A 72089-nucleotide genomic window follows, 5' to 3' on the forward strand; every position below is an offset into this window, starting at 1 on the left:
TATCCCAACATGAATTAAGATTATTTTAGACTATAGTTTTTGCTGTCTGATTTTTTTTTCCCCAGATCGGTAACTTAGAACTAATTTTCCCTTGGATTCTTGCCAAATTGGCAAGAAAATTCATTTAAAAAAAAGAGCATTGGGGGGACCTTCAAGATTGTGGAGGAGCAAGATGTGGAGATCACCTTCCTTCCCACAAATACATCAGAAATATATCTACATGTGGAACAACTCCTACAGACACCTACTAAATGCTGGCAGAAGATCTCAGACTTCCCAAAAGGCAAGAAGCTCCCCACGTACTAGGGTAGGGAAAAGAAAAAAGGAAAAACAGAGTCAAAAGAATAGGGATGGGATCTGCACCTCTGGGAAGGAGCTGTCAAGGAGTAAAAGTTTCCACACACTAGGACACCCCTTCACTGGCAGGGATGGAGGGTCAGCGTGGGGGAGCTTCAGAGCCATGGAGTACAGCGCAGCAACAGGGGTGCAGATGGCAAAGTGGAGAGATTCCTGAACAGAGGTTTGGTGCCTACTGGCACTCACCAGCCTGAGAGGCTTGTCTGCTCACCTGCCAGGGCAGGTGGGGGCTGGGAGCTGAGTTTCAGAGTTCATATCACAGGGAGAGGACTGGGGTTTGCTGCATGAACACAGCCTGAAGGGAGCTAGTGCACCACAGCCAGCCAGGAGGGAGTCCAGGAAAAGGTCTGGAACTGCCTAAGAGTCAAGAGACCATTGTTTCAGGGTGCTCGAGGAGAGGAGATTCAGAGCACTGCCTAAACAAGCTTCAGAAATGGGTGTGAGCTGTGGCTATCAGCAAAGACCCCAGATATGGGCATGAAATGCTAATGCTGCTGCTGCAGCCACCAAGAATCATGTGTGCAGCCACAGGTCACTATCCACACCTCCCCTGCCGGGAGCCTGTGCAGCCCGCCACTGCCAGGATCCTGTGACAAAGGAACAAGTTCCTAGGGAGAACACATTGCACGCCTCACATTGCACGTGATGTTGTTGCAACATCACGTCAGCGTCTGCTGCCACAGGCTCGCCCTGCATTACGTACCCCTCCCTCCCCCCAGGACTGATGAGCCAGAGCTCCCTAATCAGCTGCTGCTTTAACCTCCTCCTGTCTGGGTGAAGAATAGACATCAGAGAGCAACCTACATGCAGAGACGGGGCCAAACCCAAAGCTGAACCCCAAGAGATGTGTGAATAAAGAAGAGAAAGGGAAATTTCCCCATGCAGCCTCAAGACAGCGGATTAAATCTCCGCATTCAACTTGATGTACCCTGCATCTGTGGAATCCCTGAATAGACAATGAATCATCCCAAAATTGAGGGAGTGAACTTTGGGAGCAACTGTACACTTGGGGTTTGCTGTATGTGATGGGCTAGTTTTTTATCTTTATCTTTGTTTAGTTTTTAGCACTTGTTATAATTGGTGCATTTGTTTATTGGTTTTCTTGCTATCTGTCTTTTTATTATTTTCTTTAATTTTAATAATATTTATTTACTTATTATTTTAATAACTTTATTTTATTTTATTTATTTTTTTCTTGCTTTTCTTCTGAGCGATGTGGCTGGCAGGGTCTTGGTGTTCTGGCCAGGTATTAGGCCTGAGCCTCAGGAGGGAGAGCCGAGTTCAGGACATTGTACACCAGAGATTTCCCAGCCCCACATATTATCAATCACCAAGAGTGCTCCCAAAGATCTCCATTTCAATGCTAAGACCAAGCTCCACTGAACAACCAGCAAGCTCCTGTGCTGGACACCCCATACCAAAAACTAGCAAGACAGGAACAAAACCCCACCCATTAACAGAAAGGCTGACTAAAATCATAAAAATTTCACAGACACCCCAAAACACAGCACCATAGGTGATACTGCATACCAGAAAGACAAGATCCAGCCTCATCTACCAGAACACAGGGACAAGTCCCCCCCACCAGGAAGCCTACACAACCCCTTGAACAAACCTTATACACTGGCAAGAGACACCAAAAACAATAGGAACTATGAACCTGCAGACTGAGAAAAGAAGATCCCTAATAGAGTAAGTTAAGCAAAAACAAAAGACAGAGAAATACACAGCAGATGAAGGAGCAAGGTAAAAACCCACCAGATTAAACAAATGAAGAGGAAATAGGCAGTCTACTTGAAAAAGAATTCAGAATAATGATAGTAAAGATGATCCAAAATCTTAGAAATACAATGGAGAAAATACAAGAAACATTTACCATGGACCTAGAAGAACTAAAGAGCAAACAAACAATGATGAACAACACAATAAATGAAATTAAAATTCTCTAGAAGAAATCAATAGCAGAATAACTGAGGCAGAAGAATGGATAAGTGACCTGGAAGATAAAATAGTGGAAATAAATACCACAAAGCAGAATAACGAAAAAAAATGAAAAGAATTGAGGACAGTCTCAGAGACCTTTGGAAAACTTTAAACATACCAACCTTCGAATTATAGGGGTCCCAGAAGAAGAAACGAAAATGAAAGGGACTGAGAAAATATTTCAAGTGATTATGGTCAAAAACTTCCCTAATATGGGAAAGGAAAGAGTCAATCAGTCCAGGAAGCACACAGAGTACTATACAGGATAAATCCAAAGAGAAAAACACTAAGACACATATTAATCAAACTATCAAAAATTGAATACAAAGAAAAAATATTAAAAGCAGCAAGGGAAAAGCAACAAATAACATAGAAGAGAATCCCCATAAGGTTAACAGCTGATCTTTCAGCAAAAACTCTGCAAGCCAAAAGGGAGTGGAAGGACATTTAAAGTGATGAAAGTAAAACATCAAACCAAGATTACTCTACCCAGCAAGGGTCTCATTCAGATACGATAGAGAAATTAAAAACTTTACAGACATGCAAAAGCTAAGATTATTCAGCACCACCAAAACAGCTTTACAACAAATGCCAAAGGAACTTCTCTAGGTAGGAAACACAAGAGAAGGAAAATACCTACAACAACAAACCGAAAACAATTAAGAAAATGGTAATAGGAGCATACATATTGATAATTACCTTAAATGTAAATGGATTGAATGCTCCAACCAAAAGACATAGAATGAGTGAATGGGTACAAAAACAAGACCTGTATATATGCTGTCTACAAGAGACCCACTTCAGATCTAGGGATACATACAGAAAGTGAGGGGATGGAAAAAGATATTCCATGCAAATGGAAATCAAAAGAAAGCTGGAGTATCAATTCTCATATCAGATAAAATAGACTTTAAAATAAAGACTCTTACAAGAGACAAAAAATGACACTACATAAAGATCAAGGGATCAATTCAAAAAGAAAATATAACAATTATAAATATTTATGCACCCAACATAGGAGCACCTCAATGCATAAGGAAAATGCTAACAGCCATAAATAGGGAAATCTACAGCAACAATATAATAGTAGGGGGATTTAGCACCTGACTTTCACCAATAGACAGATCATCCCAAATGAAAATAAATAAGGAAACACAAGCTTTAAATGACATATAACAAGATGGACTTAATTGATATTTATAGGACATTCCATCCAAAAACAACAGAATATACTTTCTTCTCAAGTGCTCATGGAACATTCTGAAGGATAGATCATATCTTGGGTCACAAATCTACAAATCTGTGTTTCCTACCACAACGCTATGAGAATAGATATCAATTACAGGGAAAAAGTCTGTAAAAAATACAAACACATAGGGGCTAAACAATACAGTACTTAATCACAAAGAGATCACTGAAGAAATCAAAGAGGAAATCAAAAAATACCTAGAAACAAATGACAATGAAACACAACGGCCCAAAACCTAGGAGGTGCAGCAAAAGCAGTTCTAAGAGGGAAGTTTATAGCAATACAATGGTACCTCAAGAAACAAGAAAAGTCTCAAATAAACAACCTAATATTATACATAGAGCAATTAGAGAAAGAAGAAGAAGAAAAAAAAAACAAGTTAGCAGGAGGAAAGAAATCATAAAAATCAGATCAGAAATAAATGAAAAGGAAACAAAGGAAACAATAGCAAGGATCAATAAAACTAAAAGTTGGTTCTTTGAGAAGATTAACAAAATTGATAAACCATTAGCCAGACTTATAAAAAAAAAAAGGGACACGGGGAGGGGGAAGGGTAATTTGGGACAAAGTGAAGGAGTGACATGGACATATATACAGTACAAAATGTAAAATCGATAGTTAGTGGGAAGCAGCTGCATGGCAGAGGGAGATCAGCTCGGTGCTTTGTAATTACCTAGAGAGGTAGCATAGGGAGGGTGGGAGGCAGATGCAAGAGGGAGGAGATATGGTGATACATGTATATATATATATATAGCTGATCCATTTTGTTATAAAGCAGAAATTAATACACCATTGTAAAGCAACTATACTCCAATAAGTGTGTTAAAAAAGAAACAGAAAACATGGAGAAGACACAAATGAACAGAATTAAAAATGAAAAAGGAGAAGTAACAATTGACATTGCAGAAATAGAAAGGATCATGAGAGATTACTACAAGCAACTTTATGCCAATAAAATGGACAACCTGGAAGAAATGGACAAATTCTTAGAAAAGCACAACCTTCTCAGATTGAACCAGGAAAAACTAGAAAATATAAACAGACCAATCACAAACACAGAAATTAAAACTGTGATTAAAAATCTTCCAACAAACAAAAGCCCAGAACCAGACGGCTTCACAGGCAAATTCTATCAAACATTTAGAGAAGAGCTAACATCTATCCTTCTCAAACTCTTCCAAAATATAGCAGAGGGAGGAACACATCCAAACTCATTCTACGAGGCCACCATCACACTGATACCAAAACCAAAGATGTCACAACAACAGAAAACTACAGGGCAATATCACTGATGAACATAGATGCAAAAATCCTCAATAAAATACTAGCAAACAGAATCCAACAGCATATTAAAAGGATCATATACCATGATCAAGTGGGGTTTATCCCAGGAATGCATGGATTCTTCAATATACAAAAATGAATCAGTGTGATACACTGTATTAACAAATAGAAGGATAAAAACTATATGATCTGGGACTTCCCTCGTGGCGCAGTGGTTGGGGGTCCACCTGCCAGTGCAGGGGACATGGGCTCGATACCTGGTCTGGGAGGATCACACATGCCGCGGAGCAACTAGGCCCGTGTGCCGCAACTACTGAGCGTGCATGCCACGACTACTGAAGCCTGTGCTCCTAGAACCTGTGCTCTGCAACAAGAGAAGCCACCACGGTGAGAAGTTTGTGCACCACAATGAAGAGTAGCCCCTGCTCGCTGCAACTACAGAAAGCCCGCACGCAGCAATGAAAACCCAATGCAGCCAAAAATCAATCAATAAATAAATTTATAAAAAAACCCCAAAAAACATGGGCTTCCCTGGTGGCGCATTGATTGAGAGTCCGCCTGCCGATGCAGGGGACGCGGGTTCGTGCCCTGGTCCAGGAAGGTCCCACATGCCGCGGAGTGGCTGGGCCCGTGAGCCATGGCCGCTGAGCCGGCGCGTCTGGAGCCTGTGCTCGGCAACGGGAGAGGCCACAACAGTGAGAGGTCTGTGTACCGAAAAAAAAAAAAAAAAAACTAAAAACAAAACCAAAAAACTATATGATCATCTCAATAGATTTAGAAAAAGCTTTTAACAAAATTCATCACCGATTTATGATAAAAAAACTCTCCAGAAAATAGGCATAGAGGGAAGCTACCTCAACATAGTAAAGGCCATATATGACAAACCAACAGCCAACATCATTCTCAATGGTGAAAAACCGAAACCATTTTCTCTAAGATTAGAAACAAGACAAGGTGCTCACTCTCACCAATGTTATTCAACATAGTTTTAGAACTTTTAGCCATAGCATTCAGAGAAGGAAAAGAAATAAAGGAATCCAAGTTGGAAAAGAAATTAAACTGTCACTGTTTTCAGATGGCATGATACGATACATAGAGAATCCTCAAGATTCTATGAGATAACTACTAGAGCTAATCAATGAATTTGGTAGAGCAGCAGGATACAAAATTAATGCACAGATATCTTTTGCATTCCTATACACTAATGATGAAAAATCTGAAAGAGAAATTAAGTAAACAATCTCTTTTACCATTGCAACAAAAAGAATAAGATACTTAGGAAAAAACCTACCTAAGGAAATAAAAGACCTGTACGCAGAAAACTATAAGACACTGATGAAAGAAATGAAAGATGACACAAATAGATGGAGAGATATACTATGTTTTTGGGTGGGAAGAATCAACTTTGTGAAAATGACTATATTACCCAAAGCAATCTACAGATTCAATCCAATCTGTATTAAACTACCAACTGCATTTTTTACAGAAGGACAACAAAAATTTTCACAATTTGTGGGGAAACACCAAAGACCCCGAATAGCCAAAGCAATCTTGAGAATGAAAAACGGAGCTGGAGGAATCAGGGTTTCTGACTTCAGACTATACTACAAAGCTACAGTAATCAAGACAGTATGGTACTGCCACAAAAACAGAAATACAAATCAATGGAACAGGATAGAATGTCCAGAGATAAACCCATGCACATGTGGTCACTTTATCTTTGATAAAGGAGGCAAGAGTATGCAATGGAGAAAAAACAGTATCTTCAATAAGTGGTGCTGGGAAAACTGGGTAGCTACATGTAAAAGAATGAAATTAGAACCCTCCCTAACACCATAAACAAAAACAAACTCAAAATTGATTAGAGACCTAAATGTAAGGCCAGACACTATAAAACTCTTCAAGGAAAACATAGGCAGAACACTCTATGACATAAATCACGGCAAGATCCTTTTTGACCCACCTCCTAGAGAAATGAAAATAAAAATAAACAAATGGGACCTAGCAAAACTTAAAAGTCTTGTACAGCAAAGGGAACCAAAACAAGACCAAAAGGCCACCCTCAGAATGGGAGAAAGTATTTGTAAATGAAGCAACTGACAAAGGACTAATCTCCAAAATATACAAGCAGCTCATGCAGCTCAATATCAAAAAATAAACAACCCAATTCAAAAATGGGCAGAAAACTGAAATAGACATTTCTCCAAAGAAGATATACAGATTGCCAACAAACTCATGAAAGGATGCTCAGCATCACTAATCATTAGAGAAATGCAAATCAAAAGTACAATGAGGTATCACCTCACACCAGTCAGAATGGGCATCATCAAAAATCTACAAACAACACTGGAGAAGGTGTGGAGAAAAGGGAACACTCTTGCACTTTTGGTGGGAATATAAATTGATAGAGCCACTATGAGAACTGTATGAACGTTCCTTAAAAATCTAAAAAATAGAATTACCATATGATACAGCAATCCCACTACTGGGCATATACTGAGAAAACCATAATTCAAAAAGAGTCATGTACCACAATGTTCATTGCAGTACTATTTACAATAACCAGGACATGGAAGCAACCTAAGTGTCCATCAACAGATGAATGGATAAAGAAGATGTGGCACTTATATACAATGGAATATTGCTCAGCCATAAAAAGAAATGAAATTGAGTTATTTGTAGTGAGGCGGATGGATCTAGAGTCTGTCATACAGAGTGAAGTAAGTCAGAAAGAGAAAAGCAAGTACTGTATGCTAACACATATATATGGAATCTAAAAAAAAAAAAATGATTTTGATGAACCTAGGGGCAGAACAGTAAGAGCGACACAAATGTAGAGAATGGACTTGAGGATGAGACGAGGGGGAAGGGTAAGCTGGGACAAAGTGAGAGAGTGGCCTGGATATATATACTCTGCCAAATATAAAATAGATGACTAGTGGGAAGATAGCACAGGGAGATCAGCTCAGTGCTTTGTGATCACCTAGAGCAGTGGGATAGGGAAGTTGGGAGGGAGCCACAAGAAGGAGGGGATATATGGGGATATATGTATATGTATAGTTGATTCTCTTCATTATACAGCAGTAACTAACACAACATTGTAAAGCAATTATAGTCCAATAAAGATGTTAAAAAAAAAGAGCATTACTGTTCATAATACCATATCAAGAAGATTGATTTGCATACCATTTATTATAGGCTAAACAAATGTTAAAGTTGCACAGTCCATACAGTTGCCTCAGGTAAAACATTGCCAGAATCATTCGTTCAACTGATAATAAATCAAGCCAGCATTTGTAAAGAAAAAAATATATGTATATCTGTATGTGTGTGTATATATATATATATATATATATATATACATACATATATTTAGCATAATTCTGTAAATGAACCTGAGCTAAAGTAATTTTAACTAAAAATACTATAATGTCTTTTAAACTTCAAATTGTGTGTAATTTTAACAATCACTTTTGTTTTAAAAATAAAATATTAAAAGTAAAATAAAATATTTTGAAAGATATTATTGTATAAAATACACATAACAGACAATTACCATTTTAACCATTTTTAAGTGTACAGTTCAGAGGGATTAAGTGCATTCATTGTGTTATGTAACCATCATCATCCACCTCCAGAACTTTTTCATCATCCCTAACTGAAACTCTCTGCCCATTGAATGATAACTACAAGTTATCTCTGTCCCTCAGTCCCTGGGAACTACCGTTTTACTTTCTGTCTCTATGAATTTGCATATTCTATGTGTAGAATCATATAATTTTTAACTTTTGTGTCTGGCCTTTTTCATTTAGCATAACAGTTTCATAGGTCATCCATGTTGTAGCATGTATCAGAATTTCATTCCATTTTAAAAGCTGAATAGTATTTCTTATATCTATATACAGCCTTTTGTTTATCTATTAGCCTGTTGATGGGCATTTAGGCTGTTTGTACCTTTTGAGTAATGGGATTGGCTGCTCTAAATTTTGGTGTACAAGTATCCATTTAATTCCCAGATTTCAATTATTTTTGATACATATCTAGAAGTGGAATTGCTGAGTTACATGGGAACTCTATGTTTAACTTTCTGAGGAAAAGCTACACTTTTTAAATATATACATATATTTAAATTTTTATTTTATATCGGAGTATAGTTGATTAACAATATTGTGTTAGTTTCAGATGTACAGCAAAATGATTCAGTTATACATATACATGTATCTATTTTTTTCAAATTCTTAAAAATATATTTTTAAATATAGTTGTGTCATCATATTTTTACTTTAATGGCTAGGATATATTATCATTAAGTTAACTGAATGAAAATAATGTACAGAGTTTTAGAATTAAATTATGTTCATTGTTTATAGAAAAACAAATTGAGTATTTAAATGTTCAATCATATTGTTTTCCGTCATCCTGCCTGGCCAACTTGCCACTAGGGTCTTTGAAAGTGGACATAATTTCATGTACAAATCATGATAAACAAAAATGAAAAAATCTGCTCTTATTTCACCCAAAATATATACAGGGTTATTTTAAAAATTTTTTAATCTCTAATGGCAACCTAATTCATTTTTAGGATTTTGTTATTACAAATAATACCTCATTTAATATTCTTACAGAAATGTATTTGTCATGTGTGATTATTTTTCTAGATGAAAAATGATTAGAAAAATTCATGGGTAAGGGTTCTATGTATTCCAAATTTTGCTAAGTTTTTATAAATTTATGTTTTATCATTAGAAAATTTTTTTCTATATAGTATCATGCTAAGAAAAGCCTTTAATGATCCAAGATTATGAAAATAGTCTGTATAACTTCTCTTATATTTTAAAGATATAAACTTTAATATATCTGAAATTTATTTTTTCATGGTTCTGGGTAGGAATCAAACTTAATTTATATTTTCCAAATGACTTCAGAATATACTGATGAAAAATTTAGTCAATAGGATATTAGAAATATTTTTTAACCAGCTTCACTTGACCCAAATTGATATGTAGCAAAACTTATTGAAAATCATGTTATGTGAGTCTCGATTTCTTATTTTGGATGCAGATAAATTCTATGATTGTTCCTTAATGTCTGAATATGGTTAAACAAATTGAGTTTAAGTAAGCTTAAGTAAGATAAGCATGGTAAGAATTATTTGTGTGGGAAAATGGAAAGTTATAGAATCAGAACATAAGTTTTACTGTAAAATACAAAATGAATGAAATTCATTTTGAGAGAAGGTTTTAAATTCAACCAAATAAGGCTAGTTACTTTAACAGGCCAATAGAGTGTATTATTAATTCCTGTTCTCAAAGATATATATTTGTGAAATTAATGTATATTAACATTTTTTAATGTATACCAAATCTAAAGAAATATTTGTCAAATACATGCCATTTAAAAGTTCCCAAAGAAGTATAAATATAGGCTGACCATTGAAGTTGTTCATTAATCTTCCAAATTATAATTTAGCACATTATCAAGGTTTTAACTCATGTGTTTTTTCATTCATTCAATTTATAAACACTTTTTGATTTATACGTACATACACACACAGAAGGGGCACATAATGGGATATAAAAATGAATATTAACCAATAATCCTTTTAAGAAAATTAGAATCTTCTTTAATAGCTCATCATACTTCCATAGTTTAATAATAATCAAAGAACAGCTAATAAATGTACGTGTAAGACAAGGTCATACTCCTCAAGGTATATCATACTTACTTACAATATGAACAGTTGGGGAAATATAAATCACTGTTTTCAATTTTTCTCTTTCAGAAGAATTTCATAAATTATGTAGTTAATTTCTGCATTTTAGAGACCATGATCTAGGATATTTTCCCATTTTTGTCTCCTATCTATGAAACTTTATTTCTTGGATGATTAACTACTTTTAAATTGAAACCATGTTCATAGGATCGTATGCCTTCATATGCTGAAATAAAACCAAGCCTTGGGTATCCATTAACTTAAGTATCATCTTCTCTTTGTCTTGTCCCTTTTGTACTGTTGAAAAAATGATGATATAATTGAGTTCATAATCAGCCTAAATCAACTTATAGATGGAAGTTAATGACAGAAAAATAATATATCACAGAGTTCTTTGTGTGTTATTACCTTAATGCAAAAAATAAATTGCATTGTAGTTTTCAGTTTCAATGATGTTGGTTATGATTTCTCTGAGTAAGCATAACATTGTTAAGTAAACTTGGTTCATAGCAGAAGCCAGACAATAGCTGTCAACTTAAAGCAGCCATTGAATCTTTCTGTCTGTCACTAATATTCTAGACATCCTTAAGTTAATTCTTACATCTCAGCTTTCAGAAAATGAGTGATTACATCTTCATACCCTTTCTCTTCAGCTTTATAGAATGGACTGAATTACTTAATAGGTCTTGTTCTGCCCTTTGAATTCCATGTCTGAATTCTCTTCTGAACTATCTAAGAGTCTTAAAAATAAATTCTCAATGAAGTCATAGCTCACATTTCTCTTTGAACTTTTATACAAATGTCACAATGCCCTATTACATAAAATTAATTCAAAACATAATGTACGTATACTCTTACCCTTTAGTTAGCTTTCAACTTCAGTGATTCCTTATTGCCATTGCTATGAATTTCAGAGACATAGAAAAATGGAATAAGGGAATTACTAATAAATATATATAGTTTTTCTGAATAATAAGTAATATACCAGTTTTGAAAAAAAAGATAAAATAGGCTTTGATTATTGTTTTATCCTTTCAATAGTACTATTTCAAAGATAATTAGTCCAGCTTTGTGATAGAAAGCATATAATCAAGTAATAAAGCAAAATCCGACACCAAGTAATTGAGTTCTGGAAATAAAATGGCGGTAAGATGAAATCCATAATGTTTAATGGCATTACCATATTATATGTGTAAACCATATTTTTATTTCTTAAGTGCAAGTTATATATCTTTGAAATTATGCAGACAAAATATTATCCAAATGACCCGAAACAAATAATGATAAAAACAGACTGTGTTATAATAAAAATGGAGAATAGAAAGCTTATAGACATTTACTTGTGGGTGTGACTTCAGTAATATTACCAGCCAATTGTGTCATTTTAAAATGCGAAAAATATACCCCTCAAAAAAAAAAAGTCATAATGCCATAGGAACTAGATCTAAGAACTCATATTCTTTATCATATTATCAAATTACTAAGCCAATATCATTCAAGAGAAAAGATCATTTATTTTTCATTGGCAATTCATTCAATTCCCTTTTGTTGTTCTCTTTTGTTATAATTAAATAATGCATAAACCATGACTATACTATGAAAACAATAAATTTTCACTGTAAATTTTGAAACTAGTTTTGTTTTGTGTTTTATATCCTATGAATATTATTGACACTAGGTTCATATTTAATTAGGATATCTCTATATGAAAGTTTTACATGCAGAAATAACATTTAAAGGAAAGAGAAGGAAAAGTAATTAGAAATGAGAATAAAATTTGGTAGTGAGAAAATGACAGAAAATTAATATGAAAGGGTAGAAGAATAAAGCAGGATGTATAGAGTGTGTACAAAAGAGAAATGGATAGTTATACTTCCAACTGAAATAATGATTTTTAAATACAATATGTGCACAACTAAATACCTTCAAATCTCAATGTGCTTTCAAGGGAAAACATCTTTGTGAATTAGATAGTTGATATATTTCCCCTGTCTTAAAGTTTGTTATCAATGTCCAGCTGGTTGGAATATTAGCCCAAATCTCATTTTCATCAGTGATCTCTCCTACGGTAATGTTGTATATTCTTCTCTAGTCTACAACTTCTCTACACACATTGAAGAAAAGAGGTGTTCTACTCGAGATGGAGATAATAGCAGCAACCCCTCATTTTCTAACTTTCTCTACAACTTCAAATTATTGGTCTGATATATTTTTTACATAAAGAAAGAGCTGGAAAAGCATCTGATTTAACAAACCAAAACAAAACAATCAGGGCTTATTTCTTTTTAAAAAATATATATTTATTTTATTTAGGCTGATGTGGGTCTTCTTTGCTGTGCGTGGGCTTTTCTCTAGTTGCGGTGAGCGGAGGCTACTCTTCGTTTAGGTGCATGAGCTTCTTATTGCGGTGGCTTCTCTTGTTGCAGAGCATGGGCTCTAGGCACGCAGGTTTCCGTAGTTGTTGCACGTGGGCTCAGTAGTTGTGGCTCGTGGGCTCTAGAGTGCAGGCTCAGTAGTTGTGGTGCACGGGCTTAGCTGCTCTGTGGCATGTTGGACCTTCCCAGACCAGGGATTGAACCCCGTGTCCCCTGCATTGGCAAGTGGATTCTTTTTTTTTGTTTTTTGTGCTACGCGGGCCTCTCACTGCCTTGGCCTCTCCCGACACGGAGCACAGGCTCCGGATGCGCAGGCTTAGCGTCCATGACTCACGGGCCCAGCCGCTTCACGGCATGCGAGATCCTCTCAGACAGGGGCACAAAACTGTGTCCCCTGCATCGGCAGGCAGACTCCCAACCACTGCGCCACCAGGGAAGCCTAACAAGTGGATTCTTAACCACTGCGCCACCAGAGAATTCCCAATCAGGGCCTAATTACAGCAGGAGAAATAACTGGGCCAGAACATTGAACAAAACCCCAGTAAATTCTATTTTCTGTGGTCTATTCATGAGGAGAATCTGGAGAGTATTTCAGATGGCTAAACTGAATGCTATCCATACCACCAATGTTTACTGAGGAACTATTATATACAGGTCATTGTTCTAGGCCCTGGATTTGCAGAGGTGAGTAAGACAGATGTGGTCTTTCTCCTCCCTATGATGGAAATGTAATTCTAAATAAGACATACATTGATTAATTTCACACTTGTGGTAAGTGTCATGAGATCATATTAGAGGGAAAACTGGCCAAATTTGGGAATTGGGAAACAGTATAGCAATAGGATCAACATCTCTAAGGACAAAGATGAATTCACAATAAAGATCTATAAAGAAAAAGAAATATGAGGGATTAAGAGAACAGAGAGACTTGAGAAGAGAGGATTTTAGAATAGCAAAGAACTTATGTCAAGCTTTCTTGTCAGTGTATCTTGTCATGTTATCATTGACTACTGTTAGATTAGATAATAAGATATTCAATATTTCTGGTGCCCTAAGCTGGATACCATGTCAAAGTCCAGTTTTTCAGTCCCCTAGTCCACTTGCATTTATGGTCAAAAACAAATTGCTTTAAAGTTGTTGTCCTTGTTGATGCCTGTGTTACTACAAATAATGAATCCTATTTTAAAAGTATACTTTAGGGGATCAAATTAAGTCAGCATTATTAGCTTTCAAGAAAGAAAAACATATGAAAAGTTAAATATGTTTTATGGATCTTTTAGCAAGTAATGCTTTATGTTGGACCTGTTCACTATTGACAGGTAAGAAAGAATGATTAATCAATTTGAAGGGAGAAAAAAAGGAAAAACAAAAACAAAACAGTCTGCCTATTCTAGAGTTACACATTTTCTACCTTATAAATCATTTGGATAAAAATTCACTAGCATGAAGTTGGTGAGTGTCTTTGAAATGCCTGCATACTTCTCTGAAACCTTTCATCTGTAAGATCTTTGAGAATAATATAATTGTATGAATGTACACAGAAGGGTCACTGAAAACTTCCAATCCATTTCTAAAAGAATGTCTAGGGATTATCTTTCCCTATCCAACAGAGGCAAGCCCTTTAAGCCTTTGGATAAGATAGAAGACTTGGAAGCTACATTAATTTAGGGATTTCAGATTTTCAGTAATCTGATTAAAACAATGGAATAAAACAACTTTCATTTTTCCTAATGGATCCTGCAAGAAAGAAAATAATCACTTCTCTCACATGGTTTTTCCAACTATGGTTGAAGGAAAAAAAAGACACACAGCAAACTTTTTGCTGGGTCCAAATCTTGGGCTTCTCTGGATTTGGATGATAGTCATGTGCTTACCTTTGCTTTTACTTTTTGTTATCTTTCCCCTTTCACATTTATTGATACAAAAAGTTGGCTAAGTTTAAATCAGGTCTAGACTTATTGATTGCAACTTCACATTTAATTGTATTTCTGTTATATAGTAAAAACAGGAAAGCATTCTAAGATATTTGCATGAAGTGTGTCATGCATAGCAAATATAAATGATGGATGGATGATGTACTAGGTTTTTAAAAGTATTAGCTAACCTCTTACTAAACCACTTAAAAATATTTTTTAAAAATCTTGGGATCTGGGGAGACAAAGATCATTGGAGGGAAACAAATGCTATATTGATTATTTTTAAAAGTTAGAAAGAGTAACCTCAAATAACTTGAGAGAATGACATCAATACTTAATAAAAAAAAAAATGAAGCAGACATTCAGAGAGGAAATGTTAAGTCCAGAGACAATAAAATCAAGAACAATAAAAAAGTTGACTCTTCAGGTGAAAATTATGATAGGTTATCAATATTAATTCCCAATAGAATTGGAAAAAAACTAGCAAGTAGAAGAAAGAAAACACACTGTGTATGTGCATACAATTCTGTTAATAAATGAGGTCTAGAAAGACTGATGATTTTATTAAGTATTCTCAAAGTCATATTCAAGTACACTTATTCTTATACTAACCAGTACTTTTTTTATTAAGAAAAAATTTATTGTGGGAAAATATTCATTAACATAAAATTTGCCATTTTTAATGTACAATTTAACCATTTTTAATGTACAATTCAGGGGCACTGAGTACACGCACAGTGTTGTGTAACCCTCACCACGGTCCATCTCCAGAATCTTTCATCATCCCAAACTGAAACTCTGTACCTGTTAAACAATAACTTTCCATCATCCTCTTCCCACAGCCTCTGGTAACCACTGTTTAACCTTCTGAATCTATAATGTGCCTATTCTGGGTACCTCATACAAGTCGAAGCCTATGATATTTGTTCTTCTGTGTCTGGCTTATTTCATTTAGCATAGTGTCTTCAGGTTTTATCCATGTTGTATGTTGTCAGTAGTTCCTTCCTTTTAAGGCTGAATAATATTCCATTTTACCTATGGACTACATTTTGTTTATCTCTCGATCTGTCCATGGACATTTGGGTTGTTTCCACTTCTTGGCTGTTGTGGATAATTCTGTTATACACTGAGGTGTACGAATACCTGTTTGAGTCCCTGCTTTCAATTCTTTTGGTGCATACCCAGAAGTGGACTTGCTGGATCATAATCACAGGGCATTTTTGGTTTGGGGGGGGCATTTTGGCCTTGCAACACCACACCACATAGCTTGCAGGATTTAGTTCCCTGACCAGGGATTGAACCCATGCCCTCAGCAGGGATAGTGTGGAGGCTTAACCACTGGACTGCCAGGGAATACCCCATAATCACAGTTTTTTGTTTTGTTTTCTTAAATTAAAAAAAAAATTGGTTTGGACTGTGTTGGGTCTTCATTGCTGTGTGTGGGCTTTCTCTAGTTGTGGCGAGCGGGGGCTACTCTTAGTTGCGGTGCACAGGCTTCTCATTGTGGTGGCTACTCTTTTTGCAGAGCACGGGCTCTAGGTGCACAGACTTCAGTAGTTGTGGCACGCGGGCTCAGTTGCTGTGGCTCACAGGTTCTAGAGTGCAGGCTCAGTAGTTGTAGTGCATGGGGTTTGTTGCTCAATGGCATGTGGGATCTTCCTGGAAGAGGGCTCAAACCCGTGTCCCCTGCATTGGCAGGTGGATTCTTAACCACTTGCCACCAGGGAAGCCCAGTCAGTTTTTTAAACATGCTCATGTAAAGTCTTTGTTTCATCAAGTTAACCATTTTGCAGCATCATTCTTTTTTTCATCTCCAAGAGTTTGTGAAAAGTGTACCTCCCTGTAAGGAAAGTAGTGTGTGTGCAACATCAGGTATTTGTTTGTTGGGTTTTGGTTGGTTTTTTTTTGTTTTTTTGTTTTTGGTCACACCATGGGGCATTCAGGATCTTCCCCAGCCAGATATCAAACCTGAGCCCCTTTTTTTGTTTTTGTTTTTTTAACATCTTTATTGGAGTATAATTGCTTGGCAATGTTGTGTTAGTTTCTGCTGTGTAACAAAGTGAATTAGCTATAAGCATACATATATCACCATACACACTCCCTTTGCGTCTCCCTCTCACCTTCCTTATCTCACCCCTGTAGTTGGTTGCAAAGCACCGAGCTGATCTCCCTGTGCTATGCAGCTGCTTCTCACTAGCTATCTATTTTACGTTTGGTAGTGTATATACGTCAATGTTACTCTCTCACTTCATCCCAGCTTACCCTTCCCCATCCCAGTGTCCTCAAGTCCATTTTCTACATGTGTCTCTTTATTCCTGTCCTGTCTCTAGGTTCATCAGAACATTTTCTTTTTGATTCCATATATATATGTTAGCATACAGAATTAGATTTTCCTTTTCTGACTTACTTCACACTGTATGACAGACTCTAGGTCCATTTACCTCACTACAAATAACTCAATTTCATTTATTTTTATGGCTGAGTATTATTCCACTGTATATATATGCCATATCTTCTTTATCCATTCATCTGTCGAGGGATGCTCGACATAGGCTGCTTCCATGTCCTGGCTATTGTAAATACTGCTGCAATGACCATTGTGGTACATGACTCTTTTTAAATTATTATTTTCTCAGGGTATATGCCCAGTAGTGGGATTGCTGTGTCATATGGTAGTTTTATTTTTAGTTTTTTTGTTTCTTTTTTTTGTGGTACACGGACCTCTCACTGTGGTGGGCTCTCCCGTTGCGGAGTACAGGCTCCGGACGTGCAGGCTCAGCGGCCATGCTCACGGGCCCAGCCGCTCCGCGGCATGTGGGATCTTCCCGGACCAGGGCATGAACCCGTGTCCCCTTCATCGACAGGCGGACTCTCAACCACTGCACCACAAGGGAAGCCCTATTTTTAGTTTTTTAAGGAACCTCCATACTGTTCTCCATAGTGGTTGTATCAATTTACATTCCCACCAACAGTGAAATAGGGTTGGGTTCCCTTTTCTCCACACCTCTCCAGTATTTATTGTTTGTAGATTTTCTAATGATGGCCATTCTGACTAGTGTGAGGTGATACCAGATCGTAGTTTTGATTTGCATTTCTCTAATGATTAGTGATGTTGATCATCATTTCATGTGTTTGATGGCAATCTGTATATCTTCTTTGGAGAACTATCTATTTAGGTTTTCTGCCCATTTTTGGATAGGGTTGTTTGTTTTTTGATATTGAGCTGCATAAGCTGCTTGTATATTTTGGAGTTAAATCCTTTGTCAGATTCTTCATTTGCAAATATTTTCTCCCATTCTGACGGTGGTCTTTTCAACTTGTTTATGGTTTCCTTTGCTGTCTAAAAGCTTTTAAGTTTTGTTAGGTCCCATGTGTTTAATTTTGTTTTTATTTCCATTTCTCCAGCAGGTGGGTCAAAAAGGATCTTGCTGTGATTTATGTCATAGAGTGTTCTGCCTATGTTTTCCTTGAAGAGTTTTATAGTATCTGGACTTACACTTAGGTCTTTGGTTCATTTTCAGTTTGTTTTTGTGTATGGTGTTAGGGAGTGTTCTAATTTCATTTTTTACATGTACCTGTCCAGTTTTCACAGCACCACTTACTGAAGAAGCTGTTTTTTCTCCATTGTATACTCTTGCCTCCTTTATCAAACATAAGGTAACCCTAGGTGCATGGGTTTATCTCTGGGATTTCTATCCTGTTCCATTAGTCTATATTTCTGTTTGTGTGCCAGTACCATACTATCTTGATTACTGTAGCTTTGTCATATAGTCTGAAGCCCAGGTGCCTGATTCTTCCACCTCCATTTTTCTTTCTCAAGATTGCTTTGGCTATTTGGGGTCTTTTGTGTTTCCATACAAATTGTGAAATTTTTTGTTCTACTTCTGTGAAAAATGCAATTGGTAGTTTCATAGGGATTGCATTGAATCTGTAGATTGCTTTAGGTAGTATAGTCATTTTCACAAGGTTGATTCTTCCAACCCAAGAACATGGTATATCTTTCCATTTGTTTGTATCATCTTTAATTTCTTTCATCAGTGTCTTACAGTTTTTTGCATATAGGTCTTTTTCTCCTTAGGTAGGCTTATTCCTAGGTATTTTATTCTTTTTGTTGCAATGGGAAATGGGAGTGTTTCCTTAATTTATCTTTCAGATTTTTCATCATTAGTGTATAGGAATGCAAGAGATTTCTGTGCATTAATTTTGTATCCTGATACTTTACCCAATTCATTGATTAGCTCTCGTAGTTTTATGGTAGGATCTTTAGGATTCTTTATGTATAGTATCATGTCATCTGCAAACAGTGACAGTTTTACTTCTTTTCTGATTTGGATTCCTTTTATTTCTTTTTCTTCTCTGATTGCTGTGGCTAAACCCTCCAAAATTCTGTTGAATAATAGTGGTGAGGGTGGGCAACCTTGTCTTGTTCTTGGTCTTAGAGGAAATGGTTTCAGTTTTTCACCATTGAGAATGATGTTGGCTGTGGGTTTGTCATATATGGCCTTTATTATGTTGAGGTAGGTTCACTCTATGACTACTTTCTGGAGAGTTTTTTCATAAATCAGTGTTGAATTTTGTTGAAAGTTTCTTCTGCACCTATTGAGATGATCATATTGGTTTTATCCTTCAGTTTCTTAATGTGGTGTATCCATTCATTGATTTACATATACTGAAAAACCTTGCATTCCTGGGATAAACCTCACTTGATCATGGTGTATGATCCTTTTAATGTGCTGTTGGATTCTGTTTGCTAGCATTTTGTTGAGAATTTTTGCATCTATTTTCATCAGAGATATTAGTGATATTGGCCTGTAGTTTTCTTTTTTTGTGGCATCTTTGTCTGGTTTTAGTGTCAGGGTGATGGTGGCCTCATAGAATGAGTTTGGGAGTGTTCCTCCCTCTGATACATTTTAGAAGAATTTGAGAAGGATAGGTGTTAGCTCTTCTCTAAATATTTGGTAGAATTTGCCTAAGCCATCTGGTCATGGCCTTCCATTTCTTGGAAAACTTTTACTCACAGTTTCAGTTTTAGTGCTTTTGATTGGTCTTTTTTATTTCTCTTTCTTCCCAGTTTAGTCTCATAAGGTTGTGCTTTTCTAAGAATTTGTGCATTTATTCCAGGTTGTCATTTTATTGGCCTATAGTTGATTGTATTAATCTCTCATGATCCTTTGTATTTCTGCAGTGTCTCTTGTTACTTCTCCTTTTTCATTTCTAATTCTATTGATTTGAGTCTTCTCCCTTTTTATCTTGAGGAGTCTGGTTAAAAGTTTATCAATTTTCTTTATCTTCTCAAATAACCAGATTTTACTTGTATTGATCTTTACTATTGTTTCCTTCATTTCTTTTTCATTTATTTCTGATCTTATATTTATGATTTCTTTCCGTCTGCTAACTTTGGGTTTTTTTGCTCTTCTTTCTATAGTTGCTTTAGGTGTAATGTTAGGTTGTTTATTTGAGATGTTTCTAGTTTCCTGAGGTAGGATTGTATTGCTATAAACTTTCCTCTTAGAACTGCTCTTGTTGCATCCCATAGGTTTTGGGTCATTGTGTTTTCATTGTCATTTGTTTCTACGTATTTTTTGATTACCTCTTTGATTTCTTCAGTGATCTCTGGGTTATTTAGTAGTGTATTGTTTAGCCCCCATGTGTCTGTATTTTTTACAGTTTCTTTTTTTCCTGTAAATGATACCTAGTCTCATAGCGTTGTGGTCGGGAAAGAAACTTGATATGATTTCAATTTTCTTAAATCTGCCAAGGCTTGATTTGTGACCCAATATATGGTCTGTCCTGGGGAATGTTCCATGAGCACTTGTGAAGAAAATGTATACTTTTGTTTTTGTATTCAATGTCCTATAAATATAAATTAAGTCCATCTTATTTAATGTGTCATTTAAAGCTTGTGTTTCCTTATTTATTTTCATTTTGGATCTGCCCATTGGTGAAATTGGGGTGTTAAAGTCCCTTACTATTATTGTGTTATCATCAATTTCCACTTTTATGACTGTTAGAATTTGCCTTTTGTATTGAGGTTCTCCAATGTTGAGTGCGTAAATATTTACAATTGTTATATCTTCTCCTTGGATTGCTCCCTTGATCGTTATGTAGCGTCCTTCTTTGTCTCTTGTAATAGTCTTTATTTTAAAGTCTGTTTTGTCTGATATGAGAATTGCTACTCCTGCTGTCTTTTAATTTCCATTTGCATGTAATAAATTTTTCCATCCCCTCACTTTCAGTCTGTATGTGTCTCTAAGTCTGAAATATGTCTCTTGTAGACAGCATATATACAGGTCTTGTTTTTGTATCTATTCAGCCAGTATATGTCTTGTGGAATGAGTTCCATTCCTAGAGAACTTTCTTAAGTCCAATTTGTTTGTGGTTGGAGCATTTAATCCATTTACATCTAAGGTAATTATAGATAGGTATGTTTCTATTACCATTTTTTTAATTTTGGGGGCTTTGTTATTGTAGGTCTATTCCTTCTCTTGTGTCTCCTTCCTAGAGAAGTTCCTTTAGCATTTGTTGTTAAGCTGGTTTGGTGGTGTTGAATTCTCTTAGCTTTTGCTTCTCTCTAAAGTTTTTAATTTCTCTGTCAAATCTGAATGAGATCCTTGCTGGGTAGAGTAATCTTGGTTGTAGTTTTTTTTTTCCCTTTCACCACTTTGAATATGTCCTGCCAGTACCTTCTGGCTTGCAGAGTTTCTGCTGAAAGATCAGCTGTTAACCTTATGGGGATTCCATTGTATGTTATTTGCTGCTTTTCCCTTGCTGGTTTTAATATTTTTCTTTGTATTTAATTTTTGATAGTTCCATTAATATATGTCCCAGCCTGTTTCTCTTTGGGTTTTTTCCTGTATGGTACTCTCTGCACTTCCTGGACTTGATTGACTATTTCCTTTCCCATATTAGGGAAGTTTTTACCATAATCTCTTCAAATATTTTCTCAATACCTTTCTTTTTTTCTTCTTTTTCCTGGACTCCTATAATTCAAATGCTTGTGTGTTTAATGTTTTCCCAGAAGTCTTGGAGACTCTCCTCATATCTTTTCATTCTTTTTTCTTTATTCTGTTGCCTGGGAGTTATTTCCACATTTTATCTTCCAACTAACTTATCCATTCTTCTGCCTCAGTTATTCTGCTATTGATTCCTTCTAGAGTATTTTTAATTTCAGTAATTGTGTTTTTCATCACTGTTTGTTTGTGCTTTAGTTCTTCTAGATCATTGTTAAACGTTTCTTATATTTTCTCCGTTCTGTTTCTGAGATTTGGGATCACCTTTACTATCATTACTCTGAATTCTTTTTAAGGCAAGCTGCCTATTTTGTCTTCATTTATTTGGTCTTGTAGGTTTTTACCTTGCTCCTTCGTCTGTAACATATTCTTGGGTCATTTCATTTTTCTTTTTTTTTTTTTTTTTTTTGATGTGTGGTGCTGTATTTCTGTCTTGCTATAACAGGTACTTTTAGTTTATACTTTTAGCTTTAATTCTTATGTGCCCCAGTGAACTTTAAAGATTCTAAGCAAAGTAGAGAACTCTTGAGAGAAAATATGTGAAAACAATGTGTCATACAATATTAAATTTCACCATCTCCATCTCCGTTGAGGGGCACTGGTATATAAAGTTATGCTTGTACATATTGAACCCATGAAACCTTGGTTAAATTTCGGCCCTTCTAATATTCTAGATACATAACCATTAGCAATCTGCTTAATTTTTATATCTTCAGTGTGTCATCCATATAAAAGGGGTTGTAATACATTCTTCTCAGTTTTTGTGAGTACAGTAAGTCCCCTACATATGAATGAGTTCCATTCCTAGAGAGCTTTCTTAAGTCCAATTTTTTTGTAAGTCCAACAAAGTTAGTCTAGGTACCCAACTAACACAATTGGCTATGTAGTACTGTACTGTAATAGGTTTAAAATACTTTTTACACAAATAATACATTAAAAAATCACAAAAAATAAAGAAAACATTTTTAATCTTATAGTATAGTACCTTGAAAAGTACAGTAATACAGTACAACAGCTAGCATACAGGGGCTGACATCGAGTGAACAGGCAAGAAGAGTTACTGACTGGACGAGGGAGAGAGGTGGGAGATGGTAGAGCGAAGGATCGTCAGCAATAAGATATGGAGGGCAAGCTGCAATTTTACTCACTCCTGACATTGATGGCACAAGTTCTGGTTCCTTGCTGGATTCAATTCTATCTACCCTCTTGAAAAAACTATCCAGTGATGTCTGGACAGTAGCACGTTCCCACCTTTGAAAGTTTGCAACTTGAAGATTCATATGTAGGCAACTTACTGTATTGTATGTAAACTGTCTAAATTATAATAAGTACTATATCATTGTAGTTTTGTAAAAAATAAATCATTTAAATTAATCATAGACCTTCCTATCATCTTAAGAACTGCTGTTCAGTAATGAATTTTAGTGAAGAAACTGCTTAGTTCCAAGTACTCTGCTGGGCACTGGGAATGCAATAGTTAGGTAAAGAGATCAAGATTTAAGCTAATAGGAATTTGGCTTAGTGGTGGAGTCAAACTTAAAATTACAGCAACAAGGATAACAACAACTCAATTAAATAAACAACTCAAATAAATAAATAAACTTTGAGCTTCTGTTGACTCTGAAAAATCTTTATATGAGTTTAGTTTTTAAAGTCATGCTCTTTCTTTTTCTGTCACCTGCTTTCTTACAGGTTCTGGTTCTTTGATCTTTATAGAATAATCCATTTTTATGATAGCCACCTCCTCAATCTCCCACACAATCTTTTTTCTCCACAAGGCTGGGACACTGGTGTCTTGAGGGTACATGGTCCATGTCCCCATTCTCAAGTATCACTTGATATTGAAACTTTTGACATTTGAAAATTGTGGTATTTGCAACTCACTGTCCTTCCTTTTTTGCCTTTTTATCATTTAACATAATTTACTTTTTAATATCCTCCCCCCAACTACAATGAAAGCTCCACAAGGATTTTCTCTCTCTAATTTATTTATTTTGCTGTGCTATCCCAAGTACTGACACATACTAGGATCATACTAGAGCCTACTAAGTGTTTAATACATATTTTGTAATCAGTGAATAAAGACTAGATATGAATGTAAACCAAAACCAAAGATGGTAACAAAACTAAGAAAAATAAAAGAAAAAAAATTTATAACTTGCATATATTTTCCCTCTTCTCTTTTTATCAATTTCCTTTCCTCTTTATTCCTGTTGACTTTCTTCCTCTGATGTTTACCCCTTCTCTGCTACATATTCAGTAAAAAGTGGATGATGATTGGAAACCAAGAGAATGAGGAAGAAAGAAAGAACGAAAGAAAGGAAGGAAGGAAGGAAGGTAGGAAGGGAGGGAGGGAAGGAATCCCTGGGGAAATTAGAAAAAGTGCAGTGGTTCTAGTGTCCCCATGAAATAACCAGAAGCTGGAGAAGTAAGGAGGCTGAAGCACATGCAGGCCTTCCAGACTCTGTGAGGGAGTTAGAGCTTTTCTTAAGGATAATAGAAGCCAGAGAAGAGTTCTTTGGGAAGAACAGCATGATCAGATCTGTGTTTGTATCACTCTAAACTACTGGCATTTGTCCCACTTTTGAACTCCCTGTTTTTTCACTATACTCACAGTAATTCCATTTTATTGTAAACAAAAATGCACACAGCAACCTGCACATCATAACTTTGGGTTTAGACACCAGCTCCTTCCCTTAGACAAGGTTTCCTTATTAGCCTTTTCTAGTGCAGGCTTTTCCTTCCCTCGGTATCACTGTAGGGAGCAGGGATGATATTCTCCAACCTCCCCACTGCTGTTTCTCCTCTTCCCTCTGCTAAAAACCCTCTTCTCTTTTCCTGTGAGCATCCTGCAGCCTTCCACAGTGTTCTTCCCTTTGTCTTCATGCTGCTGTTTATTAATTTCAGAGCAACATTCTTGATATCTTCCTTGCCAACTAAAAATTGGCACTTGCCACATACCTCTACAGGGATTAAATCATGAGCTGCTGAAGCTGCTAACTTTCAACACCTCCTGAAAGGGCTTCAGGGTGGAGATCAGGAATGAGGAACTCTGTGCTCTGGGAAAAACTGGCAGAACAGGCCTTTAGATAGTTATCTATTTTCATGAGAAGACTTTATGAGTCCAATTCTTGCATCTCTTCATGTCTAGAAAAGCACTAAAATCATTAATGGTGACATCTGCTCCTCATGACTAGCAGCCAGCCTCTGCCAAAATGTGTGCTTGACTGCACCTTCCCACTTCACTAAAGTCATGTATAACATTGACCTTCCCTCCACCTCTTTGGAGCAGTTTCTCAGAGCTCTCTTAAATGCTGTCTCCTGGCTATAGTCCTAATTTTACCCCAAATAAAACTTAACTCACAACTCTCATGTTGTACATTTTTTTTCAGTTGGTATCCTTATTAATTGAGGATATGATACATATTTCATAGTAAATCATCAAATCTTATTACCAATCTGGAAGGGTCCAATGTTTATGTGAACAGCTTCTCCAACCTCATGGTCAAAGTGATCTTTATCAAACATAAATCAGAACATATTACACTACTCCTTATTTTTCCCTCCTACATTAAAAACTGTATACTCTGAAAAATAAAAAAATAAAAAAATAACACAAAAAAAACCCTGTATACTCTGTAGTCTGTAACATTCATTCTCAACTGGGTAATTTTGCCCCCAGGGAATATTTAGCAAGACCTGGAGACATTTTTGACTGTCACAACTGGAAGAGTGACACTATCTATCCAATGGGTTGAGCCCAGGGATGCTGCTAAACATCCTAAAATACACATGGCCATAACTCACAACAAATCATTATCTGGTCCAACATGACTATAGTGGTAAGGTTGAGATCTTCTGGCCTAAAAAGTCTCCAGTGACTTGGAGCCTTCCTATCAATCAGAGTCTTTACTGTTCTGCTCACTCACTTAGTCCACTTAAGCCACACCAGCCTCCTTTCTGGTTCTCTATATTGCTATGCTTTTTCCTACCTTCTGGGCTTTGGTCATTATTGCTGCCTAGAACAGTTTCTCCTGTCCCATTTCAGATGGAAAGAAGTGCACTGTGGTGCCTACACAAATAACATGAATGGACCAGGGCTCAAGTATGAGTCTAGAGCATTAATTCAGGACATTATTAGGTATGGTAAAGAGTTGGGAGTTTTACATAAGGATAATGGAAACCAGGGATCAAATGTAAGCAGGGAGATAGCATAAAGAAATTTCTGTTTTGATATAACAATAATATTTCTAAGAAATAACAGTTATTGATTATATTTCAAGATTCAGAATTTGGGTATTTTGAAAAAGCAGGTATATCATATAACATTCCAATAATTCCATGGCAAAGTGAATATAACTATTCACATTTACAGATTAAAAAAAAAGCAATAGTTGAACCTATTTATTCAGGGTCACACAAGCTTTGAAGTAGGGTAGGCAGGATTCAATCCCAAGACTAGTCTGATTCCATATTTAGTGCTCTTACCACTAAAGAGCTGAACCTGAGAAAGAATGAGACAGGCAAGATGAGATAGTAATTCTGTGTAACAGTCTAGGGCTGGGGCAGATTGAGAGGTATTGGGAATATGAATCCAGGGAATGAGAGCATCAGATGGATTTAAGAGAAAAATGAATATGAGGGTGAGGGAATAGGAAAATTCATAACTGAATTGGTTTCAAGCTGGGGTAACAGGGTATATGGTGATATTATCCTTTATTTTTTCTTATTATTGAAAATGACAGTGAAGGGAAGGATGAATGGTTAATGAAGATAATAATTTTTGTTTTGTGATTATGGAGCAGTTCAATAGCTATGTATGTGGTTCAGGAGAGAGGTAAGTCCTCTGAGTTAGAGGTTAGTTATCAGCATATAGATGATAATAGATACAAGGGCTTGTATTTCATCCATCTGGGGGATTGTGTAGACAGAGGAGAGGTTATAATCCAGAGGAACACCAACAAATATGAAAGAAGAGGCAGAGAACTCTGCAAAAGAGTGACCAAGAAGAGGCAGCTAGAGTAGCAGGAAAAATTTAGACAAGTCTAATATCTTGGATGTGAAAGAAAGAGAATTTCAAAAAGAGAAACAGGTGAACAATATTAAGTGTTGTTAGAGCTCAAGTATGATCAGGCCTGAAATATTAAAATTTGATTAAGATGTAGTTCTCAGTGAGAATCTAGGTGAAAAGAGTTTCTGTGGAGTAGTGGGAACAGAAGAGATTTTATAGTAGGCTGAAGTAAAAAAAAAACGATAATAAAAAGTGAAGATAATTATATGCAGAATGAGGATAGAAGAGGAAGGGATCTGTCTGTAATGAAGAAAAGTGTCTTAAGTAATATGGATAATAAAACTTTATCAGAAGAAAAGAAGAGGTTGAAGGCATGGTGGAGAGAGAGAATAGATCCATGTTCTAACACAACTGGAGTACAGATAACAAGATCAGGCTGAGGAGAACACAGATTTTTCTACTTCATCTGGAAATAAACGAGGGAAGGCAGAATGCAAATACAGATGACTGAATCTGTGGAATTACTTATAGAATTTTTAAGGTGTGCTTCTCTGTATGTCATATTTTTTCAGTGCTGTGGCTGTTGAAACCATTCACTGAGAGCAAGAGTAAGGTGGGAAGGTAAGGCAGAGGAATCTAAGAAATGGAGAAAGTGTCTGAAACAGCTGTAGCAGATGGAAGAGAGAGCAGACTAAAGACTATAATAGTTGGTTCTGTGGGATGGTCCAGCATGCACTGGAGAAGATGCTGATGTGTGGGGATCTTCAATTTTCTCTAGCAAGGCTTCAACTCCTGAGTATAGGCCAACACAAGGCAGAAATTTGGATCTCTTCAAAGTTGAGGAGATGTGAGAAAATAAGACTGCAAAAGTAATGGAACAAATTGTTGACATTTAGAGAAGATTTGAATATAAGCTGAAGATGGAATCAAGATCTTGTTGAGGTCAAAGAGTAGTTAAACGAAAAAACTAGAAGGATAATAGGATATGGTTAAGTACTGAAATGTCTGAATATAGCGTTTTTGAGATTAAAGAAATCTGGTTGATGAATAGGTTCCTGTATGGTCATAAGTAGAAGGAAAGAGTAGAGTGGATAATAAAATCAAATAAATGTAAGACCGGGTGTAGAAAGGTTGTCCATCCATTGGTCCCTGACTTCACTCCGGATGACAGCAGGACTTGTGTAGAATATCAGCTAGATGCCAGGGATTTCTAGATATTAGCTCTTCCTGTGACTCGACCTCTCTCTTTACTATATCAATCACCTCCTCTCCTTTGTATTTTTTAATCATTTTATACACAGTTTATTTCATTTAACTACATATATTCAAACTTTTTCAACAAGAAAAGGCCCTACTTTTTCACTGGATTGACTGAAAACACATTTATGTCACAAAAATTCTTTAAAATGGTGTAAATTTTTAGACAGCTGTAATTGAGAAATGATCATTCGTTTAATTATATATATAATTAAATATATATATACATATAAATATATACATATATATATATATATAAAACCATCTTGGCACTACTGAAGAATACTGATGATAAGTTTCTTATGCAGAAGGAGGTGTGATAGAACACAGATGTTTCCAAATCCATATAGTTTATCATGAATCCCAGTTTTACAGTAACTATGATTTTAAAAAAACACTTAGTAGCTATCAATACTTTTCTTTGTCTATAAAATGAATGTTCAGTGTTTACACATTGGAGATAATATTTATTAAGTGAAAATCTGCATTAAAAATTGTATCCCCCTGAATAGAAAACATGATATACATCAAATCTTTGTTATCAACAATTAATATTTATTGCAGAAAAAAATGAACCAAAGGGAGAAAAAGCAATCTTTAATAAACAGGTGAGTGCAAAAAGATTTGAAAATCAATGAGATAAAATTGTTTTCCTCTTAAAATGAATTAAGTTAAAATCAATTTATTGCCAAACCATGGAATATAATTTAACCACTACCTTCAGGATTCAGAGGACCCAGGCATCAGCTCTGACAGATTACAGAACTCAGAGACTTTGGCAGATGTCACCAAGGACTTGGTGTAGTTATTGATGGGGAAGACATAAAATGAGGATGATCCTAGGCATTCTCATCAATGTAAATGTGTTTTAGAAGAATTTCAGATGATGTCATCAATCCTGGGTTGAAAAATAGGTTTTATATTTTCTTTTCAAATAACATTATTGAGAAATAAGCTTGTACAATTAACTGCATGTATTGAAACCATACAGTTGTACATTTTGACAAAGGTACACATCTGTGGAACCATTGTCAGGATAAAGATAATGAACATACCCATTGTTCCCAAAAGTTTCTTTGTGTCCCTTAATAATTCTTCTTCCATCGTCTTCCCACCAACAGTTCTTTATAACCCTTGAACTACTTTCTGGTATTGTAAATTAATTTGCATTTTCCAGAGTTTCATAAAAATAGTGTCACACAGTGTATACTCATTTTGTTTGAACTTTAAAAAAATCTGTATAAAAACCCATCAATGTAATTTACCATGTTAACAAGCTAAATAAAGACAAAAACTGAAAACAGCCCAAAAGTCCACCAATAGGTGAAAATGAACAAATTGTGATCTATCCACACAATGAAATATTACTCGACAAGAAAATGGAATGAACTAATGATACATGCTACCAAATGGATGAATCTCAAAATCATTGTGCTTAGTGAAAGAAAAAGTCAATTATATAACACATGACTTCTTTTGATAAAATTCTAGAAATATTTGCAAATAATAAATCTGTTAATAATCAGAATGTTCTGTTAATAATTCAGAACATGTTCTGAGTTTTTCCATGGTAAATGTTAATGACATTTTATTTTATATTATGTCAAGAAAAATCCCAATTATTCCTATTTTCCTGAGTGTTTTTGAATTAAACATATAGTTTGAAATGTGTCACTTTTAGTAGTTATTAGAATTATAAGTTTTAAAAATGAACATTTATTTGGCAACTTTGCATCATTCATAAACTTCCAGAGTCTACTCTGGAATCTATTCTGGAATAGAGTTGTGGCATATTTGTTTATTTATTAAGGTATTGCTGAATTTTATTTCCTGTTATTTTACTTAAGAACTTTACATTTAATTTTCTATGATTTTCTATTTTTGTTGAATCTTTGTCAGTTTTTATGTGTGATATTGTGATTTATAATAAGAAATATATATTTGATCCTCTTCCCATTCCTGGCACAGAGCTTCTATTTTCCTAAATGATAAGAGCTATGGGAGTATCATTTGTTATATTTCATCTTTTGTCCTCAGATTCTGAAATAGGTATTTGTTAGTTTGAAAGTCACAGACAATTTATCTCTCTATAGTTAGATTAGGAGAAAAATGAAAAACCCACTGGTATAAGGTAACAGAAAGAACTCAGTATTTTCTAGGGTCTGGCATTTAATGAGATAGATATTCAGTTATTGTGCATTTCCATTGTTTGTCCATGGTAGAACGCATGGCAGAGATTTGAGAATGGACACGACTGAACAGGTTATGCTTATGTTCCATAACTGTGATGCTTGCTGCTTGCAGGGCTCTTGTTGCCACAGTAGTTGGCTGTGTCTCACACATAAGTCATTCATATATATGTAGGTGAAAAAAAATATATATATATAGGCAATGAGTCTATGATTCCATTAACTATAGTGGTTAATTATTACTTTAATTGTGTAGTCTTTTTTTTTTTTTTTTGCTGTACACGGGCCTCTCACTGTTGTGGCCTTTTCCGTTGCCGAGCACAGGCTCCGGACGTGCAGGCCCAGCGGCCATGGCTCACGGGCCCAGCCGCTCCGCGGCATGTGGGATCTTCCCAGACCGGGGCACGAACCCGTGTCCCCTGCATCGGCAGGCGGACTCTCAACAACTGTGCCACCAGGGAAGCCCCTAATTGTGTAGACGTTTCATCCATCTATCCATCTGGAACTAACATTCTTCACTCAGATACCATCCACATAGTTACTGTTGAAACTGATATATTAAGAGTATAGTGGTGAGCACAAGACCCAGGCTTAGCTAGTTCCTACTGGGAAGTGTACAGATGAAATTGGAACATATAACAGTCTCTCTAGCTGAATTATAAATTTTGAAGCTACAAGAGACCAGATTTATTTAAATGTAGTGTGGAAAAACAGAGGAAGTGGGCTTGTCGAGAGACAAAATTTGAAAGGCATATATAAGAGCATCAGAAAAGAAAAAATAGAGTCCTAATGGTATTTGAAACAATGGATCCAGTTTTATGAGTTCCTATAGAATACCTGACATCAAATTACATAAAACCCATCAATTTCTTCTCTGAAATTGTGTTTATTTACTTGGAATCACCAGAACAATAACTGACCTACTATTAAATATCATTTAAGCCAATATTCTTGAAGAAAGATTGGTGATGTAAATATAAAATCACAAAATGAACCCTCTATTTTTTTCAAAAAAGGGATACAATAACAAGATAGATACAGAAAAAAAATATTTCAGCAACTCTCAAACTAAGGGAAACTGAGTTGTATATGCAAAAATATCAGATTATAGGAATCAATTCATTTCCTATATCACTCTTCAAACATGGTGGAGGGAGTGAAAAGAAAGTAAACACACAAAAAATTCTTAACTTTCTCTTAGAGTAAAGATGAAATGCATACTCAAGGGTACAATCATTTCAACCTGACTATTTTAGCCAGTTCTCTTGGTAAGTGGCCTTATTACGTATGATTATACTTTTATGGAATAAGATATATGTGGCACATAGTTATTTTTAATGTATCTGATGGAAATAAAACAATTATCTTTTTGCCAAGATAAAGTGGTATATTTAAGACAATGCCTGGAAACACCTGCTAGTCTGGAGATCATAATTATGCAGAAATGTTTCTTTCTAACAGAATAATGCTTTAGATAAATATAGCGCACCTTGAAATATACACATACCTTTCAATATTTCATAGTAAAATGAGTTTCCTCTTGAAATAAAAATAAATTACTTAATGATTTAACAGATTAATAGTGTAAATAAAACAGAAGGAAAATAAACACAACTTATAGTTGTGATGCTTCAATAGTCATATTTTCTCCCTTACCATAAATTAATAAATTTACATTGAATGCAGATTTATCCAGATGTATTCAAGGGGTCAGTATGGCAGTTTGGCTAGTTGCAAATTAGAAAACTTGGGAGAATTTATGATCTTTTTCAAACTATGAAGGAAGTATGTATTAATGTAGATAATTTGTGTCCAATTATATATTTTTTAAAAAAGGATAATTTGTTTCTGAGAAAATACTCATAAGAAGGAGTAACTCACTTAATTTGCAGTATCTGGTCAAATTAACTGTTTTAAATTCTATGTGTCATCCAGTTTATTCACTAAGGATGTTGGCCTTTCAATCTTTGGATGTCTTCTGAAATAATTCTGTCCAGTCAATTATGCAACATTTGGTCACGCAAGGAAAAAGAGCCCTATAAAATAACAAGCCATGCAAAGGAAATATTGATGAGCTGCTTCTATATTGCTTTCTCCCACTGATGTTATACTAGTAATTTTGTCTCTGTGTTTAAGATGGTTAACCTGGCACTTATTATGATAACAGCATATGCAAATAAAATAATAAATTATGAAGTGCATGATTCCTATTGATGTAAGTATTTGTTCCCTATCAGGAATGTGCCTGGTAACAACAGTCAAACAATGCTCTTTACCTTCCAAATTGAACGCTGTACACTGCCTGACTTTAGATATAATTACTTCACATAATTGTTTCTGTCAAGAATAAATGAAGCCTTAAAAGAGCAATGCAGTCGTTATAAGTAGAGCATCTTAGGATATATATTACACTGGGCCTTTTACCTTAGTGTTTTCTGGCTTGATATTAATGACTAAAGATTCTTAAAGCATGCATCTTCAGGCCCCAAAAACAGATATCTGAGTGCCTGAGCTATTCATGGGTAATTTTAAAAACACTCTTGTTGCTCAGTGAAAACCTAGTAAAAGCAATATTTGTTTGCAGTTAATTTGTTCAGCCCGAGTGAAAACATGTTGATGGTGCAGGGGTAGAATAGAATGTGGAGGCAACATCCATATTTTTAATACCAAGTAATGTGTATTTTGCCCTGATAAAAGAAGTGGTTCCTTCCCATCATTGAGCTTTACCTTAGAATATCTGGTTTGCAAAGTGTACTTATATATCCTCCTCTTAGATTTAAATGTGTTGAATGAAAAATGCGTAAGATAGCTTACATGCAAGTATAAACCTGAGACATTTAATTAATTAACCCAGTAACGCATGGCACTGCTCCTGCAGAGGTGAGATTCAGAGATCATCAAAATTTATCACTCTTGAAGGCATTTTACAACTCTATGTACTCTAAAACAGGAAAGAGACCAAACTTAAAAATTTCTGTGTCTCTACGTCTGCGTCTCTATCCCTGCATAGAGAAGGGACATGTGGACATGGCGGGGTGGGGAAGGGGGGATGGGATGGATTGGGAGATTGGAATTGATATATATACACTACCATGTGGAAAACAGATAGCTAGTGGGAACCTGGTGTATAGCGTAGGGAGCTCAGCTCGGTGTTCTGTGGTGGCCTAGATGGGTGGGAAGTTGGGAGGGAGATCCATGAGATGGGATATATGTATACATATAGCTGATTCACTTCTTTGTACAGCATAAACTGATACTTCATTGTAAAGCAATTATACCTCAATAAAAAAAGTTCTGGGTCTCGAATACATTTCTATGTCATTAATTATAAACATATTATATATACATATATGTATATATATATAAATTATATTTTTCAGAAAAATCTGTGGATTATCTGTTATTAATTCCTTACCTTATTCAATTAAAAAAAACCACTGGGAACCCTGACCTCATAAAGTTTTCACTCTATTATGTAAAATAAGTATTGGGAAATATATGTGTAAAATTTAATTAGGTGTCATGGAATAAAATAGAGGGCGCTCTGAATGTTGCATAAAAAGGGTTGGGTGGGGCTTGCTGAAACCACTTGATTTCTTAGGAAACAGGAGATGGGAAAGTAAAAGTAGCTTCTTAAAATTTCAAAGGTCAGCCTTGGGTAAATGTTTGCTTGAAAATTTAATAATTGATGACTGTAATTTATATCAAGCCAGAGAGCTAAAGAGATAACACCTTGAAGTCCCTATGTCCCTCAGCCAGCTATTCCAATAGTCTCATGGCAACTTCTGTGAAAAATTCCCATCTCTCCTCCAGAAAAATCTCATACTAGATTAAAAATTTCATCATTATCCTCTCCTCACACCCCAGCCCCACAAAAGGAATCCAAACTGAAGACTTTTATCTCAGACATGATGCACACCTTTCCTCATACTCATACAAACACAAGCACCTAAAAATGTCTGCATCACCTATAGTTTTTATTTATCCTCTCAGAATTTATAGTCACAAATGATGCCTAAAGTGTGGATTTTTAATGCCTAGGAAATATCAGTGGAAGGTAGTAGATAAATGCTTTCTAAATGAAAAAAGCATATTTTTCTAACCTCTTTTCATTACTTGATTCTGTTGATCTTTTCCTCTTTGAAAAATTATATTCTACTTGTGCTTTTGTACCGCTATTTTCTCTTTCCTCTGTTTCTTAAGTTCTCCTTCCCTGGATGCTCTTCCTTTGGCTTCTTAAAAATTATAAATGTTCAGTGATTTTTCTGTGGTACTCTCCTCCCTTAACTCTCTTCATTGGTGATCTAATTCATTCCAGTACGTTCAAGAGTTTCCTGTATACGAATGACAGCATAGAGATGAGGGGGACAGTGGTATAATGAAAGGCACTTAAGTTTGGTGTTATGGTATAAATTCCAGTACTACTACTTCCTAAAAGTTTTTTTCATATCTCTAGGTATCAATTTTTTCATTAATAAAATATATATTACATTATAGTATATGAATATAGTAAAATCCTTGTATGGATTTTCTGAGAACCTAAAATGGCACCTAGTGGGCATTCAAGGAAGGATTTGTCTTACTACTAAATCCAGCCCACCCTTAACCCAGAACCCTTATGGATTCCAGATGTGTATATCCAGTTGCAGTTTTGACATTTTCATCTGGGTAGATAGACAAATCATAGCTCACAGATTTCCTCAAACTGACTCACCTTTCTGGATATAGGTCTCACCTAATTGCACACTTATTTCCCATTTCCCTTGAAGTTGCCCAAACCAGAAACCTGAAACATATCTTAAATTTATTTAACTGATTAAACCCAAGTCTAATCAGTCATCTTGTCCTACAAAGCCAATGTTCATATGTATTTCCAATCCAATGTCATTGACTTGTTGCTTATTGTACCTTCAAACCCCTCATAAATTAGGCTATCCTAATCAGACTCCTGTCTGATTTGCTTCTTCCAGCAGTATCCTTCAACCATCTACTTTATTTCATGCTGCCAGAATCATATTTCTAAAACACTTGATTGGCTACACATTACTTTTCTAAAACTAGTGCTGCTTCTTAACATTCTAAACGAGGCCCTTTGAAATCTTACTTTTTGCCTAACTTTAAAACTTCATTCCTCTAAACCTTAATGTTATCTCTAGCCATACTGAAATATGTGCAGTTTCCAGATCACAGTGTAGACTCTTAAGCTTCTGTTTTTCTGACTAGAATATTTATACTCTCACACTCTACTCCCACTGATTTATAACTCAAATCAAATGTCACCTTCCCTGATTCATCCTCATTTTGGTTAAGATTAAAATTACTGTGTTTCTTTAACAGTTATATTGTTCAACACTGCCAGTATTTACTTAGAAGTTTGGTTTTTTTTTCCCTTTACTTGCTTATGTTATCTTTAATGTTTAGATCTTGAGTTCGTTTTCCCATTCTAGGAAAATACTAGTTATAAAAAGTGTGTTTTAATGAATTAGCTAATGACTAAACAACAAATGTGCCAATTTTTTTCTAAAAAAAACATACAGTGTGGGTAAGCTTCAAGATGGCAGAGGAGTAAGATGTGGAAATCACCTTCCTCCCCACAAACACATCAAAAATACATCTACACGTGGAAAAACTATAGAACACCTACTGAACGCTGGCAGAGGACCTCAGACTTCCCAAAATGCGAGAAAATACCCATGTACCTGGGTAAGGCAAAAGAAAAATAAAAAACAGAGACAAAAGAATAGGAATGGGATCTACACCTCTGGGACAAAGCTGTGAAGAAGGAAAAGTTTCACACACTAGAAAGCCCCTTTACTGGTGGGGATGGGGTGTGGGTGGCAGGGAAGCTTTGGAGCCGTGGAGGAGAACACAGCAACAGGGGTGCAGAGGGCAAAGCAGAGAGATTCCCACACAGAGGATCGGTGTCGACCAGCACTCACCAGCCTGAGAGGCTTGTCCACTCACCCACCAGGACAGGTGGGAGTTGGGAGCTGAGGCTTGGGCTTCAGTGGTCAGATCCCAGGGAGAGGACGGGGGCTGGCTGTGTGAACACAGCCTAAAGCGGGTTAGTGTGTCACAGCTAGCCAGGAGGGAGTCTGGGAAAATAAATGGACCTGCCTAAGAAACAAGAGACCATTGTTTCAGGATGTGCAAGGAGAGGGGATTCCTTCCCTGTCTTCCCACAGAAGGCAGAGCACAGCCTAACTGAGCTCCAGAGATGGGTGCGAGCCGCAGCTATCACCTCAGACACCAGAGATGGGCATGAAACACTAACGCTGCTGCTGGAGCCCCAAAAATCCTGTGTGCAAGCACAGGTCACTATCCACACTTCCAGGGAGACTGTGCAGTCCATCACTGCCAGGGTCCTGTGATCCAGGGACAACTTCCCAGGGAGACCATATGGCATGTCTCAGGCTGTTGCAACATCATGCTGGCCTCTGCCTCCACAGGCTCATCCTGTATCCCAAGTATAACTACGGTACCCCTCCCTCCCCCTGGCCTGAGTGAGCCAGAGCCCTCTAATCAGCAGCTGCTTTAACACCCTCCTGTTTGGGTGGGGAATAGATGCCTGAGGGCAACCTAGACAGAGAGGTGGAGCCAAAAGCAAAGCTGAATCCCAGGAGCTGTGCAAACACAAAAGAGAAAGGGAAATTTCTCTGTGAAGCCTCAAGAGCATTGGATTAAATCCCCACAGTCAACTTGATATACCCTGCATCTGTGGAACACCTGAATAGACAATGAATCATCCCAAAATTGAGGCAGTGGACTTTTGGAGCAACTGTAGACTTGGGGTTTGCTGTCTGTGACTGACTTGTTTCTGAATTTTATGTTTATCTTGTATAGATTTTAGCGCTTGTTATCATTGGTGGATTTGTTTCTTGCTTCATGGCTCTATCTTTTTAATCATTATTACTTTTTATTTTAACAAATTTATTTTTTATACTATTATTTTCTTTCTATTTTTTGCCCTTTTTTTCTGAGCTGTGTGGCTGACAGTGTTTGGTGCTCTGGTCTGGTGTCAGGCCTGAGCCTCTGAGGTAGGAGAGCCGAGATCAGGACATTGGACCACCAGAGACCTCCCAGCCCCACGTAAAACCAATCAGCCAGAGCTCTCCCACAGATCTCCATCTCAGAGCTAAGACCCAGTTCTACCCAATGACCAGCAAGCTCCAGTGCTAGATGCCATGTACCAAACAACTAGCAAGATAGGAACACAACTTCAGCCAATGGCAGAGAGGATAACTAAAAACATAATAAATTCACAAACACACCACTGGATGTGGAGCAGCCCATGAGAAAGAGAATACCCAGCCCCACCCACCAGAACAAAGATACTAATCGCCTCTGCCAAAAAGCTTACAAAAGCCATTGAACTAACCTTACTCACTGGAGGCAGACACCAAAAACAGCAGGAACTATGAAAATGCAGCCTGCGAAAGGAAATTCCAAATACAGTAGTTAAGCAAAATGAGAAGACAAAGAAATATGCAGAAGATGAAGGAGCAAGGTAAAAACCCACCAGATGAAACAAACAAAGAGGAAATTGGCAGTCCACCTGAAAAAGATTTTCAGAGTAATGATAGTAAGGATGATCCAAAATCTTGGAAATAGAATAAGAAAATGCAAGAAAGGTTTAACAAGGACCTAGAATAACTAAAGAGCAAAGAAACAATGATGAAAAAAAACAATAAATGAAATAAAACTTCTCTAGAAGGAATCAATAGCAGAATAACTGAGGCAGAAGAATGGATAAATGACCTGGAAGATAAAACAGTGGAAATAACTACCACAGAGTGGAATAAAGAAAAAAGAATGAAAAGAATTGAGGACAGTCTGAGAGACTTCTGGGACAACATAAAATCCACCAACATTCGAATTATAGGAGTCCCAGCAGAAGAGAAAAAGAAAGGGTCTGAGAAAATATTTGAAGAGATTATAGTTGAAAACTTCCCTAATATGAGAAAGGAAATACTCAATAAAGTCCAAGAAGTGCAGGGAGTCCCATACAAGAAAAGTCCAAGAGGACACACACCAAGACACATATTAATCAAACTATCAAGAATTAAATACAAAGAAAAATATTAAAAGCAGCAAGGGAAAAGCAACAAATAACATACAAGGAAATCCCCATAAGTTTAACAGCTGACCACTCAGCAGAAACTCGGCAAGCCAGAAGGGAGTGGCAGGATATATTTAAAGCAATGAAAGGGGAAAACCTACAACTAGGATTACTCTACCTAGCAAGGATCTCATTCACACTCAACAGAGAAATTAAAACATTTACAGACAAGCAAAAGCTAAGAAAATTCAGCACCACCAAACCAACTTTACAACAAATGCTAAAGGAACTTCTTTAGGCAGGAAACACAAGAAAAGGAAAAGACCTACAATAACAAACCCAAAACAATTAAGAAAATGGTAATAGGAACATACATATTGATAATGATTTTAAATGTAAATGGATTAAATGTGCCAACCAAAAGACATAGGTTAGCTGAATGGTTACAAAAACAAGACTTGTATATATCTTGTCTACAAGATACCCACTTCAGACCTAGGGACACATACAGACTGAAAGTGAGGGGATGGAAAAAGATATTCCATGCAAATGGAAATCAAAAGAAAGCTGGATTAGCAATTCTCATATCAGACAAAATAGACTTTAAAATAAAGAGCATTACAAGAGACAAAGAAGGACACTACATAATGATCAAGTTATCAATCCAAGAAGAATATATAACAATTGTAAAAATTTATGTACCCAACCTAGGAGCACCTCAAAACATAAGCCAAGTGCTAACAGCCATAAAGAGGAAAATGACAGTAACAAAATAATAGTAGGGAACTTTAACACCTCACTTCCACAAATGGACAGATCATCCCAAATGAATAAGGAAACACAAGCTTTAAATGTCACATTAGATAAGATAGACTTAATTAATACTTATAGGACATTCCATCCAAAAACAACAGAATAAATTTTCTTCTCAACTGCTCATGGACATTCTCCAGGATAGATCATATGTTGGGTCACAAATCAAGCCTTGGTAAATTTAAGAAAATTGGCATTGTATCAAGTATCATTTCCAACCACAAAGCTATGAGACTATATATCAATACAGGAAAAAAAATCTGTAAAAAATACAAACACATGGAGACTAAACTATATTCTATGAAATAACCAAGAGATCACTGGAGGAATCAAAGAGGAAATCAAAAAATACCTAGAAACAAATGACAATGAAAACACGATGACCCAATACCTATGGGATGCAGCAAAAGCAGTTCTAAGAGGGAAGTTTATAGCAATACAATCCTACCTCAAAAAACACGAAACATCTCAGATAAGCAACCTAACCATATACCTAAAGCAATTAGAGAAAGAAGAACAAAAAAATTCCAAAGTTAGCAGAAGGAAAGAAATCATAAAGAGCAGATCAGAAATAATTGAAAAAGAAATGAAGGAAACAATAGCAAAAATCAATAAAACTAAAAGCTGGTTCTTTGAGAAGATAAAAACAATTGATAAACCATTAACTAGACTCTTCAAGAAAAAAAAGATGACTCAAATCAATAGTATTAAAAATGAAAAAGGAGAAGTAACAACTGACACTCAGAAATACAAAGGATCATGAGAGATTACTACAAACAACTGTATGCCAATAAAATGGACAACCTGGAAGAAATGGGCAAATACTAAGAAAAGCACAACCTCCTGAGACTGAACCAGGAAGAAATAGGAAATATAAACAGAACAAACACTGAAATTGAAACTATGATTGAAAATCTTCCAACAAACAAAAGCCCAGGACCACATGGCTTCACAGGTGAATTCTATCAAACATTTAGAGAAGAGCTAACACTGATCCTTCTCAAACTCTTCCAAAATATAGCAGAGGGAGGAACACTCCCAAATTCATTCTACGAGGCCAACATAAGCCTGATACCAAAACCAGACAAAGATATCAAAAAAAGAAAACTACAGGCCAATATTACTGATGAACAAAGATGCAAAAATCCTCAACAAAATACTAGCAAATAGAATCCAACAGCACATTAAAAGGATCATATACCATGATCAAGTGGGGTTTATCTCAGAAATGCAAGGATTCTTCAAGATATGCAAATCAATGTGATGCACCATATTAACAAATTGAGGGTAAAAACCATATGATCATCTAAATAGATGCAGAAAAAGCTTTGGACAAAATTAAATACCCATTTATAATAAAAACTCTCTAGAAAGTAGTCATAGAGGGAACCAACCTCAACATAATAAAAGCCATATATGACAAACCCACAGCCAACATTGTTCTCAATGGTGAAAAATTGAAAGCATTTCCACTAAGATCAGGAACAAGACAAGGTTGCCCACTCTCACCACTCTTATTCAACATGGTTTTGGAAGTTTTAGCTACAGCAATCAGAGAAGAAAAAGAAATAAAGGAATCCAAATTGGAAAAGAAGAAGTAAAACTGTCACTGTTTGCAGATGACATGATATTATACATAGAGAATCCTAAAGATCCTATCAGAGAACTACTAGAGTTAATCAATGAATTGCATAAAGCAGCAGTTTATAAAATTAATCACAGAAATCTCTTGCATTCCTATACACTGATGATGAAAAATCTGAAAGAGAAATTAAGGAAACACTCCCATTTCCCATTGCAACAAAAAGAATAAAATACCTAGGAATAAACCTACCTAAGGAGATAAAGACGTGTATGCAGAAAACTATAAGACACTGATGAAAGAAATTAAAGATAATACAAACAGATGGAAAGATATACCATGTTCTTGGGTTGGAAAAATCAACCTTGTGAAAATGAAAATATTACCCAAAGCAATCTACAGATTCAATGCAATCCCTGTGAAACTACCAATTGCATTTTTCACAGAACTAGAACAAAAAATTTCACAATTTGTATGGAAACACAAAAAGCCCTGAATAGCAAAAACAATCTTGAGAAAAAAACAGAGCTGGAGGAATCAGGCTCCCTTACTTCAGACTATACTGCAAAGCTACAGTAATCAAGACAGTATGATACTGCCACAAGAACAGAAATATAGATCAATGGAACAGGATAGAAAGCTCAGAGATAAACCCATGCACATATGGTCACCTTATATTTGATGAAGGAGGCAAGCATATACAATGGAGAAAAGACAGCCTCTTCAGTAAGTGGTGCTGGGAAAACTGGACAGCTACATGTTAAAGAATGAAATTAGAACACTCCTAACATCATACACAAAAACAAACTCAAAATTGATTAGAGACCTAAATGTAAGGCCAGACACTATAAAACTCTTCAAGGAAAACAGACAGAACACTCTATGACATAAATCACAGCAAAATCCTTTTTGACCCACCTCCTAGAGAAATGGAAATAAAAACAAAAATAAATAAATTGGACTTAACAAAACTTAAAAGCTTTTGCACAGCAAAGGAAACCAGAAACAAGATGAAAAGTCCACCGTCAGAATGGGAGAAAATATTTGCAAATGTAGAATCTAATAAAGGATTAATCCCTGAAATATACAAGCAGCTCATGCAGCTCAATATCAAAAAGCAAACAACCCTATCCAAATATGGGCAGAAGCCCTAAATAGACATTTCTCCAAAGAAGATGTACAGATTGCCAGCAAACACATGAAAGGATTCTCAACATCACTAATCATTAGAGAAATGCAACTCAAAACTACAATGAAGTATCACCTCACACAATTCAGAATGGACATCATCAAAAATTCTACAAACAATAAATGCTGGAGAAGGTGTAGAGAAAAGGGAACCCTCTTGCACTGTTGGTGGGAATGTAAATTGATACAGCCACTATGGAGAACAGTATGGAGGTTCCTTAGAAAACTAAAAATAGAACTACCATATGACCCAGCAATCCCACTACTGGGCATATACCCTGAGAAAACCAAAATTCAAAAAGAGTCATGTACCACAATGTTTATTGCCACATTATTTACAATAGCCAGGACATGGAAACAACCTAAGTGTCCATTGAAAGATGAATGGATAAAGAAGTTGTGGCTGATATTTACAATGGAATAATACTCAGCCATATAAAGAAATGAAACTGAGTTATGTGTAGTGAGGTGGATGGACAAAGAGTCTGTCATACAGAGTGAAGTAAGTCAGAAAGAGAAAAAGAAATTCCATATGCTAACACATATATATGGAATCTAAAAAAAAAAAAAATTGATTCTGATAAACCTAGGGTCAGGACAGGAATAATGACGCAGAGGTAGAGAATGGACTTGAGGTCATGGAGTGGGAGAAGGGTTAGCTGGAGCGAAGTGAGAGAGTAACATTGACATATATACACTACGAAATGTTAAATAGATAGCTAGTGGGAAGCAGCTGCATGGCACAGGGAGATCAGCTTGGTATTTTTTGACCACCTGGAGCGGTGGGATAGGGAGAGTGGGAGGGAGACACAAGAGGGAGGGGATATGTGTATATATGTATACATGTGGCTGATTCACTTTGTTGTACGGTGGAAACTATCACAACATTTTAAGGCAATTATACTCCAATAAAGATGTTAAAAAAAAATACCATATCATTTCTCTGTTTGTATCTTCTCATGATGTTAGAGCATTTCTTAATTTCCTTACTTTATTTTTACCATTTGAGTTTATGGGCGCTGAAACCAGAATAACTGGAAGCAGACCACAGCTCTGCCATTGAATGTATGTGTGACCCTTGTCAAGTTATGCAGCATGTCTGTGCCTCAGTTTCCTTATATATAGACTCTGAATAATAAGCTCATGGTTGTGTTTTGTAAATTTTCTGTAATATTTTTTGGAAGGATCTAGCACATTCAGTGTTCTGTATTTATTATTATCATTACTATCTTCAATACTGTTGCTAACAGAGAAGATGCTAAAAGTGATGCTGTTCTCAAAATCTTACCTTTCACCCAAATGAAAAATAAATAGATCTAGTAATTTGATAAATTCTTATCTACAGAACAAATGACTTACATGTTTACATACAGCTATTGCCCATATATTTGGGGTATCATTCAAAACTCCATGATAAATAAGAATATCTTGAAAATATATCAAGTGCTATAAAATTCCAGTTTAAGATTCTTCTCTCATGAAAGAGACTCCATGTTTCATAATGTCTCCCAATTTCTTCAAGTGATAACATGCCAGAAAAAAATTCAATGAGAATGTTTTCAATAAATTTAATTAAAACTTAATCTGAGAATTTCTAGTACTTTTATGGGCAGATTGTTATATCTACATATGAAGTATAGTGAGCCTACAGAAAAATACTCTAGATTCATAGTCATAGTTCTTGAATTTTTGAGCCTTTAAACAAGCAAATGATTTAATTGTATGTGTTCCATCAATGTAAATGATCATAGGTGATGATCATAATAGTCTCCAAATTAATCTTTAGAAATATATAGCACAATTGCCCAGGGATTTATTTAGGAAATAAGCAATGAGTTATACACTCAGTTGCTTTGAAAGGTAAATATAACTTTGGAAACTAAGGTGAGGCATGTGCTTAACTCTATATTATACTTGACCATTGAAACACCTGAGATATTTCAGATACACAGAATAAGAAGAAGCCCACTGTTCATTCCTTAGGTAAGGTAAGATCTTTCCAAAGTCTCATCCTTGAAAATGTAGTTGACATATGATTTTTTATAAATAAATTATCCTATGAAAAAAGTACTATTTTCTCAAATCCAAATTTAGATATGTAGGCATTCTGCTTTGTTTTATTCTTAGAAGAAAGCCAAATGACCATGCTGTAGCTGGGAATATAGTACCATAAACAGGACATGCTGATAATCTTTGTATGTGACATGTTTACAACCACTGACTTGCATACTAATGTTTGTTTCTAAATTTAATTAGAATGACTGGCATATAATATAAAGTCTTAAAGGTAGGAACTCCTAAATATTGTTTCCATCTAACCTCTTAGTAAATCTGACCTCTATATTTTGAATTGTCATTGTGTAAATATAGTCAAGATACAATTTTATCTTAGTATAAAATATAAATGACCCTGACTTTTAACAAATGATAACCATTATGTGAAATTTGCAGAATTAACAAAACTACCTATTAGATAGACGATGAGGTAGTCTTTTTACAGAGTTGAGCTGTTAACTGTGTGTTAATAGGATAATATTAATGCTAATTTTGGAGCATTTCAAGAGGAAAGAGTTAGCAATCACCTTTTCATTTTAAAAACAATAGTAGTGCTACTTGGTCTTGGAATATGACAATTTTTGAATGCCAGAAGATGAGTCATTCGTAATTTAACATTTTAATCATTTCAAGGTGATTTGCTTTTACTGTGAGAAACCCTGTGTTGACACTTTCCCCACATGTTTCCTAGGCATAATCTCATATTAGTTGCAATTTTCTCTGTAACATAAGACTTAATTATGCTAAAGAAAAATGCTTCTTTTTAAATAAAAGGTGTAAAATACCACAGGTATCCAGTTTGAGCTAATACTCAGATTGGAAACTCATTACCCCTAAAAATGTCAGTTCTGATGAAGCATTTTAAAAGATTGCAAGAATCAAATTCAAAATGTCTTTACTAAGCTGTTTTATGGTAACATGTACCATTGGAAATGTGATGAGTCTTCATGTAAAAATGCTGATTTGAATTAAATTTAGAATGTATGTCATCCTCAATTAGCCTTTCCTTCATCAAAATGATCTCACAAACACGGAGAATGAATCTTTATTTCCTCCTTTGCACATGGGAGGTCATTTGTCAGATTTAATATACTTCTACCTATGTCTTCCTACATGCTTGGAGTTCAAGATGGATGACCACAGACTTTCAGAAAAAGTTTCTAGCTTAAACCTTAAATTTAATTTTAATATAATGCCAAAGCCATTCATATTGAGGCTAAAGTTAAAATAACATTTACTAAAATAACATTGATTTATTTCCATTTGAGAGGATAAAACAACTTTTTAGCCCTTGTCCCCCTCCTATAAGGGCAAGTTCATATGCTAGTAATTATTGAGATAATCCAAGGCAAGAAACATTATATAGTAATATTTTTCTTGAATCATTCAGATACTTTTATGACCTAGATTTGAATTAACATTACTGTCTGTGATGTTATAGAAATGCAATCATTTGCTTTATGATTGTTTGTTTAAAATCAATTAACCTAAGGAATTTTATAAATTAATGTCCCAACAGTTGGAAAATTACAGTGATCTTATAATACAGATATCAATTTAGAGATCATGAAGCCCATGAAAAATGCAATTTGCTTAGACTGTTGGTAGAAGATTCATACACTGAATGGTTTCCAAAGGAACCCCCAATACATGATTATGACTGTCCTCTAAAGAAAGTTATATCCATTGATTAACAGGCTATTTGCAGAGCTCATTCTTGTGATTATAAGTAAGAATTTTACTTCTGCTGTGGAACATTTGTACGTTGGCAAACAGTTAAAAATAGCTATGCTGGTTGGCTTGAAGGGGAAAGCATTACTTCATTTTGCAAGGCCTCATCAGTGTCTTGGTTTTTATGCTTAATAGCATCTTCAAGGTTAGAATGTAGAACAACATAATAGGAAAATCTTGTTCCCCACTTTGACAATAAAAATGGTGCCTGCAAAATTTGATTTTATACAATAGGGGCTATTCATCTCTTATATAAGTAGTTACAAGATAATGCTACATACTGCATATTTATGAAACATTCAGTTCTATAACACCAGTAAAATTTTGTAAGAAATTGTAGCATGTTACAACACAATACTTTGAAAGTTTCAATGGAAGATTCAAAGGAAATAAAAATAAAAGACTTTGTTTTCTCTATGGGGATAACAAAAGAGTATATAGAACAGTATGTATATAAAGTTTTATCATTCTTTTTAGAAAATATGCTTTATAAATATGAGGGTAAGAACAATTGTTTCTCAATAGGAATTTTGATTGGATTAGGATTATAATGTTGATAGTAATTCCTTTTCTAAATTCAAGTGAAATAGTTAGAAAAGAATCCCAAAGTCCCTGCTCTAAAAAGTAATGTATTAAAATCTATTAAACTCCAGTTGCATTTTAAGTTTCTGTTTGAAATTAATGAAAACATAAATATTGTGTTATAATTTATATTTCAAAGTAATAATATTAATATATATTAATGTTAATATAATTTACAGAGAGTGCAATTGTAGTAATTCCATGTTTAAATATTAAACTAGTTTATAGGGCTTTTTTATTTTGTTAATCTTATCATTTACTAATTTTATGTTGTAACCAATTTAGATAGTCACATGCATCAGCTCAATATATAAAAGTTATTTAGGGAAAATCTTTAGTAGAATATGAACATCACATTTTGGAAAACAAAAGGTGGCCTGTGGTGAATGTTGCAATAGAGGATTAAGGTAAAATTTGAAGATAAATTATCTTGGTGTCATTGTTTCTTGCATTTGAAAAAAAATGTATTTGAGTATAACATGTAATACAAAAATGGCATTGTATTTTTTTATATTATTTCAAATATAATACTTTCTTCTGAATTATATCACATATAATAAAAAGGAAGACTTTCTATATAGTAGATAATTTTATACTTAAGTGTGAAATATTCCATTAGACTTCTTAAATAAAAATTTCTGGGTTCTAGAGTTTGAAATAAATTCAAGTACTTTCCTTTCAATATAAATATGAGAGGATCCCATCAAGTAGCTCATAATCCACAACCTTACCACCAAGAGAAATCAATATTGTCTCAATACTAGAAAGAGTTCTTAGATAAATTCAAAGGAAGATCATGAAGATACTTGGTAGAGGGAACTCTTTGAAAGAGGAAATGAAAATAATGATAAATAAAATGTGTTAATTATAACTTTTTAATTCCTTATGATTATTATGGGAACAGGGACTGTCTCAGTCTTGTCCAACCCCACACCCATTTTGTAGAGTCTCTGCTTTCATGGAATTCATGAAAGGAGGCAGCTGACACATAAAATAATCAGTAAGTGAGATAACTTCAGTAGTAGGAAGTGCTACTGTGAAAATAAAACCTTATAAGAAGGTAGAGGATGGGTGTCAAAGGTAGGCAGAGAAGGCCTACGTGGAGGTTACCATGAAGCCAAGGCTGAATGTGGTCAAAGACGAACCCAGGTAAAAACTGCTGACTGGCAACCCAGGCACAGGGCTCTGGGATATAGAGGTTCTGAGAGCAAGGAGCTGGGTATGGGAGAGGCACAGAGGGAAGGCCAGTGTTGCCAGAAGAGAACAGGAGAAAGAAGATGAGGTAAGAGGCAAGCAGGGCTCAAAGAGCAGTGATGATAACAGTAACAGCTCTTTTAACTTGCACGGAACATTTGATAAGTGCCAGCCTTGATTTTCATGTTTAACATGCTGATTTTGTTAGGCTTTATCTCTAAGGTAAGACTTTTAGTTTATATTCAAATTGAGATGGGAAAAAGTGATGTCTTTAAGGGATATCCTTTAAAGTTATCTCTTATGAGGTAAATTGTGCTACAAAGCAGAGGAAATAGAGGAAAACATGGTTGGAGGGAGTTTTTCTTTTGTTAAGGATGATTTATTTTAAGGTACATTTAAATGAAGATGGGTGAAAAAAAGAAAAAAAAAACTAGTGAAGAAAAGGCATAACTCAGTTTCTTTACTATTAAAATGGAGAAAATAAAAATCATGATTTGTTGTGAGAATTGAGTAAAATTTGTGCATGTGCATGTGTATTACCTGGCTTATAGTAAATAATCAGTAGCTATGAAGTTGATGCTGACAATGAGGACGATGATGATAAAGGAGGAGGAGAAGGAATATCTGAGGTGGAAAAAGGAAGAAATTACCATCACAAATCCTTGGATAAAAGTGAGAGTACAATTTATTGTCACTATACATTTTGGTCTGAAGAGAAGGGAAGGCAAATATGAGTAAAAATATCATCAATTTGATGAATTTGATCATGTAAAGTTTAGTTAGTAGTCACTTACTTGTATCTGTTTTTATGAAAACATAATTTTCAGATTCAAAGACCCTACTGAATGAGGGAACAAGGTGTTTGAGATGTGGAAAGAGAAGAGAATGCTGAACTATCATCTCACAATGTGGGAAATCCATGTGCTGGGAAACAAGGGAGATTGGCAATGTTGAGCGCTTTTGTCTCATTATTATTAAGGTATTTAAGGCTTAGGCCTCTCTTTAGTAAAACTAAATCATTAGGTGTAATTGACTTAAGTTATGTCAAGTGGCTGCAAAGATACTTAAAAGAATCCTGTGTGACATAGAGAATGGACTTGAGGACAGAGGGAAGGGGAAGTGTTAAGCTGGGACGAAGTGAGAGAGTGGCATGGACTTATATATACTACCAAAAGTAAAAGAGATAGCTAGTGGGAAGCGCCACATAGCACAGGGAGATCAGTTTGGTGCTGATCTTTGGAGGGTAGGGGGGAGATGCAAGACGGAGGAGATATGGGGATATATATATATATGTATAGCTGATTCACTTTGTTATAAAGCAGAAACTAACACACCACTGTAAAGCAATTATACTCCAATAAAGATGTTGAAAATAAATAAAGAGGAAAAAAAAAAGAATCCTGTGTGTTAGGGTTCCAGAAAGAGTAAACATAGACAATCAACCAAAACAAACAAACAAACAAAAACCAAAAAAACCCCAGATAATTAAAAAGACAAATTGTGAAAATTAGTCAAATAATCTAAAAACTCTTTCAGGATTATATTCCTCAAAATATTTGCTTTATATTGGTATCTCACTTCCTGTTTCACATCTATAGCATCAAAGTATAAGCATCTATTTTATAACCTTAATAAAATGCATTTTGTTAGATAGAAGAAAAGTATCTCCATTGATTGTATGCCTCTTAGGTCTCAGAAATCAAAATCTAGACAGAACATGCCTCTGACTTCATTAGTAATAAAAGAACAAAAGAACAAAAACTGAAAAAGTCAAGTGATATGATTACTGAATAGTCATATCATCTTCAACTAAAGTGCAAATACAAAATGTTTGGTTTTGCTGTAAGTTTCTAAGACTCCTGACTTAAAAATATAATCACATATGAAATGAATATCATCAGAGCTTCTAGCAAAAGAGGTACAAGAGCTTAAACTATATGATATACAATTAAGAACCTGTCCCTATCAAAAACCTGCCATAAAAATAAAACAAAAAAATGAATCACATAATGTAAAACAGAAAGTAGTTCTGATTGATCTAGGAAAAAAAGCAGATTAAACTACATAGAAAGTACAAAATTTCTAAAATAGTCTTGATTCCCTCAAATCTGATTTGCAGTTTGGCAATATATGATAATGTATGAATTACTGAAAATAAATGCAGAGGTCTGAGCCATTGAAAATTAGGCTCTTGATGATAAATTTTAGAAACTATGAACGTGATACATTTATCAAATATCTTGCTAAAGATTTTCATTGTAGTCAATATACTAAAATATAATAACAGTTTGGAGAAATGACAATTAAGAATAAAAAATGAGAGACTACCGCCAATAGCTTTAAGATTGGTTTGGATAAAACAAGAAAATAACTTAAAATCATACTTTCCTCCTGCCTGCCACCTATCTTTTTGGTCACTGCTACTTCACTAATGTGTCTTCTTTTTCTTATCTTCTACTGCATTTAGATTTCTCTAAACAAGAGTACTAGAGCTAGATTTGAAGATGGTGGTAAAGCTGAGGCTGTCTTTCTGTAGCTATTTGTTCTAGAAAATGACATCATGGAGGGGTGGGTGAGGAGTGGTCAGACTGTTCCAATTATGGGTAACAGACTCCATGAAAAAGGCAGTTGTGTCAAGAATGGATTTAACAGCATTGCAACATCAGTGCCGGTGGTAACAGAAGCAACTGCCTGGAGTATATGACATAGATGAAGGAAGTGAGAATCAACTTAAAAGGATAGCCAGTGTGTATTCAACAAAATTTGCTAAATAAAAACCATGTAGATAAAACTCTGCCAAGTGATTTATATTTATAATCCTTGATACACATAATGATCCTTTTTTGCAGTTATTATTGCCATCATTTTATTGATTTGGAAACTGAGACTAAGAATGATTAAGTAATGTCTTCAAAAGTCACTCAGTTAGTAAGTGGCATATATATAATTCACCCTCAAGTCTGTCTAATTCCAAAGGACACATTTTTTCCCAATAAGATACACAGATTTCAGGGGACACCCAATTATGGAGGTTGGGGAGGAGAGGAAGTTGGGGAGCAAGGGTAGAATTGATGTTGTATAGTGAAAAAGCCTGAATGTCTTAGACTTATTCCACTCAAATTCTTGTCCAATGCTTTCTACCTTTGCCATTTAGGTAACTTAACTATTAATTCAATTTCCACATCTGAAGAAAGTGAACAATTATTTCTATAGAATTATTGCAAGAGTTAAACAAAATCACATACATATATTTCCTAGATTCGAGGAGGAACACATGTTGGTTCCTTTTCCTTCTCCCCACTGCTCAAGAGCAAATATTAGCAAATTGCTATATCATTTTTAAGAGTATAGGATATATATTGCTGGCAAGTCAATGTACACAATGTTAAACATATCTGTTTAGTAAACTTATATTGGTATGCTTCTTTCTTATCTTTTCACAATCACCTCAACACTTGTTAGCTTAACAAAACAATGTTGCAAACTTGTGTAAGTCTTCTGATTGCCAAAATAAATAGAGTGGTGGTGGAGGAGATAAAAGGAAAAGAATTTTAATTTATCAAACCCAAAGCAAGAACAAAAAAAATCACCAAAACCAAAAAACAAAATACCAATGATATTAATTTCAATGCAGATGAATTAGTATAGCTTACTACTATTATAAATTAACACTAAATGATATTTAGCTTTAATAATGAATAAATGTAAACACTGAAATTAATAAAGTTAAAAACAAATATATTGTCTTCACTCTAATTTCTAATGAAAATTTATAGATTATAATTTAAATGAAATGTTGTTTTACCTGAAGGAGGGTTGAGTGGGGGTAGGAAGTAGATTTACACATCAGACCGATATGAGTAGTTGTTTCAAGTTATGTGCTGCTGGGTGCTTTGTCTTGTTTCCCATCAGATCATAAACATGGTTATGAAAATTAGCTTTACTTTTCCACTTCCATATCTGCCTAATAAACATTAACCAGAGCCACTTTAGTTTTAGGTTCTAGAGGATTTTTCAGTATAAAACAGCTAAAAATTCCAGCTTTGGAATCCAAAATCTGGATTTTATTCCTGGCTCCAACACTGATTAGTTTCATGACATTGGGAAACTAATTTAAACTCTATGATTCTCAGATTCTTCTCTGTAAAGGGAGATGATAGCTCTACCTCCAAATATGCTGTAGATTAAATGAGGGCATATATATACATCACTTAATATTAATATATTTATAAAGTATAACAGTATTAAGAAGATTCAAATTTTTGCAATGCTCTAAAAAATTTATTTTACTATGTTCTCCTCTAATGATTTTCTAGAGGAGGATTTATTAGAGTTTATAGAGGAAAGAGTTACTTTTATTTCTTAGATTTCCACAATTGGAGGATAATGGAATAGCTATGGGGAAGTTCAATGTTGATTTCTCTCACTCTTCTTAACATGATTAAGAGGGTGATAATATATGGTTAGGTGAAATCCTGGTGGCTTCTGCCCAGGGAGCAACATTGAAGGGAACTTTCTGATCATATGCTTGACAACCTTTGCTCTAGTGAGTTTTTAAAATGATAAATAAACAGAATTGTAATACCAGGTATAGAATATTTATTTTTACTAGAGACATCCATTGTTCACAATCTAACTTATTACAATAATACAAAATCTAGTACAATTTAGTTTATCCAAATCTTACTGCTAAGCAGATATCAACACTTTCCCTTATTTCATGGCAATGATCACCTACATTCAATTAACATTTATTTGATACTCACATTTGCCATTAAGACATTTTTGTGACCCACCTAAATGCATTACACAACTTAAAAATGACCCTTATTTTCACATAACAAAGTTAATGTTAAGCCATTTAAAGATATTCAAAAAGTTTTCTCTTTCCCTTCTAGTGTTGTCAATTTCTTTTTATGTTTTTTAATGATATAGTTTAAATCTTGATTTTCTAATGCTATGGCATCCGAAATACCTATTAGTTAGATCACTGATAAATACTGATTAGCTAGACAGCAGTCCTTGCTAAAGCAGTCAGTGTCAGTCATAGTTGAAATTAACATTAAGAAATCTAGGGTTGCTTACTTATTTTGCAAGTCTTCATAAGAACAACTCTTGTCATCACTGATAAACAGAGAGAAGAAAGGCGAGAGAAAGAGGAAGTAAGAGTAAAAGAGGAAGAAGTGAATGAAAACTGAAGAAAAAAATAGATATGGACAGTCAACTCCCAGTTCTCCAGAGAAGACAGAATACAGCTTGCCGTCAATATATATTCATGAGTTACCTGGTTGGTGAATTTGGAGGGCACAGGCAGATACATTCAGTTCCACTCTTGCCTGTCCCATTTGTTTTAGATCTACCCGGCAGAGAACTGGCAGCATCCTCCTTTGAACTGTGCCCCTGAGTGGGTAAGCCTAATGGAGGACTTCCTCTCGCTGGCCTGAAACGCTGAGTACTTCAAAAATTATCACTGTTTCCTGCCCAAACTTGGGCAGGAAAGCTCAACAATACATTTCTAGAACAGGGTTATTTTCTACAGGATTAATGTATTTTCATTAAAAATAGACCTGATGGCTTAAAAAGAGCACCTGCTTGAGATGTAGAAGAATTGTTTTCTAGTCCATTCTCTTCTAAAGTAACTGTGTGATCTTAAATATTTCACCTAATCTCTCTGGACCTCACTTTTTTCAACTACACATTGAATTTACTAGATTCATTCTATACAATTCAATAGACCTCTCAAATGACACACTTAATTTTAAATGTTACATATGTACTCATTTGATACATTTCAAAATAGGTGAATAAATAATATGGAATCTCACTATACCATTAATAAAGAAGTATTCCAGCATACGAGAATGCAAGAATATATAAATGCTGTAATAACCAATTTTTCTATAATTGAGACTGCATGTAAGTGGTGAATTCTATATTAATATTTTAACAGAATGTATTTAACTAGTTCCTTTAAGATACTTTCTACTTTCAAAAATCCAGATAATATAAATAAACTAGTGAGCTAAGTAAATAAGAAAAAGAAAAAAGAAAAACCCCCAAAAAGATGGAATTTCTCTCTGGCCTAAATTTAGCTTGAATTTATGTATTACTGAATGTCTTGGGTTTATGTATTACTGTCCACAGTGTACCCTACTTTGTGACAGTGATGTATAAGTTGTAACTAAGAAATGATTTTAAGAGGAAAATCTATTGTATCCAGGATGCATTTTATTTAGTCAGTCTAAATGAGGAGGCAGTTGATTATCATGTCAAAAGCAGGTAAGTTGGTATACCACTTCTGATTACCAACAGGTAGAACCTCTATGATGGCCTCAGAGAAAAAAAATCTTTGTTTGAATAGAGTGAATGTGGTAAATATTTAACTTTTATAAGGTAACACTTTTTCTACATAACTTCCACGGAAAGTAAAATTGTGTAAAATTAAGACATATGTGGTTGACTTAAGAGTTAATAGACTTAGGATTCACCAGCAGAGTTTATATTCAAATGGTTACATTGTCTCCAAGGCACTTGAATATCAAAAAGGAAGAGGAGATTTTATTGATCTGGGAAATGGCACCAGGTTATGCTTATTGTATATAATAAAGACTATTGATTTTGTTAAGCAGAAAAATGGCACTTTAAATTACCCATTTTAGATCAACTGCAACTGAATCGTCCTTTCTGCCAGACTAGAATTTTTCAGAATTATTTTTGTTGGAGCAAAATGTATAATTTGTCAGGAACATCATTTATACCAACAGAATGGGAGTTCATTGCTATAATGAAGGTTTTCCTCTAACATCTAAATTGAAATTGCAATCTATTCAACTAAGTTTAAATTGTAGACAATGTTCTCACTGTAAGAAAAGGACATTATGCTAAAAATAATGTCTTTAGCTTACATCACCTAAGGAGTTTAAGGGGGAAGAGATTTCCTCCCAAGAAAATATGGATATGTTCAAAAGTTGATGATGATACTTGAACAGAAAGCCAATACACATTATTTCAGCAAATTGTAGTTATTTCAGTGAGTAATAAACCTTAAGCTGTAGGTTTAGAAGTTACTGCAAACCACCACCGAATCACTGTTTATTGTGTTTTATAATGTGCTGATGGAGGTGGCTGAGCTTACTACCACTTTTATACAATATTTTTGAAATAACACTATTTTTGTGTAGTTCTATAAACTACCGAGTGTAAGAGTACTCAATATGGTCACAAGAATGTAAATATTTTGCTTTTATTTATTTGTTTTATAATTCACAGATTTATTGTAACTTGTTAGTAGCTAGATTAGCAACTTAGTTTCACTTAATTCACCAAATATGTGGTTATCTCTGAAAATGATCTCAAATTCTGCCAGGGGACACAGTTACACTACACTGTGCAGACTCACTGACAATGTGGCTGAGATCTAGCTAATAGAAAATATGCCAATTTCTGGGCTGGGCCACCAAATATTTCCCTATGTACTTACCTGTGCTCTGTTCCCTTTTCAGTTGGCTGCAATGAAGATGGCCAAGGTAAAAGTGAAAGACAAATGTTGAAGATGGCATAATATTTACCTTCCTAAATTCCTGATTGATGACATGAAGGAGAACTTCCCTGCCCTGTTATCTTTTCTGCTCATTCAGAACAATTATAACAGCAAGGAATAAACTCATTATGTTTGAGCTATTTATATTTGACCTATTATTTGTAAGAATAGCTAGCACTATCTTTACTAATACAGAATGTTCCACCTTAAATAGGATATTGCTATAAAAACAATCCAAAATTATGAATGTTGACATGTGTTATGCCTTGAAAGTCAGGCAACAGATAACAAGGAAACAGATATAGTAGACTGGAAAGTTTGAGTGGTTTCCTATACTCTTGCAAAATATTTGCCAAAATTGATGCTATCAACAATCTGAAAGAAAGACAAGTGCTTGCCATGTCTGTGGCTCTAGAGAAATGTGTTGGAAAGAGCCAGAATGGTACTATGCATTGTTTATACTTTATGCTTTCTTCAACATATTACAAGAAGAAATGGCTAAAAAGGGAACAAAAATCTGCATTCCCCACTTCAGCTTGGGCACCCAATTAGACTTATTCCTCAGCCACACCTGCAGTTAGGTATAGACATATGACTGATTTCTACCTTAAAGAATATGCACAGAAGTGATGTGTACCACTTCGAGGCCTGGCCCATAAAACATCCCTGGCATACTCTCCTATAGTCTTTTTTTCTGTCTTATAGGCTGACCATTGGTAGATCACCATTAGGTTTTAGAAGTCACAGTTAGAGATGAAAGAATATCTCTTATCCTGGGTTTCTGCATAGTTTTGTGGAAAAGAGCCTCTCTTCTGACCTCTATCTATATCTGCCCAGTATGTTCCATGAGCAAAAGGAACTTCTAATGTTTATAAACAATAAAGACTCATGAACCAGAATTTTTAAGCACTCAGCATTAATCTAATACCCATGTTCCTTGTTTTTCTCTGTTGAAAAATACTATAAAAATATGATAGAAAATAAATTTTTTAAATAAAAATAATAGGACTCAAGTATAATGTCTTTATCTGATGATTAACCTTCTACTTCAATTAAGAAAGAAACTATAAAGAAAAACTGTTACAAGTACTGAAGCAGTCTAAAAATGCCAAATATTTTTGTCTTTAGATATACCTGCCATTCAGAATTTGGGGGAAATGCTGAAATAAATAGGAAATGTGATGTATGGAAAGATGTACAATTTGACTCCCTTTAGATTTGAATCTCATTTTTTTTAACCTCTATAACACATTGAGTAGATTTTCTTCCTCAAATTTTAAATTAAAAATTTTTCTATTAGTTTTTTATTTCTCATTTTTTGTTGTTGTATAGTACCTTTTGCAATTTTATGGAAATTCCACCTAGGAATCTATTTTATTGCATTTATAGGAAGTTACAAATATTATTGCTTGCTAAAATGCATTTCTTATTCTCAGTCCAGTTTGAATAGATTAGTTCCATGTTTATGCCAACTTAGCTAGTTATGTCCTCCTGAACTTTGATGGCAATTTGTAATATTACTTTATACTTTCTGCTGTATATCATAGTAATTTGTATAGATCTCTTTATTAATGTTACAGAAACTCTTTGAATGTTTTCACTCTTTGTTCATCCTTTATCTTCAAACCTTTACAACATATTAAAATTAGAAATTTTGCTTTGCTCAATAAAATAGTATATGCTAATGAACACATTTATTCCTTTATGAGGCCTCTTTCAGATCCCTCTACCAGACCACAATATGATTAGAGCTAAAACTTTGAGAATACCATTGCAGAACAATCACAAAGGATAAGTTCTGTGTAATGATTGGTTGCACCACAGCTATTAACATGGCTTACCTTGGCCTGAGTTTTCTATATAATGTAAAGTTTGCAGGTCTGTTACTACTCATGGTTCCCATTTCCTAGGTTTGGCAGCCACCAGCTCCCTGTGGTCTGTCTGATCTAAATTCCCACTTGGCTAAATGCAATATGCAAAATGGAAGTATATTTCAATTTACTAAGCATGAGGGCCATTTATAACAACACAAAACTGTTTAAAATAATATTTGTGTATGTAAAGAATTAGCAAAAAATAATTTAATATGTTTATTTTCCCTGCATCTAACAAATCTGATATTGCTTTGATTTTAGATGTAATAAGTTCAGTTCTCAAGGAGTTAATAGTTTTAAAAACAAACAAAAACCCATAAGTCTTTTCAGAAAAGAACCATAAAACTAAACAAGATAAATAGAATTAGCCCTTGTTTTTTCTAAGAGGATGCATTTAGAGTCAGATAGGCAGGATGTACAAAAGGAAAATAACTTTTCTGAGGAATGGGACTGTATGAAAATCTGTCTCTGAGGATCACATGGTATGTATAGGGGTATCACAAACATAATTTATGTCTGTAATATGTAATATATGTAATTTTATATATATTATGAGTTAAGCATATATGTCTACATTAATGTCTTTCATAATTATCAGTAGAAACTGTAAGCGTATATTCATTATGATTCTCAGAGAAATAAATATAAATAAATATATTTGCCTTTTTATAGCTCAACATTTGACAATTATAAGGCAATAGCTATGCTTTTCTTTCTAAAATCCTTTTCTAAAGTTAAGAAATAACGGTTAATGGGTCTCTTTTTTTAAATAAAGCTGGTGAAGGAAGTATATAAAGGAAAGGAGGAAGGAGAGGAAACTGGGGGTTATGAAGAGGCATTCATCACTCTGGCACCAATGTTAGTAGATGAAAAGAGTTGATCCCTTTCTAGGTTGCAGGAGAAAGAACATATTGTGCAATATGTCCCGTGCTGAATATATTGTTGGCATTCAACCAATTAATAATAACAAGAATGAAAACATCTCTGTCTGCGATAAGAATAAGGCTTCCAATATTAGTCACAATCTGCTTGGCTTTGCGTTAGCTTAGATAAATGTAGTAAAGACAAGGAAAACATCCCACTCCACACTTTTTGGCTAATTTAATATCTTTGCTAAGTGCTTAGGTAGTACGGCAACAGACACAAAGAAAAATGCATGAATTGATTGCACTGATAGATAAATAGAGTCCATTTTAGCACAAAGAAAAACCCTTATAATTAGATGTGAATACCTGGTTTCTTGCCATCCATCACACGTGCAAGTTTAGAAAGTATTTTTGTAATGAATTAGAAATAAGTAATATTTCATAATGCTCATGATGTATTATACATATCCTGCCATAAATGGCTCTGTCTGTACTGACAATTATAAGATTCAGAAATGGTTCAACTCTTTTCAAAGATATTTCCACATATCTCTCTGCCAAAAAGTTTTGAACAACTTAGCATTTTTAAAACACTTGACTCATCCAAATTTTACAAATGTTTTGTAAAACTTTCCTGAAGCAACTACTGAAGTCCTACACAAATTCTTAGCAAATAGAAATCCAATGATTGGTATTTATTCCATCAGTTTAGGAGATACAGACCACATTTAAATGTCTTATGCCTCTATTTTAGCTAGATAATACCACTAAAAATAAGCTAATATTGCAAAGTGTGCATTTTAAATAGAATTTTGTTTAGTGAAAAAGGTAACCTTATGTATTTTAGTTTATACTCAGACCCTATCACTGAGCCAAGAGCAGAATCAAATAATTACACATTGTGGTTCCTGATTTTATAAGAAATAAAACAAAAGCAGGAGACAGAGAAGAGAGGAGAGAGGAAGGAGTGAGAGAAAGAGAAAATAAGGGAGGGAAGGTAGACAGAGAGTGGAGAGGGAGACTAAGCATGTGCTGAGATGTTTGATTAATTCTACCCTGATTTGATCAGCATGAGAGACATCGATCAGGTACACCAAGTGCACCAGAGTCAAATGATGAGTGGAATAAATAAGGAACAAACCTATAGTCTAAAGCAAGATTGATATTTTATTATCATTCTTGAGCAGGGAGTAAATACCTTTAAAATTGTGAAATAAAAATAGTAATCTTGAACATATATAAAGGTAGGGAACAGGACTAAATGTTTTCTCTATGTCTGGCTGTAGCCTCTCAAGTTTGTCCTACAGAATAAGGGAAAGTAAAGAGCCATTTTACCACAAATGTTTGTGTTTATTTCTTAAATATTCCCACCCAAGTTCCAAAGTAAATGAAGCTAAATGGCAATGACTGTGATGTTGAAAAATAAGAAAACAGCAGATTATAGCTAAGAAAATTTGTTCAGTACAAGTAAGACAATTTGCTTGCTACCTTTTCCCTTAAACTTCTATCTACCATTGGAGAAATGAGGTAGGATTCATGAAGTCTTATTTTTAATATGTTCATTTCTTATGAGGAATACATAAGGACAATTTGCTTATTTTTATTCAATTTCACAAGGATTTGGAGAAATATTTAAAAGATTAGTTGAAAAGGATTTTTATTTATAAATAAATAAAAAAGATTTTTATTTATAAATTTCTCTGCATCCATTTCTCATCTTTAGGAAATAATTACTAAAATGACACAAAAATAATTAATGAAGCTGGTGCATAAAATTATTGATGAATCTAAATTGCCTTGTATCCTTATAAGTCCTTGCGACAGGTAAACATTTGACAATAAAAATGAATAAAGTACATTTGGACAATTAGAAAATAATGAAAAACATTAGAGAATGACATTTGATAAAGGCAGATAAAGGAATATTGTCCTTGAAAAAATAAGCATTTATAGATCGGCTGCCCCTGTTGTGATATATCATAGATTATTAAGAAAATTGTGCACCAGTGTATTGAATCACTTGCAATTAGTTTAGGGGCAAAAGGAAAATGGACTATACCTAATTAATGATGACAATGAAAGATGTTGCTTCAATGGAAGATCTTTATAAATTATAAATGAGATAAAACATATAAAACTAAGAAAATAACTTTACATTTATCATAGATGTTTAAGCCCAGCAAGGAAGCAATTATAGAAAAACTACTATTGAAAGAAAAAAATATATTGAACAAAGAGAAAAAATGTATAACATAGAATGAGCTATGAAGAACATGTGAAAGCAGTGCGTCATGGAGTTGCACACACATAGTGTCAATGACCAGATGTGCTTTACCCATGACCTTCAGAGTAACAGAGAGCTGAGTTTAGAATCCCACTTGTTATTTAATAGATGCAGGAAAATCTGAAAACATATTGGTTTAAACAGTGCATACATATTAAAAGGGGAACATGAGAGATAGTCCAATAACCATCTATCTTAATTATGGTTAATTAATTACAACTGTTATAACCATTTAAAATATTATTTAAAAGTATAAAACTTAAATAAGAAAGGCTAGAGAAGGTACTTTCTGTAAATGTAATTAAAAATAACCTCTTTAAAATATTTTAAAATTTGTCTTATTTATGTCCATACCTTAAAGGTATTTCTTACAATAAAATTAAGATGTATTTTTAATTATTTTTCTTGATACTAAAAAAATCTTCTGATTCAATGGATAACAGTCTTCTTTTAATCCTTTCCATGCACAAAAGTTGGTCTTTTTAAAATGATTATTATTTTTCCTTTGTAATATATACATGCTGATTTCAAAATTGTATTTGTTTATTTGTTTTAGGTCATAAGTTTTAGAAGTAATATTTAAAAAGATCTTTGTGAAAAATTTACAAAGGAATGGCAAAAAGCAACAATACATTATATCTATTTTGTTTTGTTTGTAATAACATACTGCATTAATCAAGGCTTCATTCGGATAAATTGAAACTGGTTCAATTTCCCCTTGTCATAGAGAAGAATATAAATGTTGCACAATTGTATAATTGATTTTGTGATTCAAAAGGGGATCTTTGGTAGAGATAATCTATCAAGGCTGATGAAATTGGTAAATGAATATTTCCATGGAATTTGGAGATCTTTCTCCTTGAAATATTGAATTTACAAATGTTCAATGGTAAAATGATCAAAGATTTTTCTCACAAAATATGTTCCTCAAAGCTTTCCTCATATTTACAATTTTTAATTCAATTCAATTCTTCAACTTTATCTTAATATTTGGTTTTCTTTCATTTAAAAATAAATGAACCATGAAGGAAGGACATTGATATGGATATATTAAATAAAGAGAACATTGCTAATAAATTAGTTAAGCTTCACTATTAATCCTTCAGAACCTATACAGATGGCCCATTTGGGCTGTAGCTTACACATTCTTGAGAAAAAGAATACTTGCTGTCAGGAAATTGAAATAATAACATTGCTGAAATTTATTTATGGGTCACATGCCTTATTACAATAATATATTAATCAAGACCTCTCATATACATGAAATTTCTTCTGGTTTATCACTCTCATTTTGTTTGTATAGCCATATATAGTTTCACTGTGTCTATAATAATAATATTGGGAAAATAATAACCTTCCAGGCATCAGATGAAGTCTCTTGTGATGTCACATTCACTCTGACATTTATACTGACTTCATTTATGACAGACTGAAGGTGATGAACAGGTCCAAGCAAGAGGTCACCTTGTGTCAAGACTGTTATACAATCTGTCAAATGCAGTGACTGTGAGTCTGCTAATGAGAAATTAACTAGACAGAATGTTGCTATTTGACTGTTTTCATGCACTCCAAACCTGTTAAACAATGCTAATCAGGTGTTTATTAAGTGAAACCATTATGCCAAACTTGCTGCAAAACTCACCATATGTCAGAGAGGTTGTAACATATTATTCATCCATTTTATAGCTAGATTAATAAGAGTCATTCACTGAACTTTTCTTTTCTTAGCCTTTGGCTACACCTTGGAATCAAGGTTATACTTTTATTTCAATTTTTCTTTAAATGGACACACTTAATTCCACAAAACTCTTTTGGGCTAGACTGTGTCTCTTGGTGAAAAGTTCTGTTCATTTACTATTACATTGAAAATTAACTTTTTTCATAAGGAGAGTAAAAGAAAGAAAATGTCAATTTAAGCAAAATTGATCAAACTAATATTTTTTTTGATAATGGAATAAGATAATAAAATTGTTATTATATAGAATGACACATTTTAAGCTCATAGTGGACACTTCAGATTTTCGGGGTCTTCACTTTACAAATGAGTTAGGAATAAGCAGGCAGCTGCAAATAATTCCTGAATTGGGTACAACTGTACTTGAAGATGTATAAGGACTATTTCTAATCTAATATTTTATGAGCTAGCAGCTCCTTTACATAAAGTACATTAATTATGAGCACCTTTGTAAATGAATACAAAATGGATAAAATATTTCCTACCCTAACTTGGTAGTATCTTCCTCTTTTCTAAGACCAGTGTTAATATTTACCTATTCCATATGAACCTGCTAGATCTTATTACACATGAACCTTCTAGTTATTTATGTACTCTCTGAATTTTATTTTCATTATATTTTCATTTCATGTGAATGAAAATAGCCTTTAAGTCAGAAGATCTGAGTTTACATGTAGAAGCATCAACCTACCAGTCATATGATCTTGAACAAGTCATGTTATCTATCAATTGTCAAATTTTAATCAAAATATTTTCTCTGCATGATTTTTGAGTGAAACAAAGTAAATTGATATATAATGCAAATTTTAATTTAAAAGTATTTTAAAGTTAAAGCTAAATTAAGTTCATATTAGTATCTAACATAAATGTTTTAAATGTTTGTGAATGCATTTTATAATCACTTATGCTTGAACAATATCATTTTAAAAACTGACATCATGATCATACTCCTCCTCTTTGTCACTATCCTCTGCATCTCACACATTCTATGTGCTTAGGTATTTCTATCCAACTAGATCTTAAGCTAAAATAAAAACTACATGTCCAGCACCTTTAAAAAATTGTCTATAAAAATCACCTGAAGTAATAATGTATTATTTACAGAAGGCAATAAATAATATTTCATTGGCTGTATACATATAGAGGATATTTAGTGTTCAATTTTGCAGCCTCAGCTTCATTTTTTCAGGCCATTTATACCTCCTGAAGAAAATTCACAATTTCTAGGAAATTTGCAAAGACTCTTTCAATTTCAAAATTAGAATTAGATGTTCTTTCTGTGGATTCCCATAACATTGTACTTCTTTTATCAGAGCACTTTGAATATCTCACTAAATATAAGTTCTGTGAGAAGTAAGGACTCTTTATATATGATTAGCCTCGAACAAGAGCTGGAACATAGTATGAGTTCAATATGAATATTCTTCAATTTGCTGACTTAAAGAGTGGTTGATGCCCAATTTTTATAGCTGTTGGAAAAAAAATCATTAAACAGTTTAGATTGAGAAAAAAACAAAAAAACAAGTTAAAAATGCGGACAATGGTTTCCTTTTAGTTTGGCTTTTATGTGTCCTTTTGCCTGATAATGATGGATGGAGATCGTCCCTATTCATGCTTCCATGCTGTCCAATAATTTGGACACTGGAGCAAATCATGGATTATGTAAATAATCATAAACATGTAAGAACAGCTTCAAAATAATTTAAATTTTAGAATGGATATTTTTAGAGAGCCATGGAGTTCCAAAGGCAAATTAAATATGAAGGTTTATGTAGCCTAGCTTCCAAACTGTGTTACAGTTATTCATTCTATAGAAACTGCTACAAATGGATGCTCATTTTCTATTTGAATATTTCTAGTACCGAGACACTCATTCTTTTGAACTTAATTGTACCTCAAATAATTTTATTCATAAGTTTCTTTTCTGCTATCTGACACAAACTAAAGATTTTAATTGCTCTCCATGAGAGCACTTCCATACTTGATCACAGTACTGTCAACTTTTCTTAAAGCTTTAGCTTTTTCAATCACTGTACAACATTGTACATTTTTAGACTCTTTCAATATCATCACTGTATATATCTGAAGCAAGAGTCCTATTTCTTTCCTATCGTTAACCTTGATGTATTTAAGGATATAATTACTGTTGACCACAGAATCATAATATTTCTGCTTCTACTAGCTTAAGATTATTTTGTGAAGTTTATGGTATTCTTTTGAATTCATGTAAATTCTTTGCTCTCTCTTACATCTTCAGAATATATCTTTTCAAAAGTGTAATATTATTACATGGGAGAGCACTCCAAAATTTGTCTTCATTATGTGTTAACTCCTTTGTTTAAAAAAAATCTCATTTATTCCTCATCCTTAGCCTTCAAAGAAGGTAATGTTTCCTCAAATGAACACTATTTGAGGTAGTTGATGAATCTTAGAAGCCATGTTATATCTAAACAAACACATCAACCAAGCAACAAACCAAAAAATAATACCTAAAAATACAAACCCAAAACAATAGTGATCTTCAATATGACTTCCCTCAGCAAGGGAGTTGTGTAGAATCTGAAATACTTTGAGAGGGAGAAGAAAGAAGTTCTCCTAGCTTATTTTCATTATAAGACATTTGCATGAAAATTGTTTTTTCTTGGATGTTCTGCTTTGCTTGGTTTATGTGGCTTTTGCTAAATGAATATAGTTGAATTATTTGGGCTAATGCATCTATAAGGGAAAGCTATTGTATCATTACTCTTCACTGCATTTTATAAGTTAAAATGCAGAAAAAAAATTCTAAGTCACATGGCTAGATTTGCATTAGCCAAACACCTGCACAACTGTGACTAGTGTATGGACTTCTTGGGAGGAAGGACTCTGAGTCATGCACTTTTGTGAATGAACACATACCTACCCCAAAACAATTTCAATGAATGAAGACATAAATGAATCCAGGAAATCTGAATAAATTAGGGGAATGAAGAAAAAAGAGCACAGATTTGATAATTAAGTGAACACTGGAGGGGAATAATAATAGCTTCCATTTATTATTGGTCTATGACTTGTGAGGCTCTTTTCATACACATCCTTTAAGTCATTTATAAAAACCCTAAAACTAGGCAAGTTGTATATTAATGTCTCTACATTTCAGATGAGGAAACTTTGGCTTAGGGAATTCACACAGCTAGAAAAAGTTAAGCCAGATTCAAAACCAATTGTCTTTGCTCTAAGATCTAAATGGTTTATATTCTCAATATCTTGCTCCTCTGAAAAATTGGTAAATAGTGTGTTTTGGAATCTGTTTTCATTATAGGCACAGGAATTGGATATTTTAAAGGAATCTAACTGATGATATTTCAACATTTACAAATTGTGTGTTTTAGTAAATGATAATTCTTTATAAATGATATCTATATGGTTAAAGCCTCTTATTATTATTACATATGAACACAGAGTTCACAGCTGTTTCATCTTATCCGAGTATTTTCTATGGATTTACATTCATGAATATGCTCCAGTCACGTATGATGATATACATCTGAGGTAAATGTTAAACATGCCTGAGGAAGACAGCTTCTACCATTGCCATATTGTAGTACTGAGCACCATGCCATCAATTTCCAGCCTTAAGAAAAGCTTAATAAAAAACATTTAATTTACCTGGGTTAATATCCATGTTCTTGCCTTGGATTCTGGCCATGATAAACCATAAGCATTTTTATGCATCTCTTTCTTTTCTCATTTCTTATTACATCCTGTGATAATAATTCCTGCTGCTTTTCATTATGTTTGGTTTGTTTTACCTGGATTTTGTTTTTCCATTTGATTCTAATCTCACTGTAAAGACTTCATGGCCTTGCCAGTAAGACACATGTTCACTTTATTTTGCCCCTCTATGTGTGTGTACACACACACTTTTATACACATGTGTGTGTAAAACAAAAAAGATGAAGCTTTTAATACCTTATAGGCTTTACTATATGCTATTTCTTCTAAAAGTATCTTTAACATGAATAAGGTGTGAAAACAGGACATCTGAATTGAAAATTTTTAATTACTATTCAAAATTTTATAGTCATGGGTGATAAATCTTAAGTGTCTTATTATGTATGATGAAATCAAGTGACTTTATACAGATCCTCTCACACTCTTTGTAGCATTGTTATGTTTCTGTCCTATAAATACAGGAGTGGGATGCTTTCTATTTTAGGTGATTTATATCAACATATTTTAATTTTAGAACTTTGAAAAAATATATAATTATGTGAGCATAGGACCCATAGCATTGTTCAGGGCCCAGGCAATTGAAAGTTACTGACGATTAAGCTTTTTAACTTCACAGCAAATCAGTCTTGTGATGTTTTAAAGTTTTCTCCTTGTATTAAGGTTGTGGCATTATGATGTAATGGAAAATACATGGGATTTAAAGTCTGATATTCTTGAGTACAAATTGCAATCCTCACAGTTGCAAATTGTATGAAGTTATAACTCTCAAATCCTGTTCCCTTCCATTATATTAACACCCATCTGATATAGTCTTTTTGAAAGGTAATTAAAATAATATATCTAAATATCATAACTCAAAGCAGTTATATGTATATATATTAGTTATATATAATATATATATTAGTTCTTTCATTTTCAACAACTTTTGTCAATTCAGGAGAATTTTCCATTATAAATAAAAGGTTAAACAATCTAACAAAATGTTTATAGAAATGTGGATACTTTCACACTATAGAATATTGTTGTTCAATATTAGAGTCATTCTATTTTTCCTATTCCCCTGAGTTCTTAACTCAACTGAAGTTAAACAATGATGAAGAATTAACGATTGTTTTTCACATATTTCAGCTTTGTTCCTTTGTTTTTCCTAACATTTCATGAAGGTAAATGTGTTGCTTACACTATAGGTCTCTTTGCTACTTATCTTGCATTTGTTTCAAAGTGAATATAAACAAGGCACTTTTTTTTGTCTTTTCTTTTTTTTTTTAATAGATCTTTATTGGAGTATAATTGTTACACAATACTGTGTTAGTTTCTGTCGCACAACAAAGCGAATCAGCCACATGCCTACATATGTCCCCGTATCACCTCCCTCTTGCCTAACTCCCATCCTCCCTATCTCACCCCTCTAGGTCATCTCAAAGCACCAAGCCGATCTCCCTGTGCTATGCTGCTGCTTCCCACCAGCCAGCTACTTTACGTTCAGTAGTGTATATATTTCGATGCTACTCTCATTTAGCCCCAGCTCCGCCCTCCCACCCCATGTCCTCAAGTACATTCTCTATGTCTACCTCTTTATTCCTGCCTGAAACTAGGTTCATCAGTACTAATTTTTTTTTTAATTCCATATATATGCATTAGCATATGGTATTTGTTTTTCTCTTTCTGACTTACTTCACTCTGTATGGCAGACTCATAAAACAGAGGAAAACATAGGAAAAACACTCTTTGACATAAACCACAGCAAGACCTTTCTTGGCCCACCTCCTAGAGTAACGGAAATAAAAACAAAAATAAACAAATGGGATGTAATTAAACTTAAAATCTTTTGCACAGCAAAGGAAACCATAAACAAGACAAAAGGACAACATTCAGAACGCGAGAAAATATTTGCAAATGAAACAACAAAGGGTAAATCTCCAAAATATACAAACAGATCATTGAGCTCAATATCAAAAGAACAAACAATCCAGTTAAAAAATGGGCACTTTCTTTTAAGTTAGTAGAAACTCAGTGACCATACAGATCCTCTGAGTATAGAACAAGGAGAGAAAGAGGCTTTTTATTTAAGGGAAAATTTGACAGAAATTTAGAAAACCCAAACTGACAGGATATTAGAGTTTTATACCCCAAAGCAAAAATAATAAAAATATTTCCCTTTACATATAAGCCCACAAATATGGTACAGGAGATTAACTATATGTAGTCTTCCTTTTGATTTACAGCTTCTATTACCTTTATTGCTATTTTATCTTGATGTTGAGTTTTTATTTTCAAATGTATAAGCACGTTAATTATTTTTTGTAGAAGTAAAATTGTAGCCACTTGCTTGTGATTCAACCTATATTTTCTAGAGGAGTAAAAATTGATATTAGCACATTATGATATTAGTGTTTCCAAAATCAGATATTTTTGTAACGTGGTAGGAAATAAAATAATTTTTAGATTTTCATGCAGTAGAGTATTTAACAATGTAGACATTCAATTTTCAAATTGAGTATCAATTTTTTTACCTGAATCTGAAAATTTTATCAATGTTATAGTCACTTGAATTTGTCAACACGTAACCTGCTATACATACTTTTCTATTTATTTTAGCTATCAATTTATTCAAATTATTAATTTATATTCATCATGCAGGGCAGAGCTCTAAACATAAAAATATGAACATTAGTATAATCAAGAATAAATTTAAAACACTTTAATGGTTTAGATTCATTATTTATTTTTAAATTTATACTAATATTACTGAGAAATTACTGAGAGCTGTATGGAAGGGAAAAAAAGGTCAACTTAAAATCTTGCATTTTCTGCTGAAAACATATCTGCTTGCATGGTTTCCATTTGTAATCTTCTGAGAAAGCTTCCAGTAATGTAGTTATTAATGCAAATAACAAATGTTAAAAAAGTTGGATGAAAGCCAATTCCATCAAATACTCCTTCCAAAAGATAACTTCCCATTGTCCATCCCAGATGACAGTGCCTTGAACATCTTTAACTTTTCCATCAGAACCATTTAGCATTACTATGCTCCTGAGCAGCTGGAACATCACTACCATTGTCAGAACCAGGCAAACAAATTTATGATGATGTTCCTGGGAATATGGAACTAATGCAAAGGGGATTTCTCTGTAGTTCTTCATTAACATTTTATTCATTACAACAAGGGAGTTTTAAGAGTTTCCTTTTAAGCAAATTAGGTCACTGGATAAAAAACACACAGCATGGAAACACAGTGTATTACTACATAGAACAAAAGATCTGGTTAATAAATTATGATAATGGGATTAGTCATTTGCTCATGTTGAAAGGCACATTTAAATATTTTGGAATTAACTTATACAGAGGATGATTTCTTTCATGTATTTATGTTTTCCTTGTCTATTTTTTTCATGATTGTTTTTAGCCATTATTTCTCTGAGTGTATGTAGAGCTCTTTAGATATTTTGAATCATTTAAGATGAGCAAAATCATTTAAGTAGGCAGAGTTATGTGTTTTAATCCTTAAATAAGAATAACCAAAAGGTTGAGGAAAGCAATACAAGTAGATTGAGAAACACGGTCTAAGTGATGGCCTTCTTCATGAGAAGTCTTTTGTTTTTCACATAAATATTAAAATATTTGTTAAAGATGGTTTTCCCCAAAAACAAACATGTCAGTTTTCTGTGTATCTTCCCTGATCCAGATATAGTTTTATTTTTTCATCATTTTTGAAAGTACTTTGAAATGTTGGACATTCTATGTGAGAGCTTTGACATTTTTTCTTAAGTTCCTTTTTAGATGTTCCAAAATGTTCTGCTCTCTCTAACGTTGTTTCAGTATTTATTTTTCAAGTAGGTTAAGAGACTTAGGAGAAAATAGAGGAGGATGGGGGGTGCTTCTAATTCACATAAAGCACTATCTTAGGTTGGGTTCCCCAGAACTAGACCCTGAGATAAGAGCTAAAAAGTATGTGATATATTCAAGGTCTGCTATTAGGAGAAAGGGAGTGAAAAAAGCAGGATAGAAGAGGTGAAGGAGCTGAGCGGGGGTGGGAACTCCACAGGTGGATTTCATCCCACAGTTAGTCTCACCCTGAAGCAAGGAGACCCTGTATTTTGCACCACCTTGTCCATCAGTCATTGTATGCAGGCTGGGGAGGATGGTGTCTAAGCTCCCAAGAAGAGCTGTTCTTGCTCAGCCTGAGGGCGAATTTGCAGAGACAGGGCCAGGTCAAGGCTGCCATTAGCAGCCAACACTCATAGCAGATGGTGTATGGTATACTGTCCATCTGATACCCTGGGGATCTAAAGAGGGCACCCACATAGCAACTACAACTACCACTGAAATATTAAACCAAAATATCTGGCAATATTGTATTTCCATAATTCTTTATAATATGCAAGGTGTTTTTATGTTCATTATGTTATTAGATACTGATAATACTACATGTATGGTATATACTATTACCATATTTGATATATGAATATGCTATAAGTCAAAGATGAATTCACCCCCCTCATTTTACATGACATTAAGTTTGAATAGGACTCAATCATATGTCACTATTATTGTTGTCTATTATGTTTGCATAATATCTTTCACTGATTTTTAAGAATGAAAAAATTGAGGTAATATGAAGTCAAAGAACTTGTCCAAAGTTGCAGAGATAATAAGTAAAACTAAGGTTCGCATCCACTTATTATTGAAACATTGTGGTGTTTCAATAAGTAATATTTGTACATTATTAAGTTTTTTATACTTATACATAATATTAGAAATCACAAATTTCAGAGAAAATTTAAACATACTCTGTATTTAACATATGTTCTCTTAGTATAATATTAATATTATATAACAAAATGCCAGTTACACAAAAAAAAGATGTTTATAGTACAAAGTGAGCAAAGGAAATGATCATATTACCCAGTCTGGCAGAGGAAAGGCAAACAATCAGGAAAGCCTTCCTTGGTGAAGTGATGCTAGGAAAACAAGAACTTGTAAAGCAAAATTTTGGAGGATGAAAGAAGAATAAGCATTCCTAGTACCTTATATTATGCCCAACACAGAGATGACTTCAATATATATATTTGAATGAATGAATCACTAATTTTAGGCAAGCAAGCAAGAAAACCAAAACTCAGATGACAAATACCATGAAACATGCATGTGAAGGAAAAAGGGTGAGGTTGAGGTGAGAATGAAGAGGTAGGTAAGGGTCAGACCATGATGGTTTTGTGAGAGGATTAAGGTGTTTCCTATGTTTTGAGGCAACGGAAACATTGAAGTTCTCTAAGGGAGGGAGTATCATTTTAGGATTTGCTTATATTGTATAGATCAATCTGGTGGCTTTCTAGAGATTAACATAGACAATGGGACTAGAGACAAGGATATCAGTGATAAAGATGAACCACAATCCTGGTACATATGGCCTGAATGAGGAGAGTGAGAGATGAGTTAGAAATGAGTGGATATAAATGATAAATGTTTGGAATCAAAATGACTAATTTTAATTCAAAAGCAAACCATCATTGATGGAACTACAATGTTGATTAACTAGTGAGCTGAGTCTTTGGAAAGGTGGCATCTCTAGATCTATGGATCTTGATTTAGTGTTTACATCAATGTTCCCCAGTTTTAATATGATGGGAGAGGCACAGAGTGCAAGGACTCAATATTAATGATCTAGGTTAATGAGTTGCATACCTAAATGCATGGGGATCTGCTATTTGACTGTAAACATGTAGAGACTGAAAGGATACAAGAATGCTGATTCCAGCTTTGAAGGTCATAGACATTAAATACCTGTGAGAAATACTTGCAAAATCATAAATATTCTGGAATAAATTGAATGAATATGCATGTAAACTTATGCTAAGTGCTACATAATATTTAAATGATTTTTAAAATATGAAATAATGAACAATTCCTTAATGCCTGTTTCTCTAGACAAGTGATAGAAAGTATATAGACCAGTGCTATACATTTCTCAAATATAGAGCATTAATCACAGCTCTGTCCCACTCTACTAGAACAAGAATTCACAATCTCCAATCCAAAGTTTTGGGAAACTCCTAATAATCACTTAGAGTGGAAACATGATTTGAAACTGGTTTGACATTCCTGGTCTTTGCTACATCAAGTTTTTTGACAACAAAGGAAAATAATTATATAATACTATTTTTTCTTGGGAAAATATATTAATACATACACTTTTGATTTCCATAGGCAAAGATACACACATTATATATGTAGTATATATAGTATATGTATGTGTGTATAAATATGTATATATAAATATGTGTGTGTGTATATATATATATATATATATATACATACACACACACACAGAAATGGGAAATATGTGTTTGTGTATATATGTATATATACATATTGTGTATGCACATATATATCAGAAGATATCCTCTAAAAATAAATAATAAACATGATTAGAATACCCCAGTGCAGAATCACTTCACAATGAAAGCACAGACCTTGTAAAACAAATAAGGCAGACGGAAGCTGGTATGGAAACAATCTAGGAGTAAT

This window comes from Globicephala melas, chromosome 18 (assembly GCF_963455315.2).
Source record: "Globicephala melas chromosome 18, mGloMel1.2, whole genome shotgun sequence".
NCBI lineage: Eukaryota > Metazoa > Chordata > Mammalia > Artiodactyla > Delphinidae > Globicephala > Globicephala melas.